Here is a 64,538-nt window from a genome sequence, read left to right on the forward strand (position 1 = left end):
TTAACCTCAAAGAATAATTAATGAGAAATCGGAAACTATATGCAACTACATTGAGCTAACCTCAAATAATAATTAACGTAAAATCGAAAATTTGATGCAAATGTATTGAACTAACCCCGAAACATAGTTATATTATATATAGAGATAATATAATATCTCGACAAGTATAGTTTTGCATTTAAAGTAGTGTTTATTATAATTTTTTATTATAATTGGAAATGTCTTGCTATTCAAATAGTTTCAATATCATCTTCGCCACATTGGACATTCTCACAAAATTTTAATCAAACTTCTATTATTAAATCTAACAACAAAAATAAGTCGATGAGTTTTATCAAGGTTTGGTGCTTTCTTTTTATAGAAAGTGACGCAAGAAATTTGAATGAATGATTAATATAATTTTCATATCTCATAGCTCTGTATAGTTGCTAATATTTTTTAAAATAATTTAATATAACGACACCCGTTCGTAGGACGGATTCGAAAGCTAATATATATATATATATATCGGTTTGTCTAGGGTGCCACTCTAAATCTGCCACCCTTATCTCACTCTCCTCTTGAGCCGTCGGATCCGACCTCTAGATCTGAAGATCTAATTTACTCATAAAACCGATATTTCAAAATTTCGGTGTATTTCAAAATAAAAAAAACGAAAATAACAAAAATTTCGGTGTTTTTTCTTCTTCTTCTCTGAGAAATAAAGTTCTCTCTCTCTCGGCAATCCTTCTCAACTTCTCAAAAAAAGAAAAAAAAAAAACAGATCTACCAAAAAAAAAGAGGGATCGACTATTATTAAAACCCAATTCCTTCGCCATTAATCCACGACCGAGCTCTCGAACTTCACTGTCTCGAAGTTCCAATTAAGGTATGCTTCCATTAACACACTTTATTCTCACTCACTTCACTCACTCACCGCAAACTCGTTATGTTGTGTTGTGCATTCCGTTCCTATTTTCGTTGTCTTTGTTTTAATTTTTTCGCATTGTTAACCGTGATAGTCTCTACTTCTAAGTAGCGAGACATTCCTTCTGCGTTATGAATTGACCCAATACGGCGGGTTTGTTATGTAGGTGGTAATGTATCGTGTGTGTGATGGTAATGTGGTATAATCTGTATGGCTAGCTCATATATATTCATGTATGAAGAATATACAACTTTGAGTGCCTTGGAATATTTTCTAGGCTCGTCGGTTTAAATCTCAAATTTAGTTTTCATACCGTTTGTAAAACGAAAAAAAAAAAAAAAAAAAAAAAAAAATGGTGGCTGCCATTAGCATATTAGTATCTTGTTTTGAACTCGCCGAGTTCGGTGAACTCGCTCGAAGTTTTGAACTCTTTCGAGTTCGTGAACTCAATAAATTATTCTTCATGCCGAGATTCGTCGGAGTTTTGAACTCGATAGAGTTCGGTTAACTCTATCGAGTTTTGAACTCGGTAAATTATTCTTCATGCCAGATCGTCAGGAGTTTTGAACTCGCCGAGTTTTAAATTTCGTCGAGTTCTAAATTTCGCCGAGTTCGTGAATTTCGTCCGAGTTTTGAATTTCTGTCGAGTTTTGAACTCTGTCGAGTTCGGTGAATTGTCGTGTTTTGAACTCGTCGAGTTTTAAATTCTGTCGAGTTCTAAATTCGTCGAGTTCGTGAATTCTGTCGAGTTTTGAATCTGTCGAGTTTTGAACTCGCCGAGTTCTAAATCTGTCGAGTTGGTGAACTCGTCGAGTTTTGAATTTCGTCGAGTTTTGAACTCGTCGAGTTCGGTGAATTTGTCGAGTTTTGAACTCGTCGAGTTTTAAATTCTGTCGAGTTCGGTGAATTCGCCGAGTTTTGAATTCGTCGAGTTTTGAACTTTGTCGAGTTCTAAATTCTCGTCGAGTTTTAAATTCGTCGAGTTTTGAATCTGTCGAGTTTTGAACTCTGTCAGAGTTCGGTGAATTTGTCGAGTTTTGAACTCTTTCGAGTTTTTTGAATTCTGTCGAGTTCGCTGAACTCGTCGAGTTCGTTGAACTAGCATATTCGGTGAACTCACGAGTTTTGAACTCTGTTAAAGTTTTGAACTAGCATATTCTCGTTTAACTTTTGTTTGTTCATTTGTTTTTAATGTTATTGGTTTAGGGTTCCATAGTTATTACATATTCAAGTGATTTTACATTTGCATATTTTGATATTTTTTAATTTTTTAATTTTTTTCCTTCTACAGTGAAATTCGATCTATAAATGAGGTGCCCTTATTGTGGAAGCTCAGTTCTTAATAGAGTCTCGAATACCCAAATGAATCCTGGACGATCTTTCTGTGTTTTTGAAAAAAAATGACAAACGTTTGCCTAAGGATAAGAAATGTAGGTATTTTAAGTGGGTGGATGAAGAAAATAATTGTGGAAGCTCGTCGTCGTTGAATATAAATGAGAGTCGAGCTCCCACATTTTCCCCAACTGAGAGTCGAGCTTCTATTTGCACAAGGAGGATAACGACTGATTCGGAAATTCACTCAATCGGAATGTTAATATTTAAGTTGTTGTTGGTCTGTCTTCTCTTAGCGGTTTTGTGTATTATCAAGTGGTGGTTAAGGTGTTATTGGCTTAAGTTGCTTTGGATGTCGTGGTGGCGTTGTCGATGATGAGTTATCCTAAGTTGCTTTGGATGTAGCTTCACAATAATTGCTTTGGATTACGCTTATGTGCAAAAATTCTGATTATGTTTCAGTAGGGAAGGTCTTCTTGCATTGGTACAATGGCTAAGGAATGAATGAGATGGAATTTATCGAGGCTGAAGTATCAACAATATCAAGATCACGATTGTTGAAGAAGAAGTAGATTATGAAGGCGATCGCTAAAGTTTTTCATGAAAAAATTGTGCTCAAATTCCAATTGTGCTTGATTATAAATAAGGTTGATGAGCTGAAGTTTTTCATGTATTTGTCTTGTGGTCGTACTTATATATACTCGGGAGGAGAAATAGAAATTTCATATATTATGAATTTCATGTATCAACTGTGCCTTTCAAGATAAAACTATAAGCTGCACCGAACTATAAGTGGCTTATTTAGTTATTTTCACTCTTTTGGCTTGTCTACAGACTAAGTCAAATATTTTGCAAAATGGAAGAAACCGAAAAACTAATCGACCTTTGGGGATAACTTATTTTCCCCTTGGAATGGATTCCAATAATTTGATTGCTCAATGTATGTTACAAACCTATCAAACACCTTCAACAATCAAATGTAATCTGTTTTGGACTTTGTCCCAAACGGTGTATGCCATGCCGTTTGGCCTTAGTACCAAACGGTGTGGCCATGCAGTTTGGGACTAAGTCCAAACGGTGTGGCCATGCAGATTTGGGACTAAGTCCAAACGGTGTGTTATGCCGTTTGGCCTTAGTACCAAACGGTGTGGCCATGCAGTTTGGGACTAAGTCAAGCGGTGTGGCCATGCCGTTGGGACAAAGTTCAAACGAAACCGCCATTTTTGCAAGTTCAAATCCAAACGATATGGCCACACCGTTTGGACTTAGTCCCAAACGGTGTGGCCATATCGTTTGGATTTGAACTTGGATAAAAAAAATGGCGTGTCTGTATGGACTTTGTCCCAAACGGCATGGCCACACCGTTTCTTCGTACAAAAATCTCAAATCCAAAATGATTAGGCATTGAGAATGATTAGTTTCAAAGTTCGAAAGTGATGATAACACATTATCAACCAAGAACGGTCCTGTCTAGGATTTTGCACACATTTGCGTTCTCTAATTTATAGTGTAGGAGGCATTTTATACATATGTGAGAAATGGTCATGTTTTTGTCTCACTGCGCCTCAAATCTTTGTATTTTCTTATGCTTCTCTTTCTTATTTTCGTAATCATTAATTGTGTATAAGCTACTACGAAAGTAAAAAGATAGAGGAACACACACATACGCTCAGATGTATAAAGTAAAATATAACGCAACACTGACGAAAGGGTATTTTCAGACGAGCTACAAGAAGTTTAAAGTTCGGCACTAAAGTCTTGATAATAATATATAGGGGAATCATTTGGAGATTGGATGAACAGAGTGTGTTGAAGACTTTAAACCAAGATTGTTGCTCATCAATGACCAACTCTGACAGGCAAAATAAAACTCTGTGTTGCTGTTTCACAGTTTCAAAACTCTGACAGGCAAAATAAAATACAGTACCCTAGCAACTTCCTCACGGCAAACCAAAATAACTCAGAAGAGTGATCCGATAGAAATTTATGTACATGAATTCTCTGGAAGAAAATTACACATCGATCATATAACTAAGGGCCTCGGTGATGTTCCATGCTCATAGAGGAACTGCCCATTCTAACCGGATGTTCAACAAAAGTAGGATTGTGGACTGCTCTTGCCAAATATTTCATCATGCCCAACTGCCTCTACTCCCTTTCTTGTACCTTATGCTCCAACTCCTCTAAACTGAACCTTTGTTTTGGACTTCGTTGTTTCACTCTCCAAAGATTGGTCGAGATAGAGGTCTTTTCCCTAGAAAGTTTATCTATTTCATCATCTAGTGTCGCTTCTTTTCTGAATCCCTCGACCCTCGAGGATGAGAAATAATGAATAGGCTTCCTTCTATGAATGTTCTTAAGCAAATGCTTCGATCCTTTATGAAATCATCATTAGCAAACTCCCATTTCTCCGGATCAACTTTTGAAACCCCGATACATACAAATGCAAATCTGATTTACAAACCACCGATTTCATTATTAGTTTCAACTTACAAACATTAAGTCAACAAGTTGACACTCTTAATTAGAAAAATGGTTGTACTGGACTTAATTTTAGAAAACAGCCATTGACAAAGGTCCATAGTGATCATGCGAGAAAGAAATGTGAAACCAAAAGAGAGTACCAAACTAAAAAGACTTGAGCAAGAAGCTCCAACACAATTCTGAGACTACAAACAACTTGATATCAACTTGGTATCCTTCTATTCCTTTTGCTTAGATAAACAGATTCGGAAGAATTTTTGCAAAAACATTGACATTGGTGGTGTTGCGGGTACAATAGCACCGTGGATTGGCGAGAGGATGAGACATCAAACTGGAACACGGTCGCATACGAGAACTAAATATTGGCCTGAAAAAAAGGAACAACCACTTATTAGATTGTAAACACTAATATAGTGTAGTGAGGTTCCTTTATGATTCTCCAGCCCAACTTGGCATCCAAAACACATATCACAGAAGCAAGAAAAAGATCAAATATTTATTTGATTGTGAGCATCAGACACAACACACACACATAATCAAACCATTAACGTCAATTTCTTTAAATTCAATGAGAATAGAAACGGGCAAGAGTACACTCGCATCCACGAACTGCGGTTAGTACAAAATATACCCCCAAAATCTAATTTTCACATAGTATAATCATCATTTCCTTCACAAATTAAATTTCACATAGTACCAAAAAATTAATGTAAGTGATTGATGCGGTTAGTACAAAATATGTTAACAAAGTCCCAACTCCCAAGTAGGACAATTCAAGTTGGCTATGTTCCAATGATCGATATTACAACATAACAACAAATCATATTAACAAGCGGCTTTATTACCTCTTGTCCACAAAAAGATGATCAGTTTCATAGCTGAGCGAAGGGTCCTTCTCCAATTTCTTTGCGATCAACCCATTTTTGTACTTCACGAAAGACTCGTCATCAAGCACATCCTGCATTTGCCGTATGTCGTTAAGACATACAGAAGTTAGAGTTCACAAGTAATATGGAATGCTAACATGGATTAAGTAGTTATGTTTAACTCCTAAACACTTTTGGTTTAAGGTACATTTATCCTGCATCAAGTGACCTGCTTAAATGGTTACCCTGTCTAACATGCAGGTCCTATGATAGACACACGATTCCTCTAAGTCTCCAACAGAAGAAAAAAAAACACCTTGTCCAAAATAGAGTGTATGCTCTCCATATAAAAGCACAAATCTCTTGGGTGAAAACTTGACAATTTTTCCATAGATCAGAAGCCTTATCTGACACAAGAATCAAATTGGACTACTCTAATTTTGTCTTTTAGTTAGTAGAAGTAAAGCTTAAATAATATACTGCAAGAAAGAGTACAAGCATGGACAGCACATTCTCTACTCTGCGGTCCCAAAGTGAAGGAGATCCTCACAAGAGATCTCAAAAAAATATGTTGATTTCGTTATTGCATATAAAAGATGATGAATTCAACAAAACTTAGAATTTTTACTGTTTCCAATCCAAAGATTGCAAAAACTGCAATGAAACTGATTTTGTTGATTTCAATGTGCTATAAATTTTTGACATTTCTACGAATAAACATACAACAAATTTGAATTTCATACAGAAACCACAAATTTTAATACATACCCAAGTTGTCGATTCTACCAAGCAAGTAAACTGGGTCATATTTAGAAGATTGAACACAGATACCAAAACCCAGTACCCTGTACAACATCTGGGACTGAATTGGAATTAGAAAATGGGAACAATATTACCTTTTTCCCTAAATCGAACAATTTGGGTGCTGGAAAATCGAACTAAATAGTTGGAATTGAGATGGAGAAAACCCAAACCCTTTGTTTTTTCGAGATGGAATTGAGATGGAATGGAAATCGAGTTTTTCGTTTTTTTTGTTTTTGAAATAGTGCAAAATTTTGAAATTTCACAGTTTTTGAGTGAATTAGATTTGATGATCTTGAGGTGGGATCGGACGGCTGAGGAGAAGAGTGAGATAAGAGTGGCAGATTTAGAGTGGCACCCTAGACAAACCGATATATATATATATATATATATATATATATATATATGTTTTGTAAGATCCTAACACTTAATATCACATCCAAGAATCCAACCGAATGTAGCATAAACCCATTTGTATTTGTATCTATATTTGTATGTGGAACTTCTATTTCTCGGTTATGTTAATTTGTTACCTAACAGTCAAAAATCAAAAGCGTGCCTCGACTCTCAATTGGTTGGTTGGTGGTTTTGTCTCGTTTAAGTGGTTGAAAGACCCTTATTTTATTTTATTTTTTTCTTTTTACGCTACTCCAAAGTCGAAACAATCTCTATTGTCTATGTAGTTGACGCTGTCCTTTCGAGGGTACTCCCAAGTCCCAAGTCCTACAACGGCAGGCATCACTGGGTCCACGCTTTTGTTGCATATTCAAGGCTAAGCTATGACGGGTATACGACATGCCAAGAAAAATGTTGTTTTTCAAAGAAGAAATCAGCATAACCAGGCACATAGAGCGTGACATAAAAGGTGCATATATAATTTGATTTCACTACTCAATAACAGATAATACATTATTTTCAATAGTCCGCCTTCATCATCGAATGTCTCTCATCAATTATTCAATGGAATTCTTGTCTTGTCCTTCTGAAGATCAATCACTTTTTATTTATTTTTTATTTATTTTTTTTTTTCGATAAACCACTTCTTTCCATATATTTAAAATCTCATAAGAGAAGTTACAGACTCAAATACCCAATTTGGAGGAGGTCCAATTCCTGCATATCTTGCTGCCCACTTGGCCAGTTCATGGGCATCTCCATTGGTGTTACGGCTTATCCAAAAGAACTCGAAATTGGACTCATTTTTTATATTACAAACTTGAAATAAATCTAAAATTTTCTTTACATGTTCATCTACTTGCCAACCTAAGCTTTCCTCATTCCCTGCAAGTACGTCCATCAACTGACGATTATCTCCCAAGACTATAGAGGGCCCTGGCTTTAGCTTCTGAATTAGAGCAGTTGTGACTTCTGCTCCATAACATTCTTTGTATAATTTGTTTTGACAATTGAATTTCATGTATGATGCCCCCAGTAATTTACCATCTGGACTTCTGCATATTGTGGCCGACGCCCCCTTATTCTCACATCTGTTAAAAGCACCATCAAAAGAAATGAGATTCCTATTGCTGTATAACTCCCTATGGCGCACACTAAAATCTAAAGTATTGTTTATGACATGACGAAGATCCTGGCCATTAGGTGATGGATTGTTCTCTGCAGTATAGGCTTCTGTGATTCTCTTGACTGTTTGATTCACAATTGTGTAGAGTTCCTGGAAACTGCTCCTATTTCTTTCAAACTTGAGTTTGTTTCTTGCTTTCCAGATTTCATGCATCATACATAAACCATAGATACTGGAAGCCTGTAGATCCTTGTCTCTCTCCCAGCTAATGAAATCATCAAGCCAACATCTGATATCCTTTTCTTCTTTTGCATCTGCCCTCAAACTTATGTTTGATCCATACCATAGTGTTCTACTCCACTCACAACCAAAGAAAAGGTGATAATCGGTTTCAACGTGCCTTTTCACGAAAACACAAGTTACATCACCCTTAAACTTCTTCCATGAAAAACTCTCCGATTGGGTAGACCTCCCATGTAAGCTTTCCATGTAAAGAGTTGAGTGGTGCATCGGTTTTATTTTCGGATCCTCCTTATACTCTTTTTATTCATTCTAGAGCTCTCACCCTCCTTATATTCTTTGGCAAGCAACTTGTAAGCAGACCTGACTGTAAGAACTCCCTTCTTATCTTTCTATCAAATGATTTTATCAATGACATTTGGTTTGATAGTTAAGGTTTTAATACAATCAGAGATAAGGTTAGGAAACAATTCTCCTAACCTAGTAATGTCCCATTCCTCCTCGTTTTCCCTAGATAGGTCAGATACTCTACGTGTGAGGTTCAGGTTGACTCTTTTTGGGTTTAGGTGGTTTTCTAAAATAAGAGGTTTATCAAGAAAAGATAACCAAGGTTCAGAAAAAGTTTTTATCCTAGAGCCATTACCAAGTAACCACATAAATCCTTCCTTTCTTTGCTTTCATACTTAATCGCACACCTCTCCGGAAAAAGATTGTGGTTTTTTCTTCTTACCATCTTGGTTATTAAAACAATCCCACTTATATATATTATTGAAAGTTCTAGACCATATCGAATTCTCATCTGTAATAAGTCTCCAACTGTGTTTAGCCAACATGGCCAAATTCATTTCTTTGGCTTTCCTGAAACCCAAACCCCCATTTGCCTTTGATTTGCAAAGTTTCTCCCAACTCATAGTATGCCAAGCAGTAGTATTTGTTGTTCCATTCCACCAAAAATCCCGATTGAGTCTATCTATCCTTTCATTGATTCTGTTAGGTAAAGCATAAACTCACATGGCATAGATAGGCACTGCTTGCCCTACTGATTTGACTAAAGTGGTTCTGCTAGCTTGTGAAAGGATTTTAGCTTTCCAACCACTGACTTTCCTTTGTAAACTTTCTAAAAGATACTCGAAGTCCTCTCCCTTCTTCTTTCCCAATATGATTGGTACTCCCAAGTATTTCTCCTTTTCTGTGAACCTCCTTATCTTCTATCTCCTAAGAATCATTTTCTGATGTGTGTTATGCACATTCCTACTGAAAAAAACACTAGATTTCTCCCAGCTGACCTCTTGACCGGATGCATTGCGATTATACGTAAGATATCCTTGACACTGTTTATTTCATCCAAATTTGTCTTGCAAAACATGATCAGATCATCTGCATATAGTAGATGACTGATAGGGGGTGATCCTCTTCTCACTTTGATGCCACTAATCCTATTCTCATCCTCAGCTTGCTTGATGATTCTAGAGAGAGCTTCTGTTTATTATTCACTTTTATTTGTGTAGGTGGGTTTGTAGGTCAAGATGTTTGGTTCTTTTATTTATTTATTTATTTTGCTAAATGTTTGGTTTTTTTTTTATGGCTGGTGAGTTGTGATATGTCAGGTGTGTAATTCATATCATGCACATCTTTACAATACTATATAAGAACAACGCAGGAAAAAACATCACTATCTTGGTTCTTTATTAAGTAACCTCTCCAGCCTCTCCCCAGCATTATTTGTTTCATCTTCTGTTGGGCAAGCTAAGTACATATGTTCCCATAATCAACACAATCAAACCTGACGTACTATTCATGTCCAAATCTTAATCGATATGGGTTGAACTGTTGAAGCATAAATCTGAAATGGGAAAGCTTTGGTTTGGAATGATCTTTCTGTCTTCGGTAGTCATTTCATGGCCAATGAGACTCCTCTCATCAATGCATTAGAGTCCTGTAAATTAACCAATATAAATCCTCAATTAATCTTCCACAATTAATGCTGAATAATTGGTTTAGAATATAACGGAGTTGTATAATGGTACTGAATAAGTAACCTCCATTTGAAGTAGGGGTGCAAGTGGATATCCAAATATTCGAATCCAATTCGAATTCGTATTCGAAAATTTCGGATTCGGATTCGGATTTTTTTTTTATGTCCGAACTGGTTTCGGATACGGATTCGGATACTGACATATCCACATCCGATAATATCCGATCCGATTTAAAAAATTAATAGTTTTTATATATAATTTATTTATTTATTTTTTATTGTATAAAATATTATATAAAATCATAAACTAATAATATAAAACTATAATAACAAAATAATAATAATAAATGGCAAATATATATATTTATACTAGTTTTTATAGTGGTAAAATGAATTATTCAAAGCAAATAAAATTTTAATTAATTTTTATTTTCGGATCAGATATTATCCGATATCCGTTTCGGATATCCGAAATCGGATTCGGATAAATTTTTTAATATCCATCGGATTCGGATATCGATATAAATTTTCAGAATTGGATTCGGATACAGACATATCCGCATCCGAACATATCCATTTGCACCCCTAATTTGAAGTATTTCATGCACTATATATGACTCCGTATATCGGCATAGTTGCATGCTGTCAAAACATTGGACTGTCGAACATATATATGCACATAAATGGATTGAATGTATAATCTTCTGATATACGGACTGCTGGCATATAGTAGCTTCAAGATTAAAATTTCTTCTAATATGTTTCTTCATTCCTCTAAAAAAATATTACAAATTTGATTTTTTACACCATCGTCTAGGCTTGCTGCCTGCGAAAATTTATCAAAATCCCACAATTAGGATTTTATTTCAATTAAAAATCAGGACCTTTCTGTTCTATGTTGCACAATTAGGATTTGATTTTAATTAAAAATCAGGACCTTTCTGTTCTATATTTCAGCTTGGCGAATTTCGCATGTGATGCTTATTGGCATTTAATATTCTCCAAAAAAGTTAGTTGTAATTTCTACTAAACGAGTGCCAAATTTTTGTCTTTGTTGAAGTTCTTCGTCAGCAAAGGACCGCCCCCACCGGCCAGAAGCCCCACTTTAAAGGTGCGCGGACTCGCCAATGGACTTCCACAGACCACAGCCCTTAATTTTTCCTGTTGCCAAAACTACCCACATACTTCACTCCTAACTACAAACAGATACATACCCATTCCCTTTTAATAATATTTGAAACTTGAACGTTCGTTGCTGTTAGTTTGTTACTATAATAAGCTAATATAGAAATGGGAAAGAACTTAATTAATGTAGCTGAACTGTTGCAGGATTAAAAGCTTGTTTACGTTCTATACATTGGCAATTTTGTAAGACAAACTCAACGAGAGTGTCACTTTTGGTCCTTATTGCGTTCCAAAATCGTCCATTGCAACAAGGAGGGATATCATTTCACCAAATCAACTATTGACTTGTCTCCATTTTCTGATTTTGGGATAGAGTACGGGTTCAATCGTGGTCAGTTTAGTTATTTCCAAGACACTGATGACTACTTGAGTCATTTAACAGCATTGTTACTCCAGGGACGAACTCCTCTAGAAGAAGTGACATTTTTAAGCATCTAAGGGTAGTTTAGGGCATCTCCAATGGGGGGTGTAAAATTACACCTCCACCTAGGCTCCACGTAGGTGCCATTAGGATTTTACACCTCTAATTGTATAGTATTGTATAGCTCATAAATATCCACATTCTATACTCTCCAATGGAAGAGTGTAAAAAAAATAGATTTTAAACTCGGACGTCACTCCAGTGGCGTCCCTCTTTAATTTGGGGCGTCGCTGGGGTGGCGTCCGGGGTTAAAAATAAAGCTTCAAACGTGTGTTGAAGTGGCGTCCGAAGTTTTTAAGTTAAGCAGGCGTTATTTTAAGTGGCGTCCGGGTTTTTATTAACTAATAGCGAGAGGGGGAATTCCCCACCCTCTCTATTAGCTAATACACTATTACCTACGGTTTAGCACCCCCATTGGAGAGAGTTTTTTTATATTTGGGGTGTAAAATTTCCACTCTATACGGTTTACACCCCCCATTGGAGATGCCCTTAGGGAGCAGAAACCTACACCAAAAACTTTAGGCAGTATCATTTGTCAAGTAAATGACAGACAGACATCAAAAATCTAGAGACCATTGTGTTCTTGGAATGTAATAATAATACACCTCACGGCATAGTACAAAATATCTCGATATATCACGATATTTGGAGATATCTATCTATATTTCAGAAAAAGATATATAAATATTACGATATGTTAAGAGATATATACGACTGCAAATATCGGTGATATTTTGATGATATTTATGATATTTGGAGATATTTTGCGATATTTAGAAATATTTAACAATATTTTGTGTATATAACAATTTTATTTAATATTTACCATTATATTTTAAATAAATATAAATAATGTATCATGATATATAAAGAAATATCCATAATATCCATGATATTTTGGATATATCTACGATATTTACATGTGAAACAATATCAAATATCTCCAAAGAAAGAGATATATCTACGATATATATCCAGAAATTGAGCATCGATAAATACCCATATCCTGATATTTTGTACTATGTCTCACGACCACCTGCATCGTCTGTTTTTGTTTAATATGTTTAATAGAGTGATGATCCCTTACTATATGGAACTAGTTAGTTAATATACATCCAAACTCATTTTTCTTGCTATATTTTCTACAATTGGATGTGAAACCATCTTACTCGGTCAGTTGGTGAAATCTTTTTCCCTTGTGTAGCACGTTGATGATGTCATATGCTATGTCATAGAATTCGTTACGTATCTAAATGCAAATTGTGTCAGGAAAGTGTTTCCCAAGTCACTGAAGCAGGATGACCTTCAAAATAGAACGATTATGACTTTCAAATCGTAGTTTTCTACCTCAAGAATATAATAATCCAACAGTATGCTTTGCCATGAAATATTGATATATGTCATCTAAATTCTAAAGAAGATTGCAGTAAGTTAACAATCTAAAATCTCCCCATACAATATCTTTACTCAACAATAAATATAAATTCCTTAAATACCAAAACTCATTTCCTATTTTGTCCTTTTTCTTTTCTCATTCTCACTGTACTCACTGTTCCCACTTTGCTTTTCTTTCCAGTCAGTTTAAAACAACAGTACAACAAAACACAGAATAAAAAAAAAAACACCCAGAGAAGAATCTAACAAGATAGAAATGGGGTGAATGGGAACACAAGCAGCTGGAGATCTACACACTACTCACAGCTGCTCATTGATCAAAGTTTTTATTTTTATAGTAAGTTTTTTTTTTTTTCATTCCATTACCTATGATGAACATTGCTTTATATGCAGATTTACATACATGGGGAGTTTTATTTGAGGTTTTAGAGTAAGTGGTATTCATGTTTTTATCAAAGTTTAACTTGGTTTTTAGTCTCTGATCATGAGATAGTTGTTCAACTTCTGATGACTTAGAAGTTAAGATCTTGTGTAAAGATAAGTTTTTTAATCATTTCATGTTGATATTTGTTTATGGTTGGTACAGTTTTATGAAATGTAAGTTTTTTTTTAATGGAAGTTTTATTTTTGAACTTTGGCTGATCAGGGGTGTGTGAATTTGCATTTTTTTTTTTTTTTTTTTTGCATGATTTAATGGTTACAGTCCATTGCTAGTTGAGATTTGCGTGTTTTTTTTTTGTGTTATATAGTCTGTAGATTATTGATTTTCAGACTTAAAGGATCTCTAACATTTTTTTTCTGAATCTGCTTTGGTTTAGGTAGTTAGATGATGTGAATCACGGAGTTGCATTGGTTAGGCGATTTTTGAACCTTAGCTTTATTGATCAAAGGTACTTTTCAAGCTATGTAAGAAGTTGAAGTTGATTTATATTTATTTGATAGGTATAATGACCTCTTGTGTTTTTTGATCTTAGGTACAAGGAGTGATCTCAAAGTACTGAATTGATATTTGATCTGGGTCAACCGGTTAACCGGAGTTAATTTTGTATAGGGATTAAGTTTTTGTGAGACTGGCACATCTTGTGTTAGTATTGGTGGCTGGTAACATGGCAACGTTGACGCATACTGACTCAAGACGCAAGTATTCATGGTGGTGGGACAGCCATATACCAAAGAATTCAAAATGGCTTCAGGAAAATCTTACAGGTATTGCTTTCCCATTACCAGTTTTGGCTACATTTCTGTTTGAGAATGTTGCGTGTTGTTCTGGTCCTTGTTCTGTTCATATAAAAAAAAAAAAAAAAAAAAGTGCATTTGTCTGTTTTTCTAATGTGCGAGTGCGAGGTTTTTCCTTGCTAAAGGATTATATGATACAAAGGTTTAGCTGCAGAGGTTTCAGATGCATTAGTTTGTCTATCTTTATCCATTGTCAGTCCTTTCTACTTGGGCTTTGTTAGAATAATGTTGTGCATCTTGTTTCATTTATATGCTCTCTCTGATTCCTCTTTTTGGCAGTATGGAGATTTGGCAATTCTAGGGGTCATGAAAATAAGAATATCTAATCTGAAATGAGCAATTTACTAGGATTATTTTGTTCATCTCCTAACAAGTTTGACCAAATAAGAAACTCTTTCCACTGCTCTCTCATCACTGAAACCAGTTGTTGTGTTCTCAAGTCGTTTTTATCATGAAATTGGTACCTCTTGGAAATTTGTATTCTTTTGTATCAAGGTTCAAAAACACACTTTGGTTTTTATATACTTGCTCAGTTGCACCATAAAGGCATATGCGTAGAGTAATCCTATCTGAAACTATAATGGGTTAGTAATATTCTCTGAGCAATTATCGATTATCAATATTCTCCTAATGAATTCAGAACACATTTTAATGTGGAAATTTAAAAGAGAAAAAAGAAAGAAAGGGACTTTTCTAAATATAAAGGGTGTTTGATTAAAATATTCTACCTATATTTTGTTGATTCTGTATATTTTGTGAGATTTTTTTCTTAGGATTTCAACTAGGCTGATCACACCAAAACTTGTGGTTATGCCAAGTGAAATCTTAACATTCTTTCTGTTTTCTTTTTCCTGAATATCTTTACTAATTAACAACCTAAAATAAGAAAAGAAGATATGTTAATTTTTCTTTTTCTTTTTCAATGTAAAGGATGTCTGATTAGACTTGTTATTTTTGTATCTATTTATGTAAATATTTGAGTTCTGTTGGGCTTTCTCCTAAACATTTTTTAAAATCAACCTTGTACTGCACATGATGTGAAATCACTCTCAATAATAATCTGTTTAACCATCTCATTTTACATCTTTACTATGTTGTTACTGTTATGACATCTTAAATTGATAGATTATACTTGCGTATTCATGTTGAATGCACCAGCTTTTATTTAGTATTGGCTCAAGAGCACACATGATTTCTGATCAATGATGTTCGCTGTAACAGATATGGATTCCAAGGTCAAAGCAATGATCAAGCTCATTGAAGAAGATGCAGATTCTTTTGCAAGAAGGGCAGAGATGTACTACAAGAAACGTCCAGAGCTAATGAAACTGGTCGAAGAGTTCTACCGAGCTTATCGTGCTTTAGCAGAAAGATACGATCACGCTACAGGAGCACTCCGTCAGGCCCATCAGACCATGGCAGAAGCGTTTCCCAACCAAGTTCCCTTTGTACTGCCTGATGATTCACCATCCTCCGCAACTGAGACTGAACCGCACACTCCTGAGATGACACGTCCTGTACGTGCATCCCTTGACCCTAATGATTTACAGAAGGATGCTTTGGGTCTGTCATCGTCCCAGTTTACCTCTGTTAGTAGAAATGGGGCATACTCTGATGAATCTGATCACTTTATAAGCAAAAAGGGATTGAAGCAGCTCAATGAGTTGTTTGGATCAGGAGAAGGAAGGGTTAGAAAAGGCCTCCATTTTCATGATGATGACGGAATGGACTCCGAGCCAGAATCTCAAGGCAAAGGTAGCTGCAGAGTCGGTAAGAGCAGTAAATGCTGAGACTGAAGTTCAGACCCTAAAGGATGTCCTTGCAAAATTAGAAGCAGAAAAGGAAGCTGGCCTCCTTCAATACAGGCAGAGCCTGGAGAGGTTAGTGAATGTGGAGAGTGAAGTGTCTCAAGCGCAAGAGGATACTAGAAGACTTCAGGAGCAAGCAAGGAGAGCTGAAGCTGAAGTTCAGAACCTAAAGCAAGCTCTTGCTAAGTTAGAAGCAGAGAAGGAAGCTGGAGATCTCCAGTGCAGGTTAAATTTGGAGAGGTTATCTACTCTAGAGGCTGAATTTTCTCGTTCCCAAGAAGACGCTAGAGAACTCAATGAGCGAGCTAGTAAATCTGAAACTGAAGTCCAGGCCTTAAAGCAATCTCTTGCAGTATTAGAATCTGAAAAGGAAGCTGGAGTTCTTCAGTACCAACAGTGTTTGGAGAAAATTTCAAATCTGGAGTCTAGGATTTCTCGCCTTGAGGTAGAGGCTGGTGGACTTAATGAGCGAGCAAGTAAAGCTGAAAGTGAAGCTCAAACTGTGAAGCAAGCCCTCGCTCGACTAGAAGCCGAAAAAGAAGCTTGTCTTGTTCAGTACAAGCAATGTATGGAAACTATATCTAATCTGGAGGTCAAGCTGTTGCATGCTGAGAACGAATCCATAACTCTTAAAGAGAGAGCTGATAAAGCAGAATCCAGTGTCCAATCTCTACAGCATATGATTGCTAAACTAAATGAAGATAAGGAAGCTGCTATTGTCCAGTTCCAAAATTGCTTGGAAACCGTATCCAATCTGGAAAATGAGATCTCTAGTGCCCAAGAGGAGACCAAAAGGCTTAATAATGAGCTTGCAATGGGGGTCGCAAAGTTAAACGATGCTGAGGAGCAATATCTTCTGTTGAAGAAGGAAAATCGCTCTCTACGCAGTGAGTTGGAAACCTTGGTACAGAAGACTGACATGCAAAGAAGAGAACTTTCAGGGAAGCAAGATGAGCTGGAGAGACTCCAGAATCGCGTGCATGAAGAGAGCATGCGTGTCATGCAGGCAGAAGCTGCTCTCCATTCTCTGCAGAATTTGCACTCTCAATCTCTGGAAGCACAGAGAACTCTAACAGGGGATCTCCAAAAAGGGTTTCTGATGTTGAAGGACATGGAGCATTGGAGTAAAAGTTTGGAGGGCGAACTCCAACACGCTAAAGAGGAAAACAGGAGCTTGAATGAGCAGAATCTGTCTTCGTCCTTGTCAATAAGTAATCTGCAGGAAGAGATCTATAGGCTGAAGGAGATGACACGGAAGCTTGAAGAGGAAGTTGGATTGCGTCTGGATGAGCGAAATGCACTTCAGCAAGAAATTTACTGTCTCAAAGAGGAAATAAATGACCTGAACAGGCAACATAATGGAGTGATCAAACAAGTGGAATCCGTAGGCTTGAACCCAGATAGCCTTGGGACATCTGTGAAGGAGTTACAAGATGAGAATTTAAAGCTGAATGATATCTACCAGAAGGAGAGTACTGAAAAAGTAGCTCTTCTGCAAAAGTTGGAGAACATGGAGAAGATGTTGGAAAAGAATGCACTTTTAGAGATTTCCCTCTCTGATTTGAATGCTGAACTGGAATCAATGAGAGAGATGGTGAAGACATTAGAAAAGTCTTGCCAGTCTTTCCAGGAAGAGAATTTCACCCTTGTTGCTGAGAAGGCCACCCTGCTTTCTCAGTTGGGAATTGCCACGAAGAACATGGAGAAGCTGTCAGAGAAGAATGCCTCACTGGAGAATTCTCTCTCCGATACGAATGTTGAACTTGAAAGTCTGAGGCTTAAATCAAAGAGCTTACAGGTGTCCTGTCAATCTCTCGACAATGAAAGGTCTGACCTTCTCACTGAAAGAAACACTCTGGTCTCACATCTAAAAATATTTCAGCAAAAATTAGAGGAGCTGGAGAGAAAATATACAGAGCTAGAAGAGAAATGTTCAGTTCTGGAGAAGGAGAAAGAATCCACAATTCATCAGGTCAAAGAATTAAGGGCTTCCTTAAATTTAGAGAAACAAGAACATGCAAGTTTCTCCCAATCAAGTGAGATCCGTTTGGTGCGTCTGGAAGACCAGATCTATATCCTGCAAGAAGAAGGTCGCTGGAGGACAAAAGAATTTGAAGAAGAACAAGAAAGAACCATAAAGTCCCAGGTTGAGATCTTCATCTTGCAGAAATCAATCCGTGATATGGAAGAAAAGAATTTTATGCTGTTGATTGAGTGTGAGAAGCACTTTGAGGAGTCGAAGTTGTCAGAGAAATTGATTACCGAAATGGAGCAAGAATATCATGAACAGCAGCTAGAAGTTAAATCCTTGGTAAACCAACTCCAAAATCTGAGATTAGGAGTTTGGGATTTATTGAAGGCAGTAAAAGTTCATCCAGATTATAAGTGTGGAGACAAGATCACAGAAGACCAGATGCTCCTACGGTATATTTTAGAAAAAGTTGATGATACTGAGAAATCTTTGGTTAAAACACAGGATGAAAAGCAACATATGTGCCTTGAAAATGTAGTTCTTGGTACTCTTCTAAGGCAGATGAGGCTAGAGATGTCAGATCTTGCGTCAGAGAGAAACACCCTTGATCAAGAGTTTAAAATGCGACTGGAGGAGTTACTGATACTGCAAAGTGAAAAACAGGATCTCCTGGATATGAATGGACAGTTGAGACTCGAAGTGGGAGCTGCAGGAGGACGAGAGGAAGTGCTAAATGCTGAATTTGAAAAGCTACATGTGAAGTTCACGGATTTGCAGGAAGCGTATGTTTTAGCACAGAATGATCACTCCGACCTCTATCAAGGGAATATATCACTCATGAAGGAGTTTTCAGCATTGAACGAGGAGAAGTGCATGCTAGAGGAGGAAAACAACCTCCTCTTTGGTGAAGCTATAGCCCTAGGCAATCTTTCATTTATTTTCAAGTGCTTTGGTACTGAGAAAACTGTGGAATTAAAAGAGCTTGGGAAAGATCTGGACTATCTTCGTCAGACTAATAATGGGTTTGAGAAGGAAATTGCGGAAATGCAGGGGAAATTGGAAGGGGTAGAACTGGAAAATTTGCATCTCAAGGACTCGGTTGAAATTTTAGGAGGTGAGCTGAATACAACCAGGAATGTAAATGAACAGCTAACACACAAGATTGGAATTGATAAGGAGGTTCTAATCCAGAGGGAGATGGAGCTTTCAGATGCAATAGAGAAGCTCGGTATGATGCAAAGTGAAAATATGGAACTACACAGACATGTTGGGGATCTGCAGAGGGAATGGCAAGCGGCTAAGTTAACAAGAGAAGAATTAGAGAAAGAGGTTTTTGATCTGTCAGAAGATAACACCAATCAGAAGGAGCAGATTGGATCCCTTAAAGAAGCAAATGCAAAGTTTGAATCAGAACTGGCTAAACTACATGAAGAAATTAGAGCCTGTAAAGTCAGAGAAGAGAATTTGGCTTCTGAGCTTTTTGAGAAAAGAAATGAGGTCGAACTGCACGAGGATGAAGCTGCAACATTGTATGGTGACTTCCAGTACTCTACCATCTGCGCAGCTGTGTTTAAAGAGAGAGTACATGAGCTAATTGGAGCATGTGAGAGACTTGAAGATAAAAGTGCTTCAGCAGCTGCGGCGATTGTACAGCTGAAAGAAAGACTTGATGTATTAGAAAGTGAAAATGGAGGGCTGAAATTCAAGTTTGCTGCATACTTACCCCTCATAGATTCTTTGAGGGACAACTTAACATCTCTTGAGTACCATGTACTCACGCAGACAAAGATTCTAGTAGCTGGCGATCAAGTAAAACAGGTATTTTCTTTCGTTGCTATAGGTTATGCATGATTCAGTGTACTATAAAAATAAAAAGATCACTGGATTGATCCAAACCTAGTTATTTAGCAGCTCATATCCCAATGTGGTAATACCTTGCAGAACTAAATCTTAAATTTGGTTCTGTAGAAAGCTTCTGAAGAAGTTTTGAATGTTAAATAGGTCTCTGCGATAACTGGTTTAACAATTAGTTTTTCTTTCCAATGTGTTTGTAGATTCATGCCATGGTGGAGTTAAAACCTACTTGTTTTCACTGTTGTAACATAGAAACACTTATTTAAAAATTTCAATATACAAGGTCATCCGGTGTTGTATTTTCGATAAAATTCCCATGTCTCTATTGATTGTAAAGTTGAAATCCGAAGTTGCTAGTCCAAATTTCAACCCATGATTTACTTGTATTTACATGTTTCTTGGATGATATGTTGGCAAAGTGATAGACATGACCGGTTTGTTTGTTTTTACATGTTCATAGGGTGATGGGTTGGCAAGTGATCAACATGACCGGACTGGTCAAGAATTGAGTGAAGAAGATCAAAATCTGGTGACGGCAGGTGAAGTGTCAGACTTGCATGGGTTGCAGATTATGGTTAAAGCAGTTGAGAAGGCAGTGATAGAGATGGAGAGGCTCTCTTTTGAGGAGTCTTTAGTTGCCAGCATCAAGTTAGAGGCTGCAATGAAAGAGATTGAGAAATTCAGATCTACAAGTGGGTCGACTCTAATGGAGGATGTTCAAGCGAGCAGGTACTTTGTTATGGAACTGGAAGACAAGTCCAGTAATCTCCAACAGCAGAAAGCGGAACCTGAAATTTCTCAAGCGAGGGAGGGGATAGTGATGAAAGATATTCCACTGGATCAGGTATCAGAATGCTCATCATATGATCTTGCCTTTGGCTCAAGTGCAATGAGTAGAAGAGGAAATGGTGTATCGGATGATAAGATGCTCAAATTATGGGAAACAACTGAAAAAAGCAATAGCCGTGATCAGCAAATCAACAAGGAAGAAATGATGGCAATTGCACCTACCGAGGAAGATATTACATCCCACCAAACTGAAGCGCCTGAGGAGCTGAAGAGTGAATATCCATCATCTGAACTACAGGCTGAGAAAGAGTTGGGGGTAGACAAGCTAGAGATATCCAAGAGATTTACAGACACACGTGAAGGAAACAAGAAAAAGATCTTAGAACGACTTGCTTCTGATGCTCAGAAGTTGACTAACCTTCAAATAACAGTTGAAGACTTGAAAAAGAAGATGGAGATCACCAACAAGAACCAGAAAACAAAGGGCATCGATTTTGATACCTTACAGGGGCAGCTTCAAGAAGTTGAGGAAACTATCATGCAGTTGGTTGGTACCAATTGCAAACTGACCACTAAAGCTGAGGAGAGTCCCTTACCCATTGAAGGAAAGGCTGCAGAGGAATTGCAAGATACTGGGAGGGTCCGGAAACGGAGAGTCTCAGAACAAGCCCGTAGGGGGTCTGAGAAGATTGGGAGGCTGCAGTTGGAAGTGCAGAGAATACAGTTTGCTTTGCTGAAACTTGATGATGAAAATGTGGTAAAAGGTATAGGCACTGACAAGAGAAGTGCCAGAGTACGACTTAGGGACTATCTCCATGTTAGTGGGAAAAGTAGCCGCGGGAAAAAGAAGGCTCCATGTTGTGCTTGTATGAGACCTACTACTAAGGGAGACTGAAGTATGCAAATATTTATGCAAAGCTTACTGGTTTCATGTTGTTGATTATAAAACTTTATTCTATCCTTTTCTTTTTAGGGATGTAATTCACATTTATCTCATTTAGGAAGCAAATTTTCATTTTTAGTTTAATAAGAACACATGCCTGTTTTCCATGGGTTTGTTTCCTTTAGATTCTATAATTATATGTAACCTTCGTGAGGATGTGTACAAGTATGCTAACCTTGTTTACACTGTTATTCTATATTTCCTGTAAGTCTGTAACAAGGATCAAATCCAGACGCAATCCATTCATGGAGCGTAGGAGGTTACTGCAGGTCAGAAATTGATAAACCATATTATCCGTTGGTTGACCCTTGCATTCCCCCATAACATACTATATTTTCCATAATTCCATCTTATAATTTATTTATGTCATTTCATCTTTCACTATTAGCAAGCAGAAGTTGATATTTAGACACTTCTACATTTTTTCGGGCTTTAGTTTTATTTTTTATTTTTTTATTTTTTATGGTTGGCAAGCCTGTTTTTAAATGAGATCAGTAACTCTTTGATGTTGGCGGGGTTCAAGCCCCAGACCTCTAGTATCATCACCCAAAGGTTTTACCGACTTTGCTACTGGCTTTAGTTGTCTTGTCAGTTGGTTCCACTGTCAAATTCACTCAAGGGTGGTGCATATTGGAAGGAACTTTGTTCTTGACTGCAATGTGTGATTAGGTTTCCATCATGACATGACCATTAAAATGAGACTTCTCATTTTATTAAGGGTTTTTTAGGTTTTGGTCCTCCTAATAATAGCCATAATTAGGCTTTGGTCCAAAAATGATCGTTTATTAGGTTTTGGTCCTCCTGACCATGAGTTGACCGGGTTGACTAACCATGATGGCCCTAGTCAATCTCTTATGATTTTCCTATTACCCACAATACCCCTCTATATAAATTAGTTTTTGGTTCTTTTTAATTTTTTTTTTTAAGGTTTTGGTCCTTCTAAACTTCAACAAAGCATAAGGGCTCTTGGCATCAACTCTGCGGACAAATGATAGTTGAACCTACTGGAAGATACGACTAGCTCGACATCCATCAACGGATCAAAATACGATTTTAGAAAAGAATCTCTTGAACACTTCTCCAAGGAGGGACTGCTGCTGTAGGAATCACTCCTTGCAACTCCCACACTAGGATCTTTATTAGTCAGACTTGTTTTAGATCCAAAGTGCGAGAGGATGATGTTGGCCTTGGCAGTAGCTTCAGATCTCGTGCCATATTTCCACTTGGCAGTAGCTTCAAATCATACCTGAGTGCAGCAATCATCTTCAATGAGCTTCTCTTCCGATTCCCATTGAGCATTTTCCTCGGCATCATATCGACCTATGAGTTGTGCTGGGTTTCTAGTGCTATTTCTATGACATTATCCTTTTGGCATCCATTGAAATGAAGATAAACATCATTCTCCTTTTGTTTGTCTTCTGGGAGCCTTGACTTATCAAGAAGTATATTCTCCCCATTCTTTTCTTTCGAAATGTTGGAACTATTTTTCTTATGCTTAGAACTACATCTTGACCCAGTAGTCTTGGCATTAACTTTTACGGTAGAAGGACCAAAACCTAAACAAAGATATTTTTAAAATGACCAAAAGCTAATTTGTGTTTACTCATGACTACTCACGTGTAAGGCACGTGAAGGGGTATTGTGGGTAATAGAAAAATCATAAGAGATTGAGTAGAGCCATAGTTAGTCAACACGGTCAACTCACGGTCAGAAGGACCAAAACCTAATAAACGATTATTTTTGGACCAAAGCCTAATCATGCTATTATTAGGATTACTAGGAGGACCAAAACCTTAAAACCCTTTTATCAAAAAGATCCTTATCAAAATACAAACAATATTTGGTACTATTCACTTTTCACCAAATGTGATTATGATGACAAGCTGAACTGGTACTCATTAGAAGAACAATCAAAGTATAAGTTTTTAAGGAAAAAGGGAGGACTCTAGTTTTCTTAATACTTCATTTCCCTCCTCCCCCTTCATATATAAGGGAAGATTGACGTGTTAGGCATTGACCACATTGCCAGCAATGAGCAAGCCGACCTGATACTTGCATCATAGTAACACCCACAAACTCTCACGTGGGTACCAAATAGGCTTTTTAGAAGGCATGATTGGATTTAGGCTTTAATCATGTGGGTACCGATATATTCATTTGAAGTTGCAATAGAAGAAAAGATAGAGGAATGGATGCATGTCACAAAACTATTGGATGAAACTATATGGAATAAATATAAAAAGACTAGATGCAAAAAGAGGAGGGATTTGCACACTTCATTTTTTCTATTTTCTCATATGTAAACCAGAGAGAAATGAGAAAACATTGTAAACAACCGTTAATGAATAAAAAAAGCTTAGTAGATTTTTATCATTCTAGTCTTGTATCTTACATATGTCATTTCATCTTTCATTATTAGCAAGCAGAAGTTCTTACCAACTTTCTCATACTGCAACATTTCATCCGTGTAATGCCTGGAAGTCGTGAAAATTGAATGATGCAAAGGTTGATATTTAGACACTTCCACATTTTTCCGGGCTTTAGTTGTCTTGTCAGTTGGTTCCACTGTCTAATTCGCTCAAGGGTGGTGCATATTCGAAGGAACTATGTTCTTTACTACAAAGTGCGATTAGGTTTCCATCATGACATGACCTTTAAAATGAGATTTATCATTTTATCAAAAAGATCCTTATCAAAATACAAACAATATTTGGTACTATTCACTTTTCACCAAATGTGATTATGATCACAAACTGAGCTAGTACTCAGAACAATCAAAATAGAAGTTTTCAAGGAAAATGGGAGGACTCTAGTTTTCTTAATACTTCATTTACCTCCTCCCACTTCATAAGGGAAAATTGACGTGAGGGAAGATTGACATGTTAGGCATTTGACCACATTGCCAGCAATGAGCAAACCCACCTGATACTCGCATCACAGCAACACCCACAAACTCTCACGTGGGTGCCAAATAGGCCTTTTAGAAGGCACGATTGGATTTAGGCTTTAAGTAGTAAGTTTGGATGCAACGCATTAGCTAATTTTCGCAGCCAAATAAGTCATGCACAGAGATATCTTTGCCATCGTTTAGTACAATCTATCGACGTCAATAACTCAAAACTCATCCATAATTTTAGTACTGTTAAAATTACCACTGAGATTACACTGCAATGCACTGAATTTTTTCGCCTAGTTAGGGAAATGCAAAAAGCACCAGTTTACAGAATCCAATCCTTCGGGCCTCCGGTAACAAATATCTATATTCATCTCCATACTAGTCTTTCTTACCGGGTAAAAGAACATCACATTTCTAATTCACAATGAGAAGGTATAAATAGACCTTAGAAGAAATTGGTTCATAAATAATTCAGCTGAAAAGAAGTCCCCAACTACCCATTATGCCTTCTCATATCATAATCTAAAGTAAAATCACTGAACAATCTACTTGGCATATTCATACGAGCCTATCTGACAACACACGCAATTTAGAATCAGGACTAAGAAAAACAAATGAACCATTGGTGAAAAAAACCACAAAACTATCACTCACAAAACTAGAAAACCAGAATCATAGGAGGCAGAAACAGAAAGCTACAGCTGTGCATTCATTAATTTTGAAATCACAGGAAGGAAAATGTGAGGAACAGACAGCCAGCGATTTGTTTACCCCTAACCAACCCCAAGACTAGTTAGCAAAACTTCAACAGAAGGCGAACTCATCATTATTAGAGCACAACTGATAAAACTGCATTATTTCCATCAAACTATTCATCGATAATTACTTATATCCCATATAGCATACAAACGGTAAATTGGTTCCAAACCAAATACGTATGAGCTAGTTTTAAGAGATCTCACCCTTCCACATGCTCTAGCAGAATCCAACTACTTAATCTCAGAAAACAATAAGAAAATTCAAGCACTTGTACTCTATATAATTAAAGCACAACAATTGTTATCAAAATCTAATAATTAAAACAAAAAAATACTCAGGATCCCCATTGGTTTGATTATCAACTGTAGTCTAGTAAAACACAGAAAAACTTGCAGATAACAAGAGAACACTGTCATTCAATTAGGCACCAACAACTTCAACAGGTTCTGCCTCTGCCATAGTTTCCTCAGCTGGCCTCTCAACCTTCACACCAACATCTTCAGAATAGTCACCATGAACCTAAAAAAAATCATAAAAAGAATTGATATGGAGTTGCTAAAATGTTGTAGGAGCATATTTTATGCGAGTCATCATACTATCTTTCTCAATATTAGTTATGTATGATACTATGATGTGCTACATGATCAACACAACATGCCACAACCATGATCAGGGTAGACTCCTCCATAAGAGTGAGTTCTGAACAGTATTTCACACATAACTAACTTTCTACTTTTATATTTAAAAACTGAAAAATCTTAAAACTTGTTCCCTCCACCCGTTCAAACATCTTCCTCAAACTCAATACCAAACAAAACAACATACAAGATGTCACGTTTCATGTAAATATGGGTATCAAACAGAAGCATTGGTTCCAAACATGGTGCAACGACATTTGCGTTACCCTTTTTTTAACTTTCGAAGGTCAAGAAATATGAACTGATTTATATGGATGACACAAGAAGGGTTGTAGCCAACTGCATATTTTTTTTATAACACTCTCCTAGGAATAACAATCAAAAACATTATCTTGAAAGAAATGGATATAGGGTTAGCAAGTACCTCCATCAATTTGCCAAGATCAAACTTTGGAGCCTTCAAGATCTTCACTTTCCTAACAAAGACATTCTGAAGAGGGTATATGCTAGATGTTGCCTTCTCAATCTCTTTCCCAATCATCTCGGGGATGAACTTCTGTACCAATTCCTTCAAGTCACATGATTGTGCCTGGTTAACCATGATCTCCATCATCTTACGACGAATCTGACAACACAAAGAGCAGGATACATCTCATTACAGACAAACACCAGAAGCAAAACATGCAATTCAGATATCGGTAAAAAGTATCCCAAATACTGAGACCTTACAGGTAATAACAAGACAGTGAAAAAGTACAAGTGATGTTAGGCTTGCAAGTGAAAAATTCACCTGTCGGATTTGACTGGTCTGAGCATAGGTGGTTCTCTTGACTTGGTTAGGACGCCTCTTAGTGAATCCAATGCAGAACATCCTCAAAGTGTAGTTATCAGTGGTCTTGACATCAACATGAGCCTCAATCAAAGTTTGCCACTTACGCACAAGAGATCTCAACTTATCAGTGGTGAAATCCATTCCCTATATTATTTAACCCAGAATTAGTACATGATGCCTAGGCCTTAAAAACACAAAAGATGATAGAAAGGCGGTAATGGTTACCCAAAAGTTAGTGAGGACATTTCTTCCTTGAACATCCTCTACCCTCAATCTGATCTTTCTGTAGGATTGATCCTCGTCATTTTGAAGATCAGCCAAAGAAATCTCAAACACACGATGCTTGAGTCCCTCAGAAGCAATCTGCAAAAGAAATAACCCGCATTAATCTAAATACACGCCCACACATAACCCGCATAAATATACAACACAGAAAAGCACACCTCCAAAACACATCACTCAACTGCCTTAAATATCAAAGACAACTCTAAAATTGTTTGGTTCTGACTTCTGACCACTCCCAAGAAGAATTTGAAGGAAATATTATATTCAAATGACACTAAGGAATCTTATGATAAAAAAATTCCATAAAAGTTCTTTAAGGTGGATAAAATTCCTGTATACTTCTATCTCATGAAGACATTCCCATAAAATGTAAGTTCAACTGGCAAAGTTTTCCTAATAATCTAAAACACACTAAAAATGGGTTTTCTCACAGATCCAAAAAATCTAAGTTTCATAAACACCCAAAAACCACATTGAATATAACTAACCAGGATTGAATACTTCAATAAGCTAAACTGCTAAACCAAACAAACTAAAAAACTAGTACCTTGGTACCCTGAGTACGAGAAACGAGTGTTTTGCCAACATTCCTAGTACTGAAAAGTGATGGTGCCTTGATATCATACCAATCCTTCTTTGCAAATGGATCAACACTAGAAAAAAACACAATAACGTTGAATAAATAAAGTTAACATCTTTAAAATAAAAAAAACAAAGGAGAGAATAAGGGGGGTTTACGTCTTCTTCTTTCCTCCTTTCTTTCCCTTGGAAATCCTCTTGTTCTTCCTGTTAGTAATAACAAATGAGATTTAGCTAGTTAGTTGTTTAGAAACAAGTGAACATAGAGAATGAATGAAAAGAGGGGTTTACCCGACAGCCATGGTTTTGGAGCAGAGGAGGCTTGGCTTTTTGGAGTGGGGAAGAAGTGAGTGTTAAAAAGAAGAGAAAACCCTAGTGTTCACAAACCCTAAATATATTTTATAGTAGAGACTGGAGACTATTCACCTTAGATTTGCAAGGAATTTACTGAATCACCCACTGGACTTACGTATTGGGCTTTTTATGGGCCAAGTACCTTTTGTACATGTTATAATTCGGCTTTGTTTATGAAATTACAATTTAGGGTGTGTTTGTTAAATTTTAATTCATGGAAAGGAAAAGAAATAAAATGGGTGGTCCACTATGAAATGGAATGGAAAGGAAATAATTTTAAATGGTATGTGTTTGGTAAATTGGGGAAAGAAAAGTAAAAACTGTGGAAATGAATAATCATGTTTGTTTGCAAAAGCTATGGAAATGAATAATTGTATTGTTGGGTGGGGTGTATTAGTAGTAAGTCCCTATCTATCTATTTCCTTTCCTTTCATTTCCATAAAATTTTGAGTTAGCTAAAAACACAAAACCTTTTCCATTTGTTCCCATATGGAAAAGCCCATTTCCTTTCCATGGGTAAACAAAAGTGGACCACTCTTATTTTCCTTTCCTTTCGATAGTGTTTCCATCTGGCATTTATCACACCTAATATGTGTTCAACCTAATTTCAAGTAAAGTAACTTGTAAGATTTAACTGTCCAATGTTCAATCTATTCTGATATGAGTTATAATGTTCTATCCTCTCATTTATGTACTTGATTTTTCGCTAAACTTTCGTACTGTAATCGAGATTTAGTATTAGATACATTTCCCAACCAACAACACTTTTAATCACATAGACAATTAAACATTGAATTCAAATCCCATATATGATTACTCTAATTGAAGTTTAATTGTTCTCATATGTTTAATTTTTCTTTGTATTTATTTTAACATGAAAAAATAATGGTAACTTCCTACTCCATCTCTTACATTGTCAACAAAATACGAGCACATTGTCAAAAACTTTACTAGTTTCCTCAGTATGCAAAACACACACCAAAATGAAAAAACAAAAACAAAAAGTAACTACATGAAAACTAAAAGAAATCAAGCTTCCGCAAATGCAACCATTTCAGGGCATCATATTGTTGATAAGTTTAAGGGGCTCCACTAGAAGTTTTAATGGGTAAAGGATTAGGATTGGAGCTTCAAGTTTCTTAGAGTGGCGGTAAGCAGAGAAAGCTTGTCTGAAGCCCTGTATTTGTAGTCTTTTTCCAAGGCTGTTGCAGCAAGTGAATGTAGCTCTGAACTTTCCTTCTCTTCTTTGTTCCGCCCTTTCGTCTGTTGCCCAAGAGCCAAAGTACACTGCATATAGAACAATGCTTCAACTTAGTACAGTCACCCAGTAGGTAAAAAGAAAAATAAATTTGATGTCCAATACAAAACAACATTTAATTGATTTGCACAAAATTTTAATAAATAATCAGATCAACTAAGCGCATATTCTTATGAAGCTGTAGGATTTGTCAGTAGGCAGAAATGCAATGAATTCACTGCTTAAGTCACTGCGACATTGTTTTGTTATTCAGCTAGCAGATCTATGTATATAAATGGTGAAGCATTGAAGCAATGATCCCTACATGTGCACTTCCTTGAAAGATTGACAGCTGTCAATTAAGTGGTTAAAAGTATTACTACCATTTCTCAAAAAAGCAGTTCCGAATTATGGGATTACCAAAATGAAATTTAACATAGAATTGAAAAAAATAAAGGAATAAAAAAAGGGCCAAAGAAATCTGTTTTCCCATTCAACTCGACCGTGGATATATTTTTAGTCAAGTAACATTTTCCTATCTCCTCATTACTTATAATAAGCAGTTCTGAATTGTGGGGTTACCAAAATGAAATTTAACATAGAATTGAAAAAAATAAAGGAATAAGAAAAGGGTCAAAGAAATCTGTTTTCCCATTCAACTCGACCGTAGATATATTTTTAGTCAACTAACATTTTCCTATCTCCTCATTACTTATACTACTTCATTCAGTCCGCTATGAAGTAATATGGAGCCTTACTATTTGTGCCAAAGGCTCAATTTCACTAGTATATATCCAAACCAGGACCATATGCAAACCCATTTAATACAATAGCTCCTAGTTTACTTTTCCTAGTCTTATAAATCATATCCAAATCGTCATCTACCTAACATTCATGCTTTACTCCCAGCCATTACGGATTGTTTTCTCTCCATTTTCATAAACATTCCCTGTTCAGTCCATCTTAATATAAGATATACTGCAGATGACGTTTATATTTACAACAACGCATTTTTTCTGTGGAAGAGAGTGTTTATCAGATCATTCGCACATATTCAGGAATGAGTTATTTAAACATCTTACCAAGCAAATACCATAAAGTGCCCTTGTATTCTTCCCCCCTGTCAAGTCTATTGTAGCCGCATAATATTTTTTGGCTATCTGAAGATTCTCTGAGCCACCGAGAGTGTAGAGTACCTGTTCAGTAAATAGATGAAGTATATAACTAGTTTATCCAATGTGCTCATAAAAGGTGCACGTGGAGTAAAATTCAACATTTCAGTAGCATTGGGTGCATCCAATTGAAGCTTCATGTTTTTCAGCAATCAGATACGTGCACAGTAACAACTTAAAAAAGGCAGGGATGACTTAAAAACATGAGTGAACCTCCTATCCTGCCTCGAAAGTACAGGTTGTAAAACCTCTGACTAGAAGTCCTGTGAATAGTTTAGCTTTGCTTTGTCCCCCTTCCCAATACTTGACCCAGGAGATGTATTGGGTAAAATCATGGAACCCATCAAAACATGGGTTAGTATAAGTAAGACACATGACTGAGAAGCTGATAGCTTTCATCGGGTCATTCCATACCAACAAAAATATTCCTCTACTAATGTGAGATTAAAGAACACAGTCTACACTAAGCAACCTGTTCTGCCATTGGTAGCACAGCAAACCTTTTGTGGGAAACTGCATTTAGTCGTGCAGCATATTCTTGAGTAGGATGTTCCTTTTTGCCTTTTCACTTGCTACAACAACCTAGAGTGTACCTCCCATGAGAGTTATCCTTAAATATTATCCTATCCCGTCCCCAAGTAAACTCTTCCAAGAAAATTTCCAGATAGAAGTTTTTGAGATTGGGCGAGGAAAGAAAATTCAGTATGTATGTTTACAATCTTATTAATATTTTCCAGTACAAAGTGAGATTCACCCAAATAAGATGTTCTGTGCTATCAATCACAGCTTTGGTTGGAATGCCTAGAAAAGACAAAAATAAGTATACAGCACCGGAATTACACTAACAAGTACAAAAATAGTACTTGGTTGGACACAAAATAATTAACTATTGTGAGGGAAGAACGTACATCAGCATAGGCCAAGTGATACAAGGGAACAGTAGGTTGACAAAGTATAAGCTCCTCATAGCAGAAAGCTGCTTGCTTATACCTGATTGGGAAAATAAGCACAAACTTTGAACACGTCGAAGCCCTTAAGGTATAATAAAAACAAAAGGAGCCTAAATTAAAAATGGTACGGCATAGCTAAGACACTGTTGACACCGAACCAAACCTTCTCTTAGGAAGATCTAAGCAAGCAATACATGGGTAGCACAACTGGTCCAGTATCAACAGTGTCTGCACCTGAACTACTAAATATGCCCACTCAAGAGCTATTAATCATTTTTCCAAATAAGATGGACAGATATCTTACAGTTGTAAAGATACATAGATCTCGGCGAGTTCTCTCCATGCGTCGTGATCAGCCATAAATCTGAAACAAACCATCTTCAACATGTTAGTAAGGTAAAATCTGTACAAAATGCAAATTGAACACATGTAAAATGTGGAACCAGCAAAACAGCAGAATTCCCTAGTGGGACAGGTGTCAGATTCTTACACTCCACACCACTATTTCAACACTTTTCCTCAAGGCAAAAAGTTGATAAGCATTTCTACAAAGTCTATAAAATTGTCAAAATAATATCAAATATGGTCTCCTCCCCTTCAAACAATTTTTTTTCTTCATACAAACTATAAATTTTATGTATTCTACGATGCTCCTCGTGTCTATATAAAATACTCCATCAACATATCCATTATCTTTATGACTATGCTGTAAATGATATTTGTCCTCAAATTTTAAAACTATGATGTCAAATCCAACAACAAACTGATTCGACACCAACCCAATGATACACAGTTTAACTTACATTTCTAGATATTTATTAAGCCCTTCAATTGCAACTGAGATATTGCCTTGTGCCTTTGCCATAGAAATCTTCCTTTTATGAATAACCTACAACAAAAGGATGTAATAGGGACTTCAATTGAGATATTATTTGTATTAACAAAGTTAACACTGAATATATTTCACTGTTACTGCTTATACTTGATCGAGAGGACTATCCTCTAGAAGGCTTGAGTAAACTTTTTCTGCATCTTCCCACAAACCCTTTGCTTCAAGCAACATGCCCTCCAACTTACCTGAAAATAATTACTAAAATTAGGCAATAGCTTCAGAAGCAAATGCACAAGCACAACAATTTTTACTTCTACTGTGTGAGTGGTAATATACACATGCAGTATAATATAATGGACTCACCGACCCTTCTGCTCTCTGGGAATTTCTTCTGGAGTGCCTTTATACAATCCTACAGAAAGATATCCAAAGTTTATATCAACTTCCTTTGTAAAATAACATGCAACGATACATTGGAGAAAATAAGACCAATATGAATAGACAAAGGAAAATTGAATATATGGAGTCAACATCAGAACATTGATGATCAGAAATGAGTATCCTTCAAGAGTGAAAAAAAATATAAGAAAAGAAAAGAGAAGTGTATGCTTGGTTTCAATGACTCAACTTGCTGAACTCAACCAGTGGAGTATGAGATAATGCTATAAAGGAGTCTATTTCTTTTATCTTTGTTACTACCATATGTGAAATTGAAATAGTAGAAAATGGAAATAACATTGATGTCAATCTGAGATCCAAGCCTGTTATATATAACACCGTCAACATTCTCACTATTCCAGCATTTCTATCCTTTTTCTCATCTTTTTTTTCTCCCCTTCTCCCAAATGGATATGTCAATCATACTAAAGAAAGAACAAAAGAAAAATAAGCAGTAGTTCTCGAAATAAGTTGATACTTTAAACCCATTTATATCATGTATCACTGTATCAGCTTGCCTCTAATTGTTCAGAAACCAAAGCTAGAAACTTAACCTATTATTTGCAAATGATTCTAATTACTAGCCGTCTTGTTCTAGTTTTATATAGGGTGAATGCAAAAGCATATTCAACGTCTATTTTGACTGGGCAATGGCTAGCTGGTCTGACCCAGGGAAGTGAAATTCATATATCATAATAGAAATAAAACTTACCGGTCAATCAAAAAAGTCAATCGTCATTTCTGAGAGAAAAATGGAAAGTCTTTCAGAAAGAAAACACTTATTCATAAAGTAACTCTACCTTTGCAACATCAAGACATTGGCAATCCATAGCAGCAACAGCCACCTGCTCATAAAGAGTCCACTCTACACAAAGAATCACAATCCCTTAGCAAAGACAATTTAGCTACATAATAAGAAATCATCCCACTACAATCCATGTGACTATCATAAAACAAAGAAAAATAAACATCCAACTAAATAGACCTGACAAAAAAGTTTCCTGCTCGGTTCCCTCTTCTGATTACGCCTCCAATTTTGTTGTTGTATTTTGTAAAGTTGTCGTTTTAAGGTGTAGGTAATTGATGCACTTAAAGTGCCACATTTACACTTAGTCACTTATCACATAACTATGTTATTCCCTGCCTCCTCCTCAGTTTGGGCTTGGTGTAGCTAATTGATTTACTTATGGTGTCAACAAGTTGAGACAACAAACCACTAGATGCATCACGTGTTCTAAGGGGATAGAATTAATTCAACCCAATAACAATACCCATTTTGAACAGTATAGCAATACAAAGATCTAATATTTAATAATAATCAATTGCATGAATAAATAATAAAACAAGGAGTGTTACCTTCGGGGCCTAATTTGGAACGTTTTTTAGGATCATTCAAAATGGACAGCCCATGTTTCAAAACTTTATCAGAACGGCGAATTTTAAGTTTACTAACGAGACAAAGATATTCCCAAACACCACTACCACCATTATCCACCTGGTTTTCTAACCTATTCAATTCAACTTCCTCTTTTGCCCCTACCATCTTCCCCACTAACTACAACTCAATTATTTCCAATCCAAAATTTTGAGGAGACGGCTTTTTTTGGATCTAATAATAATAATAGTGAAACAAACTGAGTTTGAGTCCAGTGCTGTAAGTTCCTTCTGATTGGCTATTTTGGTTGATTGAATTGACTAAAGTATCCTTGTTTTTTTGGTTCGTGGTCTTCTGTGGGCTTTGGCCTATAATGGAAGTTTTGACGAGTCCGTTTAATTTTTCTTATATGGAAAGGGAATCTTATGACGTGGAGCCATGCAATGATTAAAATCTGGGTCAGTCGTTAAGTCGACACTGGGACATATGGGATTATGGGCTATGAGTTGGGCAGTGGTCTATGAGGACTCAGGAGAATGGGTGAAGGTTTGTTTTCGAGGTAGAATCAAGCGAGTAAGCGACCACTTCAAGTGACAACAGATACACAAAAAAACAGTTGTTGATGCCTTGATGGGGGCTCCCTCTGCGAAGTGTGAACTAGTTTAGATTTAGATATAAATGAACATTTTTTTTTGGATGAATTCTGCAGTTCATTACTCTATTAAAAGAACATTCTAAAATAACTAACTTGTGGCGATTCCAGATATGTTCTTTACCAAAAAAACGATTCCAGATATGTCATATTCAAAAATCATATCTGACCATTTTATAGTCTCGGTTTACTTTCCTCCCAACAAAAGTATTTGGCGGTATAAAATGAACTCCAGTATTCTAGTCACTGGTGATGCACAATTGCACAAATATTAGAACAAGACTCTTATTGAAGCCAACACCATTTGAGTCAACTACGAGTCTGATTGCAAGATCCAGACTTTGTTTTATTTGCAAAGGCTAAACTCAGCCTTTCAATGTTGAATACCTGAGGATTGATTTATATTTTTTTATTTTTATTTTTATTTTTTTTGCCTGGTAAGTGGAAATTATATTAAAAAAAAGAACAATTACAAAAACAAAGTCTGAAACATTAGCTCATGAAACTTACAACACAAAAACAAAATTGGAATTATATCGTACATTCTCGATATAGGCCAAACATATATCTATATTTACTATAAAGATAGTCTATTGGAAATATACATAGGTCATTATTTATATTTACTACTGTATATTCTCGATTGGCCAAATATATATGTAAATATCCAAGACCTTTCATAGGAATGACAAAGAGAGTCTTTTGTGTGCTCTGACATCAGGGCCGGCCCTGTGTTTCGAAGGGCTCAATGCAAAGTCTGAAAAATTGGGCTTTTGTCTGCGTTTTTAACACTATAGTGGGCTTTTAAGAGTTTCACGGGGCCTTTTTTTTGTTTATATTGGGGGCCTATGCAAAGCCTTAGACAGCATAGGCCTAGGGCTGGCCCTGTCTGACATCAAGCAATCAACAATAGCTTTTTGACGAGTAGACAAACCAAATTCCCTTTCAAAACCTTTGATAACCTTGCCGTGCCATGCACAGTATGTTTCCACCCAACACATGTTCTGGTTAACAAGAGGCGGCAACATTAGAGGCTAGAGTATTTAGGTCAAAATCAGTAAGGCGCGCAGAGTTATAGTTCAATAGTGACACTATCGTCAAACCTCACCCATAAGAGTACCACTATGACTTCTAAGAATATCATTATGAAGCTCTTCATGCAGTTTGGACTCGAGAGGCTACAAAAGCAAAATGGATGAGATCTGTTGCACATTAAATGCCAAGACCGCCATATCATAATGGGAGTGTAGACAAATGCAATCGGAGGATTTTTTTAATATATATTTTTTTTCTTATTTTTAATATTTATTTATTTTTTTGCTAAAAAAAATCCTTGTTATTTAACATTGGTATGAGCATCATTTTTTTTTTTTTTTTTATGAAAAACTTGATGATACTTTTTAAATATCACCCCATTTGGTTCTTTTTGTTTTTGTGGTAAGAGCATCTCTAGGTGGTAACCAGAATTTGGAAATCTATCCAAATTCCATCTCTAGGTGGTGCCAAACCCGGTAGTCCCAACTGTCTGTTCACATTCACGTTTGCGGATGTGGCAAAACACTTTAAGTGGCAGGTGATTTTTTTTTTTTTTTTTTTTTTTTTTTTTTTTTTTTTATGCGTGACCTTAGTCACCAGAACGCTGAGCGAGAGCAGAAGCGGGAGCGTAAGAGCGCCTAACTTGAGAAGCTCTGTGTTTTAGAACACCTTGAGAGCGGCGTATATAATATATAAATAATACACATATTTGTAAAACAAAGTAGTAAAAAAAAATTATTCAAACAAAGTAAAGCTTAGATATTCAAAATGAAAATAAATATAGTTACAAAAATAGAAAAAGAAAATAAACATATGAAATTTCTTAGTCCAAATTACTACCAACTCATTATCTTTAGTTCTTTATTATTTTTTTTAATATAGAATATCCAACTCCACACTTTTCTCTCCTTCCTCTCTTTGTTTGCCAAGAACACAGTGCCAGAAGTCATGTAAACCAGTGAACACACACACACGTCAAGCTTGATTTTTTTATCATCTCAACCCAAATACTACTCCTTTCAACTGAAACTTCTTGTAGATAGACCTAAAATAAGTTCTAAGGTAGTTCTCAATTTTTTTTGTTGAAGGAAAGAGGCGATTTTCGTTGAGATTTCAGAGAGCGCGGTTACAAAAATTGAGAGCGCGGTTTTAAAAATCTCAGAGCTCGGTTTTATGAGGGATTGGCACTTAAACCGCGAGAGCGAGGTTTTAGAGCGGGAGCGGTAGGCACTTCACACGGTTTGTGTGACTAAGTGCGTGACTACATTCCAATTGGTGCGATTGTGACCTCTAAAGCACGGACGCACCTACCAATGGGCTGTGTCCGAGTCAAACGCGGTCAACACGGTCAAGACGCGGGTCAAGATGCAGTCAGGGCACGGTTAACATGGTCAGGACGCATATTTTGACCCAAAAAAAATAAAATATAAATCAAAATAATATTAAAAAACTCAATTTTTTCATTTTTTGTTTTGTTAAGACTTATGACATATTTTTAAAGTTTGATTAGGAAATATAAAACTTAATTTTGTGGCTATTTATCTTTAATAGTTTTGAATTTATGAATGTTGATACATTTAATTTAGTTTTTAATGTTCAATTTATATAAAATAAAATTATAAATATTAATTAATTCCCGCGTCCTTTTATGCGTCCGAGTCCTACATACCTTTTTAAGATATAACCGAAGTCACCGCGTCTGTATTCGCGATCGCGTCAATGTCTGAGTCCGATCCATGCAACATAGGGTGCGACACTTCGAGTGCCGCGTGCTACACCGGGAAAAAAAAATGGGCAAAAACAATCGGAATTGAATTCTACCTCCATATATTTTATACTTCATTCTACACATTCAACACAAAAAAAAACTCAACGCCATTGATTCTCCACTCAAACAACTCAACAATTTTCTCTTTAATCTTTTACAAACCATTCAACTTTCAAACATAATGGAGCATGAAGTGTCTAATTAATATCCTCTTCAATATTCTTCATCTTCGTTTTCTCCGATCCTACTCCTTGGCCGATATTCAATTTTGCTTCTTTGAAAGACTCTATAGATAGTCTTGATGAGAAATTTGCTAATGTCCTGCATTTTATTAAGCACATTTTGGCTATACTTACACAAGCACAAGCACAAGCACAAGCACAAGCACAAGCACAAGCACAAGCACAAGCACAAGCACATACTACTATGAAGGAACCACATGGTGGTTCAAAACTCGGTCGAAGAGTGAGTGAAGCGTAGAAACTATGATCTGATTCTATCTCTTCTGAAATCTAACTACGATATATACTTCGTGGAGAATGTTGTTTTCAAAGATAATTTCAAACGATGCTTTCGTATAAAGAAACATTTATTTCTTCGCATCTTCATCAACTATCTAAAGAGTAATTTTGATTACTTTCATAATCGAGTTAACAATGCTGGTAAACCTAGGATAGACCCTTTGATAAAGGTAATTGTTGTTGTGCGCTGCACATTCTTGATCAAGTTGACTATCCATTAAATATTGTCGAGTAGGCGGGTAATTCGTTAAGGCATTTCTGTGATGCAATCATCAAAATGTGTGGTCTAGTTGACTTACGAAGGCAAAAGATAAGACAGACACAGAATGCTTGCTTGCGCATTCTACTGAACGTGGATGATTGCATGCATTGGCATTGGCACAATTGTCCAACTGGATGGCAAAGTGCATATATACCTATCGATAAGTTATTCTTGAAGCTGTTGCAAGTGAAGACGCATGGATTTGGCATTCTTTCCTTGGAATGCCTGGGTCAGACAACGACATCAATGTGTTGGATAACTTGCCAGTGTTTGAGAATGTAATCAATGGAACATCCCCACCAGTTCATTTTGAGGGAAATGGACATAGCTACGATATTGGCTATTATTTAGCTGGATGGTGGTATCTATCTAGACTATGCCACACTTATGCAAACTATATAAAAACCTTCAACTCCAATGGCGAAACATTACGCAATGAAACAAGAATCGACAATGAAAGATATTGAAAGAGCTTTTGGGGTTTTGCAATCCGTTGAGCAATTCTAAAAAAATCCTTGCAAATTATGGCATGTGGAGACAATAACTACTATTATATTAGAGCATGTATCGTATTGCACAATAATATGATTGTGATAAATAAGAAGCGTAATTACAAAATCTGAACCAGAAGAGCAACCAAATGCGTCACCTACTCGGGAAGGCTATAATGAGGCGATTGCCCAAGTTCATTCGAATTCTATGCATGGTAGACTTAAAAACGACCTCGTCAAGCATCTATGGAGTATTAAAGGTCTGCTTGGAAGTTTTCCGTTGGAATTGGAATTGAAAATATAATTCCAATACTTACAATTTCAATTAGTTAAAATTCCTGAATATATGGAAATCTCCAGTTTATGCCCCTATAGAAACTTACACTTCCTTGATTTTGGGGATTTGAGGTTTCCATTCTAGTGTAGAAAAAAGTTACCAAACAGGGTGATTATTAATTTTCAGAAATATATTGTGAATACTAGGGATGGGAATTTGGCCCTAACGACCTTAACCCGGCTCTAAGCCCTATAAAGCCCTCACATAGTTTAGAGCAGGGCCGGTCCGACTCTAATGCTTTCTAGGGCAGGGCTAGGGCTAAGGTTCTAAAACATAGGCCCGACCCTAATTCAGCCCTCATTAGCCTGACCCTAACCAAGCCCTAGTTATAGTTTCACACTTTCACTATAAATACATATACCATAATTGTCCAACTCTTTGTTAAATATTTTCAATTAAAATAACATTATCCTTTGTAATTTATCACTTACACCCAGGGGTACTTCTAATAAATTGTTGTATATAACAAAAACTTGTTAACCTAGCAACCATGAAGAACAATGAGCACTAGCCTAAACTGATGTAGTAAAAAGAAGAAAATATATAGGCACGACCTTAAAGCCTTTAAAGAGGGCTTAGGGTAGGGTCAGGGCTTGAGATTTAGACCTGTGACCCGGCCCGACCCTATGCTAACTTTAGGACCGGGCCGACCCGGCCTTAATATATGAAGGGTTTTAAATGTTTAGGGCCGGGCTAGCCCGACCTGGCCCATTGCCCGCCACTAGTGAATACCACCCTAAAATATTGGTTGCCAAACACACCCTAAGGGTAATCGAGACTGAGTCAGTTGTTGTAATTTAATTTCGTGCAACAAATGTTAAATGTGTGTTTTTATTTCTAGTTATATCTTCAATAAAATGTGTTCACTAAATTTTCTTTTCTTATATATTTTAATTAAACTAACGAATATTCTATTATTCATAGAAAACAAATATAAAAAACACAAGTTCATTCAAATTAAAAGGTCAAACATATTGAACACATTCAAATTAAAATAAAAGCAGAAGTTTATATATTAACCTGCATTTTGACAGTTTTAACCTTTTTCCATTACAGCACCCAAACACTCATATTTTCCACACACTAGGCACTTCAATAGATCAAGACCTTTTCCTTCAAGGTTCGCAAAACTTCTTCAATTCCTTGACAGGCTGATACCATCGCAACCATTTGAGCATGATGTCCTTGCATAGGGGCAATAACTATCCCACTGATCTTTTTCGCCACAACAATGCACAATTCAAAGTCTTTGTATATCTTACTAAAATCAGGACATGTATGGATAATATGTGTATTTCAAAAACCTATGTTCTTCACCATCTTCATATTGAACCATACGTATGAGCATATAACACCACTGTACTCTGGTGCTCTAAGATCACTGACACTCACTCCTTTTGTGTGTGTAGATGGTGTATGGATGATGTAGATAGATGATGGTCGTTGAACAAATAGAAGCGTATCAAAACCTAATTATCCCTCAATAAGTAAAGGATGAGTAGGGTATCGTTCCACTTTTAAGTGTATGTTATGTGAAGGACAGGACTGAAAAAGGGGTTTGAGGGATTAAAAAAACTAATATTGTAGAGATTTAGATTCTAATGCTAAACTAAACTAAATTAACTAAACTATTGAGAATTTATAAGAGAGGGAATTCAAGAGATTAGAATCCACCAATACTTTTGACCTATGACCTTTTGCTTCATGGTTGTTCTTACAAGTAGACTACAATTAGGCAATCGAGCGAGTGCCGATGCCCTCTTGGACGAAACATCGCTAACAATTAACTATACTTAAGGTTGTTCCTATGTTTATGCTATTAATATATTCTTTCCTTTTATGTAAGCTCGGGCAGCCATTCAATGTATTACCAAGAGCAACATCAAGGAGTACTTCCTAATAGGGCTTTGGCATTGGGCTTCCAAATAGGCTTTAAAATAGGCCCAAGTCGCATCTTTAATAGCTTCAATTCCTTGGCCTTCTCCATGATTGTCCACGGGCTTCCCATGTGATCTTTAATGCTCCGAATTGCTCCATTTTATCCCTTTTTCTCTAATATTCTACAAAACTCTCTTTCTCACCTGTAGAATCTTAAAACATAACTTACAAATACTATTAGTCCACTAAGATGGCTAAACAAGAGGCATAATCGAGGGTTAAATTACACTTTTTGAGCACTTATCACAACTCCCAACTAGCCTTTTGCTAGTCTCTTAGCAAATAAGATAAAAATAGATAAGTGATCAAAATCACATCCTAATAACAAAAATAAAATCCTAACTCACTTTCGCAGGCATCGCGATTGCATTTACCATATGCAACAAGGCTTTAAACCTTTAAGTTCCATAAAAAGGACGAGTTATAGTCTCGTGAGGGTTTTCAGGTGATATACCCACAAAATCAATCAATAGCATGTTCAAGAATGATAGTAATTTTCAGAGAGAGAAATTCCTTACCCACTTAGTGCTTACTCCAACAGACGGTATCCATTGCGAACTACATTGCTGCAAAGACTCATAGATTATGATAGGAGATAGTAAAAATTGACAAAATTCTCAATCAAGGCTTATGTGTGTACTTAGTAAATCTCTTATACTCTCCTATCCAAGAAACGGAATCCCTAGTTTACCATAGGTAGATAATCTCGACTTTCAATCATCACCGGTCATACTCTCAGAAAAGAATATCTCAGAAGATGGTCTACTATTTTACCTCATGTATGTGGGGAAAAGAATAATGCATACGAACATTCCACATACTACCTTGAAAAACAGACTTCTGAATAAAAGTAGTCTCATGGAAAGAATGTCAATCACATATGAAGTGTCAGGTCCTTCACTTTAGCATCCTCTCACCTATTCTAGACTTCGTACCATACTATAGTGATAAGTCATGGGTTGTAACTTGGCTTGGGTATTGGTTTATGAAGGAAAGGTAAAAAGGATTCTAAGGTTGTTTTTGAAAACACTAAGGGTTTTGCTTTTTCTTTGGAAGATTTCTTCAAATTCGTATTGCGCAGAAAATTCTTCCTTTGTCTTAGCTTTTCCATCCATTCTCGTTCAACTTTTTTTTTTTTTTTTAGTTAAAGCTCGATTGGTATATCCTTGATTAGTACTAGATATGCTTGTTTTCCACTAGCTTCTTTCACTTTGAACGAATAATGGACTTCATTGTATCTCTCGATATTTCCTTGTAATCTTCCTTTTGTGGTCTTTCTTCCTCTTTGTGCCCCTCGTATTCTCAGAAACATATGGGTATGACTGATAAAGATTTTGGCTATACTCCTTGTCTGGAGTTGGGTGACGGGTAAAGGGTTTTATGAAAGAAAATGGCTTATTGTAAGAAGGCAAAAAGGGTTTAACATGATGGTCCTACTAGGTGGGATAAAGGCTGAATGGGTTCACTACTTGACTTATCAGTATGATACTCTATTTCGAATAGACTACAAGACCTAATGGCTATCTCCCCAGTTGATGTCACTTCGTGATTAACCAAATCAACGAATAATGAGACTATATTACAACGACATAAAGAACTGAAAGATGTTGAGTCATTAAAACTCGGATTTTTCATAAGAACTCTCCAAAGAATGGGTATAAAGCTCAAGTCTTACGGGCTAAGTCTAAAAATTCTACTTCCAGTTTACTAGGGGTTTAAATCTCTCTTCTAGAAAAAGTACACAAAACTGACCAAATACAATGGTGGTGCCTTGATAAAGAATTCTATCAATAAGAACTATGTCCGAGCATAATAAATAGTCTAAGCCGTAATGAAATCAATAATATCAACTATCTATCACACTCAACACTAAGCAGTATAGAATCTATATCCCAGACTCATCATTAAAATTCATTTTTCTCATGCTGTTGATATAGAAACAAAAATATTTTTTTTTTTTTTTTTTTTTTTTTTTGAAAACTAATTTTCGAAATTCATTTCTCAAGTACACCCTCCCCCTACTTATGCATGCATTGACCTCAATGTATAAATAAGTAAATGAAATGGATGAGAAAAAGGTAGGATATTACCATTGATGCCGAATATCAAAATTAGTTCAAGAAACAAATTTTTAGGTCTTTTTACATCAAATCCCCAAGACATAATGTGAGTCTTTTAAAGTTAGATCCTCAAGACTTTTGAGTCCTATATAGTCAGATCCTTAAGACTAGTACTCCCACCCACTAGGTTCCACTTTGTAGGAATTCTTCTGATCTCTCTCAGGTTGTGATTGACAAAAGTATACCTTGTACCAATAATTTTCTCTTAATGGTTGTAACCCAGGACAAGTTTTAGAATGGCAATTCTTACAGCAACCTAACTTATGCACTCTCTTGTTATGTGCAAATGGACTTTTACCGAACCCTACACGAGCCATAGAAATAATCTTCCTTTGAAGGTCAACAGGGAGTAAATCCCATAAACTAACAAGTGGGGAATACTTAGGTTTCCATCTCAAAACCGATCTTTCGACAACATGCTTACTTCCTCAGACATTTTTCGCCGATCTACTAGAATTCTTCCAAAGAGTATCCCTTCCTTTACCATGAAGTGACACTTTTCCCGATTCAGAACTAAGTTGGTATCGCGAACAACGTTTAAGGACTAAGGAGAGATGATGCGAGACAATCCTCAAAAAGGACATGTGAATGTCTTTCTCTTGGTCCTCGGGGTGAATATGGATCGAAAGTATCCCGAGTAACCATCAAGAAAGCAAGAGTAAGCTTGTCCAAATAATCTTTCTAATATCGATCGATGAAAGGCAATGGAAAATGATCTTTCCTCGACGCGCTTATTCAACTTCTCATGAATCGATGCAAACTCTCCATCCGGTTTGAATCATGGTTGGAATCAACTCATTATTCTCATTCTCGACATCGTGGTTCCGGACTTCTTCAAGACAACTTGAACTGGACTAACCCATCGACTATCGATATAGGGTAGATAATGTAAGGCCAAGGAGTTTGACAACCTCTTGCTTAGAAGCCTTGGAATCCTCCTCCAAATGAATCCTATGTTGAACTATCATAGGGCTGATCCCCTTGATATCATCAATTGTCCAACCTATAGCTGACTTGTGTTCCTTTAAAAGTGCTACTAACCTGGATTCCTGCTCCTCAATCAAATCTGATGCAATGACTACTGGGTAGGTTCCCAAATCTCCCAAGAAAACATACTTGAGTGTAGACGACAAATGCTTCAATTCTAGCTTAGGCGGCTCCTTCTTAAGCTCTTTAGGTGGTCCATCAGGCATAGGCGATTCAAACTTTTCTTTGAACTTGCTATCATCCATGACAGGTGATGAATCTAAAATTGCATTGATTGGCTCAACACTAAGTTCCTCACAATCTGAGTCTGTCAGAGCTTTCAATAACTCATCAGTAGGATATGAATGAGTCAGATAATCCTGTGCTAACGCTTCAATCATACAAACCTCGTTCACAGCACACACCTCCTATGGTTGCTGTAACGTATGGAAAATATTGGTCTCGACTTTCATATTACCAAAGGATAACGCCATATTACCGTTTCGACAGTTGATGAGTGCATTTGCAGTGGCCAAGAATGGTCTGCCCAGAATGATTGGTATCTGCCTACCAGATGTAGGTTATGTGTCGAGTACTATGAAATCAACCAGATAATAGAAATCTTCGATCTTGACTATGACGCGTCTTCAATTAGTCCTCTAGGTATCTTCATCGATCTATCCGCCAACCGTAAAGTAACATCGGTCGGTTTTAGATCTTTCAAGCCCAACTTCTCGTAGACGAAATATGGTAGAAGATTCACGCTGACACTCAAATCTAATAAAGCTTGTACCTCCAAAGAATCTCGATTCGCATGTAACAGTTGGACTTCCGAATCTTTCGGCCACAACCGATAGATTTTGTAGGTAACGATGAACATCGTTGAGCGATAAAAGCTTCTTTTTTCGAATGTTGGTCTTCTTCTTCACTAGATCTTTTCAGAACTTGGCATCTGAAGGAAACGGTCTTTGGCGGATTCTTCAATATCGGTTCTCTTTTTCGCTTCGTTTGGCTTGGTAGCGGATAGTGGAGTGATTGTGGTGGAGTCACTCGTGATGGCTTCTTCTTACTTACTTCCACAGAGTTCCTTCCAACTTCTTTTGCAGCGGTTTTCAAAGAGGGTGGCACAACACTAGATATATCCGGAATGTTAGAACTGGGTGGGATGGTGGGGACATAAGTTACCTTAGGCTCTGCAGAATCTTTTCCTGGTTCATAGACAATCTTGTTATCAACTTTCTTGCCTGACCTCAGAGTGGTGACATAATTAACTTGGGCATTCGACTGAGTAATCTCCAAGTTATCCACCTGCAGGACACCTCTTCCTTTCGGATTTGGCTCTGGTTGGCTTGGTAATGCTCCTTTTGATCTCTCTGTCAAGGCGGCAGCGATTTGCCCTATCTGGCATTGAATGACACTAAAGTTATTCTCCAACTTCTGGGTTCTTTGATTTGTCTGTTTCAGCTCATTGACAATGGTGGTGATAACATCTTCCAGATGTGGGGTGCGCCTTGCTTTCGACCGAAGCGTAGGGGGCAATATATCCACTCATAAGATCCGTACTAACTCTCGTTTGTGTTGGCTTGGTATTGCCGGGTTCCGTATGACCGTTGATTTACGTATGGTTCTTTGGCGGTTTTGAAACCGATCATCGGTTATACAGAACCGATTTGATCGATTCGGAATCACGGAGGAAAATTCCTCTGATTTGTATTTTGTGGCTTCCAATAATTCTGTCCTTGATTTAACTGGTTATTTCTTCCTAAAGAGTTGATACTACATGCCTCTGCATTAGTATCTAGATAGTACGAACACTCTTCAGTGGTGTGGCCTTCATCAGAACATAGCTCACAAATTGCATAACAAGGCTTGGATGGCTGAGGTTTAGCTTGGAAATTGTTTGCTTTTGGAGGATTCATGGAGAACTTATCAAACTTCTTGTTTAGATTTTCAAGTCCTGTTGATAGGCTTGCCATAATTGATAGCATCGTTTGATTTGGGTCTTCTTGAATTTGGTTGCCAAATTGCTTCGGCACCCCCTCCACTCTAGCTACGTCCTCGTTGCTAGTACTCCATTGTCAAGTGTCTTCAGCTAAATTCTCGAGAAAGTTGTAGGCTTCCTCTCCATCTAATGATGTAAACTTACCTTGATGCATTGACTGTATCATTTGCTTGTTCATAGTAGAAAGTCCTCGAAAGAAAAAATGAGCCAGTGTGCTCTTATCATAACCATGATGTGGACATGAAACTAGCAGATTATTGAATTTCTCCCAGCTTTGATGATATTCTTCACCACCTTCCCTTTGAAATTGGCGATGGCTTGTCGCATGGCATCATCGCTTTGGTGGGTAGAACTTGTTCATAAACTTTGTTCTCAACTTCTCCCGGTTGTTGATTGAATTGATCTATTTGCGGCGCTTAACCATTCGGATGCTTTACCTTCGAGTGAGAGTGAGAAAAGAATTAACTTGATACTCTCATCCCTGATATTCTAGTTCTTGAAAGTTCTGAGGACTGATAGAAATTTGGTCATGTGAACATAAGGCTGAACATTGTCTGAACCATTAAATTTTGGAAGTATAGAGATTACTGATGCTCTAAGTTCAAACTGATTAGCTTCTGTCTCTGGAAAAACAATACTGCTGGGTGGGTCTCCAATGATTGGTGAATAGAAATCACTCAGCTTCTTCCTCTGTTGTGCTTGCATGGGTGGGATAGCTTCAAGATTATTTGGGTTCATAACACCTCCATCATTGCTTGTGGCCATTGTTTCAATCTTGTCTAGTATTCTTGTGAGTCGGTTATTAAACCTTGTCCACTATTGTGTTCTTACCGGACGATGATATGGATGACGGGGCATACACTAGAAAATGCTATGCGAAAATGACGAAAATTTATCCTACAATGCTTGAATAATATGCAACTATTCTAAATTATACTAAAATGTAAAACTACTTTCCTTCAACTGGGTTGGGCTTTGCAGCTAGTATCTTGCCCGTTGTCTAAAGCTGTCTTTTCTAGGGTTATGGTGAATCGCTTGGATTGCTTAAGTACCACAGCCCACAGACGATAGTCCGTTTGTCAAGATTCAGACAAGAAACACTAGAGTTTGATATTTTGCTGTGTTGGCTTACAACTTCAATTGTTGAAAAGATCCTAAATGCAATTATACTAGAAAGCAATAAAACTAAACTATGATGCAACTATACTAAGAATAAAATAAAAAGAATGAAGATTCGACTAACCTGGATGGTAGATCTTGTCATCGAGATGTCCTTCAAGCTTCTCTCTTTCTTAAAAGGATGGATGATGTGGCTAAAAATTACCTCAAGATCCAAACTTCTAATCTTGAAAGAAAATGTTAAACATAAACAACTTAAAATGGCAGCGGCGCCATTTGACACTCCTCTTTTTGTGTGTTTAGATGGTGTATGGATGATGTAGATAGATGATGTAGATGTATGATGGTCGTTGAACAAGTAGAAGCGTATCAAAACCTAATTATCCCTCAATAAGTAAAGGATGAGTAGGGTATCGTTCCACTTTTAAGTGTATGTTTATATGAAGGACAGGACTGGAAAGGGGGTTTGAGGGATTAAAAACTAATATTGTAGAGATTTAGATTCTAATGCTAAACTAAACTAAATTAACTAAACTATTGGGAATTTATAAGAGAGGAAATTCAAGAGATTAGAATCCACCAATACTTTTAATCTATGACCTTCTGCTTCATATGGTTGTTCTTACAAGTAGACTACAATTAGGCAATCGAGCAAGTGCCGATGCCCTCTTGGACGAAACATCGTTAACAATTAACTCTACTTAATGTTGTTCCTATGTTTATGCTATTAATATCTTCTTTCCTTTTATGTAAGCTTGGGCAGCCATTCAATGTATTACCAAGAGCAACATCAAGGAGTACTTCCTAATAGGGCGGCCATTCCATGAATCACCACTTAAGGCAAACACAAAGAATACTTCCCCTAGGCAGCCACTCCCTGAGCTACCCCTTCTAAGGCAACACAAAGAATACTTCCCTAACTCTAAAGAACTATACTACTAGAAGAAAAGTAAAGAACACTAGCATGATATTAATATTGCAAAACATAAACCCTATTCTATACTTCCATCCCCTGGTGTGGGCAATGGAACTAATAACTAAAAACATAAAGAACTAACCTGATTGAAGAACACCATGAACCAGAAGAATCATTAAACCTTAAGATCGGCTTCATCTCCTCCCTTGAAGGAGAAAATTAGCCTTCCATAAAGAAGGAAGAACACCTAAGAACGAGAAGAAGAAGAGTCGAAGAACATAAGACTAGAAAGACTAATTTATTAAGACTCAGCTAGTTAAAACCGATCTTTTATTATTAATCTCTCTCTCTGCCTCAAGTTCTGGAGACAAGATTATAAGTGAATTGGCCATTTACATGAGGCACTTAGGTCCTCTATTTATAGAGGTTACAATGAGCTCTAGAAGCATTCCAAACCGTCATTTGTTTCCTAATACAAATAGACTTCTTTCAGAGTCCAACTTCGTCTCCAAAACTGAGAAGGAATTGGCTACAGTGTCGATTCATGCATCTGGATGCACTATTCATGCGTCCCAGACTTGATCAATGCATCTAGACGCTCGATCCATGCGTCCCAGACGCGTAAGTCTATTTTGTCTCTTCTGCTCTCTCCTTCTATCCTCTTTTGCGGGCTTTGGTCCAAGCAACGAGTCCTTTGGCCTTGGGCTTCCAAATAGGCTTTAAAATAGGTCCAAATCGCATCTTTAATAGCTTCAATTCCTTGGCCTTCTCCATGATTGTCCACGGGCTTCCCATGTGATCCTTAATGCTCCGAATTGCTCCATTTTATCCCTTTTTCTCTAATATTCTACAAAACTCTCTTTCTCACCTGTAGAATCTTAAAACATAACTTACAACACTATTAGTCCACTAAGATGGCTAAACAAGAGGCATAATCGAGGGTTAAATTGCACTTTTTGAGCACTTATCAATCACCTTGCATTCAAATACTTACATGATGATGCAAGATGTTTTCTTGAGTTTCAAATTTGATACTTCTCTTCATCGAGAGTATCAAAATAATTGGATTGTTGAGTTGATTCGACTGCCATGGTTTATTGGGTACTTTTTTTGAATGACGAGGAAGAAGCCATGGTAAATGAAAATGTTGTAGAGAGGGTTTGGAGATAATAGTTTTGGAGATAGACCAGTGGGGAAAGAAGAATGTAAATTGAGATTATGACCAAGATAACACAACAAACTTCATTTTGGTTTAAAAAACAAGCAACGTACATTTTTTTATTTGAAAAAAACAACAAACTTTCAAAAAGTTTCAATTTCATCTTGATTTTTTACCGTTTGACACTTTGACCAAAGTATTTCTCACGACCTATACTTCTCTAATCAAAACACCCAGCAAACTGAAGTTTCTCTGTTCGCCAAAACCCTAAAATGGAGAGTGAGAAATGTGGACATTCATGATTTTCATATTGAAACATAAGTTAAGAAGAAGAAGGAAGGAATTGAAGTTCTAGGTTGAATTGTGTTTTGGCATGTAAGCATGTTCAGGAAGAATGACAAAGAGCTAATTGAAGAAAAGTCAAAGTTCGAAATGAAAGACTACGACAACAACAATAACAATAACAACAACACATAGATTATTATCCTCTCATATGAATGTCCATTACTATCGAATTTAGATTAAATGGTTTATCAGAAATTGAAAGTCTTATTTGTATACAGAGAATACACTTTGTCATTATCAAAATTTGAATCAAAACTTTTTCCTAAATCTTCTAGTTATATATGATTATTTTTCTGATTATAGTCCTTTTATGGTAATTGATAATGAATCATCACAATTAGGGCTTGTCATCGAGCTACCCGAGTTGAGTTTTGCTATACTCGAGCTTGACTCGTACATGCAGAAGCTCGACTCGAACTCGCCTTCGAGCTTAATATTGAAGCTCAAGCTTGACTCGTCTAGTTCTACTAATAGCTTGAGCTCGACTCGTTTTACACTTCGAGGTCGAGTTCAGTTATGCTCGTTTGAACTTGAACTCGAGCTCAAACTCGAAAAAAATGTATATAAAACATTAAACTAGTATAAATTGTAAATTATAGTTGGGTATAAAGTATAAAATGGCGTATAAATTATAAATTATATACTATGTATGGGCTTATAAGACAAAACGAGTAGCTCGCGAGTTGCTCGAGCTCGACTTGAGTAGCTCACGAGCTACTCAAACTCGAACTACTCGCTATCTTGAATGAGCTTTAAATTAAGCTCAAGCTCGACTCATACTTTTGTGTGGACGAGTTTGAGTCAAGCCTTCGATGAGCCGAGCTCGAGTTACTCACGAACAACTTGACTTGATGACAACCCTAATCACAATCAGACATGAAACAAACTCAACTCCTTTAATTTACTTCCCTTTATGAATGCATCTTATTCAATTCCAGTAATTTGAGTTGAACAAATTCCAGATGAATTTTACGGTAATAAATTTTACTAGTATAGGTGGGGAAACTCGTTAGGTCAGATAGAAGCGAAGCTTTTACTAGTCGTTAATGGAGATGGAAGAATTCATTGTTAGCGGATCGACAAAAGTAATTAAATACTTTCTTGGAAAGTTAATGGGGGTTATGGGGAATTGGAGATGGAGGAATTATTTGAGTTGGTTAAAGCTTGGAATGAGGAGAATTTCGACATAGATTTCGTTTTGTAGGGATTGTAATTTGGATGGAGCGAGAGGAAGAAGAGGAAAAATTGGAGTGAAGAAAGTGTGACAGACACTATTTTTTGGCAGTGGACACCCAATTTTTTTTCACCCCCCTTAATCCCAAGAAGACCTCTTAAAGTCGGTCAAATTAATTATTTCATGGTTTTAATTGATTTTTGAAGTATTTCCAGTATAAAATGAACTTACTAGGGGTGGAATCAAGTGCAGAATGTGATGCAGACTTTTTGAATAATTTACATGTGAATGAACTAGACTTGGTCACAAGTCACTCTCTGGTAGCTCTGATCACTAGAGTGGAAATCAAAGAAGCATTGTTTGCTATGGAGGATAACAAGGCACCAGGAACCTGATGGCTTTAACGCATTTTTCTTCAAGTCAAGCTGGGAGATTATTGGGGAGGACTTCACAAAAGCCATCCAACATATTTTTAGGCAAAAGCAACTCATGGGAGGTATAAACTCCACCTTTCTTTGTCTAATTCTGAAAATTAAAAATGTCTCACATGTTGCTTCTTTTAGACCTATTGCATGTTGTAATATTGTTTATAAATGTGTATCCAAAGTACTAACAAACAGAATGAAGAATGATATTACATTTTTGATATCAAGTTCTCAATTTGCTTTTGTACCTGGGAGGTCTATTCAAGACAATTTGTTACTGGCACATGAACTCCTTAGGGGGTATTCAAGGAAGAAAGGGCAAAAATGATGTTCAATAAAGCTGGATATTCAGAAAGCTTATGATTCTGTCTCATGGCAAGCTCTGGAAGCCATTTTGCATAAGTTCAAGTTCCCATCTATGTTCATAGAATGGTTACTGATATGTTATACATCCCCATATTTCTCAGTTATGGTCAACAGGGCACCTGAGGCTACTTCTAAGGTAAATGAGGGCTCAGACAGGGGGACCATGTATCACTATATCTTTTTGTCCTTGTTATGGAAGTTTTGAGTGCTCTTCTTTTACAAGGCTTACAGTCCAAAAGGATCTCAGCGCATTCAAAGTGCAAGAAACTGGAAATCTCACACCTTTGTTTTGTGGATGATGTGCTTTTTTGCAAAAGAAACATGGAGTCTATCATGGCTATCAAAGATATCTTGCAGTCATTCTCTAAGGCTACAAGTCTGTATTTGAGTAATGCAAAGACAACACTTCTAACTGAAAGTATGACTGAGGAGGAAGGACTAGAATTAGCTAGGGTTGCCTCTTACTGCAACAAGACTTGGAATAAGAGAATGTCTACTTCTCATTGAAAAGATCACAAGAAGAATTTTAAATTGGAAGAACATAGATTTAAACAGGACAGGAAGAGTGCAACTGGTGAATTATGTTCTTTCATCCTTTCAAACTTATTAGTCTAAGACATTTGTACTTCCAAGAACAATACTCAACAGGGTAGCGAAGATATGTAACAGATTTATCTAGGTAGGACAAAAGATGGGGAGGAAAATGCACCATACAAGCCATTATACACTCAGATTAGACAAAGAACATGGAGGTCTGGGATTGGTGGATCCTAGCGTCTGGAACCAAGCTGCCTACTGTGGGTTAGTGGTATAACTGGCCCAAAAAACTGATTGTAAATTTATGGGTTAATTGGTCATGGGAACAACACATCAAGAGAAAACACTTCTGGACCATAAAGATACCAACAGATTGTTCATGGGTATGGAGAGGAATTCTAAAGCACAGAGAAGCTACATGGAAGTATGTGAGGTATAGTGTAGCAGATAGCAAGAGTACTAGCTTCTGGCATGCTCCTTGGTGTTCAGATCCTCTGAGCTTAAATGCGCAAGCCAAATCTTTGCTCTCAAATATTATACCAGATGATGCCTTAGTGGCAGAGGCGATTGTCAATGGAGGATGGGGAAGATGTATAACAGACTTGCCGAGTTGTGATGTAAAGAATATGATCCTAGAAACAGAGATAATTCGTACATGTCAAAGGATACAGTTATTTAGACCCCATCAAGTTCTGGGAAATTCTCTATCTCATCAGCTTATGTAGCTCTAAAAAATGTCAGATATAAGGTAAAATGGTATAAGATTGTTTAGGGAAGCCTCTCAGTACCCAAGCATTCATTTACTGTTTGGTAGCTATTTTTTGGATTTCTACCCACTCAGAATAGATTGATTGTAAAGAAGGTAATCGGGTCCTCGAGGTGCTGTCTTTGTGATGATCAGGAAGAAAGCTCTGCACACTTATTCTTCGATTGCTCTTTCTTGAAATTAGTGTGGCAAAGGTTCAAGAAATCCATGGGATTACTAGAAGGAGTTCGAAATAAGAGCATTAATTTGTGTAGCTGTACAAGCAATATGGAATGAGAGAAATTGGCGCCAAAAGAAAAAGAGATTTCGAACTCCAGACATGGTAAGTTTGAAAGCTCTGACCTGTATGAAAGAGTACCTGGGGAAGACATTGGAAACAGTAACAAATGATGTGGCAGTTAGAACTGTGCTGATGAAGCTGGGTATCGGGGGTAAAATTTAAATAGAAGGAGGAGAAATGGGTAAAATGGGAGAGGACTGAATTAGACATGCCGACGTTAAATACAGATGGCTCAGTCCAACATGGGAGAGTAGGGCATGGAGGAGCACTAAGAGATCGAAATGGAGATGTCCAAATGGCTTTTTGTGGAAGCTCAAAAAAGTTATCAGTCATACACCAAGAACTGCTAGGAGTTTTGAAAGGCATCCAAGGTGCATCTGAGATGAATATATTGGAAGTGGGAGTCCAAGTAGACTCACTCAGAGTAGCACACATTTTGAACAAGCAAGAGGATCCACCATGGTACTGTAGGACCTTGGTAGCACATATAAACTTGGAGAGGCTCAAGTTTGCAAAGCTCAATGTTAGACATATGTTTAGGGAAGGAAACCAGGTGGCAAACTATTTCTCCAAAGTCGTTAGCACCACTAGTTGTAGTCTTAGTGATGATTATAGCAACAAAACTATGTATTTTATCCCCCCCATGGATCACAAACTGTCAGAATTGATCAAAGGGGATAAAGAAGGAAGGATGTACTTGAGATTTTGCAATAAATAAAGGTTGGGGAACCATAAACCCTAGTTATTTAAAAAAAACTATGAGTCTGACCGCAAGATCCAGACTTTGCTTTATTTGCAAAGGCTAAACATATCCTTTCAACGTTGAATACTTAAGGATCTTATGATCATATATAGTAATATAGGTAGACTGAAACATTTGCTTGCAAACAAAATCACCAAGGCTCATGAAACCTACAACACAAACAAAAGGCCACAAGGGCAACACAAAAACATAGGTAGTGCCATTTCGTTAGAAATTTGATTACAAAATTGATGTAACTAGCATCATTAAATAACAATGAAACATTTATACATCGAGAGTATCTACAATGAAACCGATTAGCTAATGTTATCTCTCACATACATATTCATATCCAAGTCCCAAAATAGCTGCTAAATGCAGATGGTGGTGGTTGCTTTCTTATTACTATGATAACAACAACAAAACAACGTCGCTGGAAATTACCACAAGGATCACTATCATTTAACCAACCCCTATTCCATATTGTTCGAATTAAACAAAAGATGCACTACAATAAGATGAGCAGAGTTGGTTCCAAATATGAGCACGTTTTCAGTGCCTTATTTTGGTAGGTGATCTAAATACGAAACCAAGAGTTGAAGGTGTCTTGTGGCCCGCAGGTTTCAACAAAGATTTTCAAGCATTTTTTGAAATATAAAGCTCAAGCCTATCTACGAAACTGCAAAATTTGCTTTGATCAATTTGCAATTTTGCATCATTAAATTGTTAAGAAGGAGATTTAGTTAGAAGTGTTGGGATATTTGGCATTTGCAAAGTCAATTAACATTTATTGATTATACATGATGATGTTTTTATTTATACATAAATCTTATTATTATGCATATGGGTGAATTAATATCATATGATGAAACCATAAGTTCCATAGGTAATAGAATTAGAACAATCAAGCATATGAAGAGTCATATGCCGAAGATTTGATTGTATCTATTTACCTAGAATGCTCACAGTAGGGGTAAAGTCGGACGCTTCACTTATACGACTGTAATATATGTAACTATTATATGATAGGCCAGATGATATCTCAATCATTTGAGTATGACTTTAAGTTTGTATATTGGTATAATCACATGGCTGACACTGAGGGGATTGAAGTGAGAACATACTGAAAACTCACTGTTAAGGTTACATATCTCACTCTTCCAATTATTCACTAGACTTGAGGAATTGTGAAAATTCATTGTGTCTCAAATTTATTAGTTTGAGACGTTAAAAAGTAATGTCTATTTATAGACTAGACTCGACGTTTTGGGTAATGAATGTACAATGTCTTGAATCATGAATTCCAATAAAGGATCCACCACTTTACGGAGTTATGTATTACGAAATTGTGACATAGTTATTTGAGCGAAAGCCCGACCGGTATAAGAAATAGTTTCTTAGTGCTCAATTAATGTTGAAAATCACATTGGGTCAATTAGACATGGGTGTGACAGTGAAAAACAAATTTCCAATGGTTTAATTGTGAATACAAGTGAGATGGGGGGACTTAGATTTAAATAATACTAGGAAAGGACTTTATTGATAATTCCATGGGCCTTATTGTGAATATGGATTTGTTAATGGGCATTTTCCATATTAAAGGGATATATATTAAAAGTATTTTAGTATATCAATTCAAGTACAAGTATTTGTATGACAAAGACTTGACCTCTTTGAGATAAGACTTGGAATCCTAAGTGGATCCCACTACACATACATACACACATAGTACAAAATATCAGGATATGGGTGTTTATCGATACTCAATTTCTTGATATGTATCGTGAATATATCCCCCTCTTTGGGGATATTTTACTTTGTTTGATATGTAAATATCGTGGATATATATAAAATATCGACAAATATCGTGGATATTTCTTGATATATCACGATATATAATTTATATTTATTTGAAATATAATGGTAAATATCAAATAAAATTGTTATCTAAACCAAATATCCCCAAATATCGCAATATATCCTAAAATATCATAAATATCATTGAAATATCGATGATATTTGCAGTTGTATATATCTATAAATTTATTGCGATATTTATGTATATTTTGCTGAAATCTCAATATTTATTGCAATATTTTGTATTATGCATACACATACGGTATTATTAAAGTTTCTCTATATAAGAGAATGACATTTTGGTGAAAATGATCATTAGTCTTTCCAAGAAAAATACAACTAAAAGTAGGAGAAAAACAAAAGTATTTTATGGTGTGTTGTGTAGTGAATACTACTACTTACTTTTTGGATTCAATTTTGGAAAGCTTTTCTTTATTGGCAATATCTAATTTCAGCTTTGAAGGTATTTTTCTTTTAATTCCTTTTTGATAAAAAAATAGATTAGCATGTTTAAAATCTAGGATTAATTATTTCCTAACAAGAAGTACCAGGACAATCAAAATGGTTTACTTCTAATTATGGTATTTGTAAATGTATACCTGAACAGACCGAATACTAAGCTGAAAAATTGGTCATTCCTCAAGCTATATGATAGCCGCTCAGCTACATGTGCAGTGAGAAGTACAGTTGCTTTGAAGTTGTCATAGCAGTTCCATTTGACAGTATTAGGTTTCCATATGACTGCAACATAAGTGGCATGTTTAAGATTGAGTAATCAACCACTTGATTGTTTCACGAAGGAATCTGTCCCTCACCCACAAAAATCCACTTACCATTTGGTATATACTAATATTTGCCTTTTTAATATTCAGCTCTTGTTATACCATGAAAAAGATACTTGGGAAGGTATAAAAACTTGCATACAATTCAATTCTTCTTGTCCTGACTTCTGACTAAGTTACATAAACATAAGTTCAGCTCAAAAAGTGGATTAACTCTTATCAATACGCCAACACATTATTCCTCTGTTCATTATATGTTGCTAGAAGAATAGTTTCAAGAGAAAATCCATTGGAAGGTTTGGTACAGCTTGGAACTTGATGATTACATTAGTGCTCACTGATTCATAGTTTTGTGGGAAGCAACCTGCAAAGTGTGCACATAAAGTATGTTGGTCAGGACATCATGCAAGAACAAGCATTCATGTGAGTGTCTGTTCTTCTCCAGATAGAATATTGCTAATTTTAATTCCTAATTACTACTACTACTGCTACTACTACCACTACCCAGGGGCGGCCCTGAAGACAGTCCACACATGCGGGGCGATAAGAGCCCAAAGCTGTAGTTTTAACCCTTTAATAATATTACATTTAGACCAATTATGTGTATAATAAATATGAGTTAGTACTGTTTACGTGTGTTTATGTATTTCAAGCATTGGAGTCAAATATGTGAAGAGACATGTCACTTTTACGAGATAAAGGAGCAAAGGTTGGTTGCTAAGAAGTTATATGATTAAAGGCCAAGATTCAAGGAGAAAAAGCCTTTTTAAAGCCCGGTCAAAGCAGAAAAGTCAAAGTCAACGCGGGTAGAAATATAGCAGAAAAGTCAATAGAACTTCTGTAGGCTGTATCTTTGGACTCAGACCTCGGAATTGGGCCTATTATATGTCAAAACGACCGGCTCGGAAAGATATTTCTAATGGTCTAGACCTTGACCCAATCAGAGGAGCAAAAGTGGACGAAAATACTATTGCAGTAATTTTCAGCAGAAAAACCTTTTTTGGACATATGTAATTAGGTTTTGGGCTTGATTTAATGGCCCAAAACATGGCTCCAAAGCCCATGCACGAAATTGTAACCTAACCCTCTCCTATATAAAGAGGGTTAAAGCTAAAACAAAACTTGGCTACTCCCACTTTAGTTTATTATAGTTTAGGGTTCTCTCTCTCTCTCTCTCCCTTTGTAGTTTAGTTTAGTTTAGTTAATTAGTTTAGTTTGTAGCCTACATTAGAACCTTTTAATAAAAGTTTAGTTTATTCAATTCAAGTATCTTTAATAAAGTAGTTATTCATGATGTCTTATTCTATTTATTATTATGTTTATGATAGTCTAATGACTTCTAGCTAAACCTCTATTAGAGTGGTTTGATGAAGCTTGATGAAGACTTGATGTGTTAGTTAGAATTATTGCATTTAAGAGTTTCACTCTAGTAGGTTAGTTGATTCGCCATGAGAATGGGTTGAACTTCCTCACATGCTAATTATTAGTTGACAAAGATTGCCATGAATAATTAGGAATCAATTACTTAATCTTTATTGGTTATGATTGCAATAATCTACACTAGCATATTAGAAATTTATATAAGTGAAATCAAATCCCCCTAATCTCTTCTCCATATTCTTCTCCATATTTTATTCAATTCATATTCAATTGCTTAGTTAAATTATTATAAGTAAATTCATATAATTAGTTTCATAGTGTAAATTCACCTCTATAAATATTGTTTTTATCATTGTCTCCTTGTGTTTGATTAATTGGATTCTATTATGTCTTGGTAGTTTAGGAGTGGAACGATTCCGTACTCTATATATTGCATGAATATATATGTGAGAGTAGAAAATAAATAATTGATACCGTAAGAATAAAGTTAGAGTAATCTAGTTGAGTTTTTACGGGTTATCACGGGGTCTGGTGCCCTCAAATTTTGACCCAAAAAAGGGATCCAAACTATAAGTCCATTTGACACACATTTATAAATTTCACACACCATTACCATGTTCGATTCAACAGCTCAAGCTTCTTTAATAGTAGCATTACCAGCCATAGTAATCCACCTACAAATCTAATTTTTTTTAAGTTTTAATTTATCCGATGTAAAATTAGGCCTCTGCTTTAGGAATTTGACTAGGGCCCCCATCAACTCAGGGCCGCCCTTGCCACTACTGCTACTGCTGCTGCTACTCTTACTCCTACTCCTACTACTACTACTGCTACTACTGCTGCTGTTGCTACTACTACTACTACTACTACTAGCTACTACTACTTTGGCCTATAAATGACTTTTGAACCAATTTGTCTGTTTGCTTTTCTGGGGCCATGCAATCACCACCTCTTCTCTATATTAAAGGCAGAGCACAGCTGATGTGGAAGGTGTTTGCCCTAGGTGGCATTTTACCAAAACAGAGATCACCCACGTGGATAGAGTTCTCCCATGTGTATCCAATTACGTATCATAACCCGGAAAAAAAAACCCCCCCCCCTTCTTACGGGATAGTTCTTAATGTGGCTAAAACTGAGATATTTTGGTCATCACTGGATCCATGTCGCTCTACTCCCGACCTTTTTCCTTCAAATTTCTCCCATCCTTAGAAGGGGGTCAAGTTGCTTAGAGGTGCAGTTAGCATTGATTCATCTTTTGTTGTCATAGGCTTTGCCCGCAACCGTATTGAAAAGGCTATGACTTTGATGGATCGTTTCGCTGTATTGGAAGATCCACAATGGGAGTTAGCACTCTTACGAGCTTGTGTTGGGCTCTCTAAGTTAGTTTTCGTGATTTGTACTTATCCACCATCCCTTTTCAGAGAGGTAGCTAAGACTTTTGATCGGCATCTCTGTAGTATTCTCCGGTATTATGGTTTCTGATGGTCCTGACTTCGGTGATTTGCAGTGGCATTTATCAATACTCCCATTACATTTGGGTAGGTTAGGTATTTATTATGCCACTAATGTCTCTACATTTGCTTTTGTGGCCTCCCATTTTTAGATTTTTGAGCTTCATAACCACATTCTTAGGAGTTGTAGTCTAGTGCCTTTGGATGAGATTCTTGATGTTGCTACCAGTGCATTGAGTCTATGTCTGCCCGATTTTGACCTAAATTCTCTAGATGTGAATGTTACTATCCCCTCAAAACCATAAAAAAGTTATGGCGAAACGTTCTACGGTAAGATTGTTATTGGTCTTCAGAGGGAGTTTGATTATCTGCTCATCAAAAGGCAGTAATGGGATGCTTGTAGTCAGAACATGCAAAAGATTTTCTACTTAGTATTCCGATGAAGGGACTTGGACATCGTATGTCGTCGGTGGAGTATCGTTCTACTTTCTGGTACCGTCTCATGATTCTTTTGTACTCTGACGGTGGTATATGCCATGTTTGTAAAAAGAGTAGATTTGATGCTTTCGGAGACCATCCAACACATTGTAGACATTGTCCAGGTTTAAAATACCGACATGATCGGTTATCAAAGACATTTTATGTGATGCATTTTGGAAGGCTGGGTACAACTGAAGAAGGAGGTTTCTGTCAATTTTCTCATTTATCCAAATGAGGGAAGATCGACACTTTGGCCTGCAGATGTATATATTGATCTATAGTTGGCCTGAAGGGAAGCATACATGTGTTGATGTAACTGGAGTCTCTCCGTTGGTAGGGCTTGGGAATGGAGTCTTTGAGGTGGGAGAAGCAGCTAATAGAGCAGTGACAGGGAAGATTGAGAAATATGAGGATGCTTTTAGGGCTAACTGTTCGGTCTTTCGTGTGTATACAAAGTTTAGCTCATATACACGCTCAAATGCGACTCATTAAAATACCTTACTCTTGTACACGTTGGAATAGACTTCGAGCAAGGGTTTCGTTCCATTCCTAAAGTCTAGAACTGTTAAGTTTCTTCACTATAATCACTACGCTACATAACTCATGAGAAAGATTTTTTCGAGGGTTATTTGGACTACTAAACTATGTTGCTTGAAATTCAAATCACTAAAACTAACAAAAACTTATTTTCTTAACACAAAAGAGATAGAGAGAAAGAAGGGTGGAGAGTTAAATCTACTCATGTTAAACTATTTACATAATTAAGAAGTCAAAATCATGTTGTCTGTAACCTGTATTGGGTTCATAGACAAACCCAAAACACGTTGGGACGTCGATCCCTAACAACACGAACCTATCTCTAAGACCATCTTATTAGCATGAGAGATTGAACTAATATTTATCTCTGAAATACCTTTTCAATCCCTGGTTCTATTTTCACTACAATAGATAAGAGCTTTAGCGATGAAACAAACTGTTGGAAAAAGTAAGAAAAACGTCGGTAATTGTTAGTGGCGGCGTTTCTATGATCGTCGCTCGGTTGTCGTAAGACGTATAGTCGCAAAAGATCTGAAACTACAAAAAAAAAGTGTCGGCAAAGGTTAAATATCAACGATATTTTATAATGTCGGTAGTGCCATGAAAAACGTCGGTATATATATTTTGTATTTGATTGTTTAAAACGTGGCAAAAACTATATTCTAGGGACGATTCAAGAAAACGTCGGTACTGCTGAACACTACCGACGTTCTATATCGTGGCAAGAACACCAGTTTTTTCATTACTTAAATTAGTATTGCGATGTTATGTATCGTTGCTAAAGATGGTTTAGTAACGACGTTTTGAAAAAACGTTGGTAATAGTAAGAATTACCGAAGTTTTATTTCGTGGCAAGAACACTAATTTTTCGCTACTTAAATTAATATTGCGATGTTATTTATCGTTGCTAAAGATTAACTTTCTCGTCGTTGTAACCGTCTACTACCGACGTTTTGTTTCGTGCCAACAATACCATATTTTTGGTTACTAAATCGATATAGCGACATTATTTACCATCGTTGGAAATGAACTTGTGGCGACGTTTTTTAAATTTGTCGCAAATTATATGCTTGTAGGAACATTTTTGTGCGACATTATACATTTATTTTAGTGACGCTTTGACAAAGCGCCGATTTTTTTTTTTTTTTTACCCTGTTTTTATTCAATTACATACTTACATGAATTCGTTTCTTTCAATCACAAAACCTAAAATAATCATATAAATAATTTCAATCCAACCACGTTAAATTTAACTAACAACATTCTCAAAAGTAATTTATAAAGATCGCTTTCTCCATGTTTAAGAGTAATATGATTCATTACATATATATAATAGTCTTACAAACAACAAAACATCAAAAGAAATTGTTTGAATATCCAACATTTTTATCACATGGTACTTTATATCCCAAAAGAAATATGCCCAAACAAACCCATATAAATTGCTTCTTCCAAACCGCAAGAGAACCTACAAACGAAATATGACAACATTTAGTTCATATTCACTAAAATGTCAAACCAAGCAAGATATGACAAAATATATTTAAAGTACAACTCATTAAGGATAATCATCATAAACATTTTTATAATTACATAATAATGATGGGAAAAAGTAAGCATAAATAGTGGATGATGGGAAAGAGTCTGTTATCTTTCTTGGCGTGCTAATGAGGATTTGGAAGAGCGCACACTTTATGACTGGCTAATCTTATGATTGATGGTTCCGATGGACTGGAATTACCCGCAGAAGCTAAGAACGGTAAGCCATCAAGTGTAAATAAGTCTTTTAGGATTGCCCTCCATGACATATGACTTCCTCCTCATTTTCCAATAACAAATTCTAATAGGCTTGACCCTTTTGCTTGTGTCATTCGTTACTGCTGGACCATCCGCATAATCATTGATTATTAACTTTTCCTAATCGAACCTGCCATACTGCCTCTTCCCCTGTTAAGAACCTGGCCTTGGAACAGGCCTATGTATGGTCTCTCCACTAAGCTTTGGTATACGCACACTAGCTTCCTCGGTGACTAATGCTCTTCAGCTAGTCTTTCGTCCATTGCCTATGGTCTCCGGTAAGTATTCTATAGTTCACTTTCGTATATGGCCTGCCCCGCTCTCTCTTTAACTTAGTTATTAGTACTTCGGAGTGGTGCAAGACTTTCCGGCTTGGCTATAGAATGAATCTGATGCTTGTCAGATCCACTCCTGGGTCTTCTCTTGCCTATCGTCCACTTCGGTGACTCTAACCCTCGAAACATGATCTCTTCTACTAACCTCTTCACATGGACTTTCAGAGTCCCTATCTAATAGTCAGCCCCTTCCTTACTGACTAAGGTTAAGGTAGTGTCAACCAAAAGCGCAAGAAATTCTCACATGAATAGACATTTGAATATTCGCTCAGTACTTGAACCTTCGATCACTTGGATTCGTCGTTCACCTTCTCAAATGAAGCTTACTTGAACCCCAGCCACCATACCTGCATGAAGGAAACTAATAGCTAGAAAAACCAGGCTATTCCATCTAAGGCATAACATGCACCGAGGGATTGCATTAATTCCATTTATTTTGAAGCGGCGGTTATAAGGAATAAAACAAGAGATTATTGGAGATAAGATCGAGAAAAAGCACCTCCCCCTTGCAAGAGCAGGTGTGCGAGAGAACAGAATTGAACGTCAAGGCTCCAACATAGAAGGAGGATTCACGCGTACAATAAAGCTTTTTCATCGTCCATTGGGTATTTGTCTCTATCTCGCTTCCCCAACTCATACTTATGATAGGCGGGGCTCAATGCTTGATATTTACCTCTGGAGATCAAATGGAATTCCCGGTATTTAGTTGTCTTCCTTGGTTCCACCCTTTAATTCATGAAGCAGATTGCCAGGAAGGCTGTTTCTCAACCATAAAGTGAGAGTTTTCGACCCTTTCACATCGATCGACAAAGAAAACTCCTGATAGAAGCCCAGTTTCTTTAGTAGGATAAATCAACGCGTTGTTTTTATTCTTGTGAACAAGTCCAACAAAGAGCATTTTTCCCTACCAAATTCTTTCTATCCCTACCAGCTTCTTCCATTCGCTGAGAATATCTCCTTTGGCAAATCATGATGTGCGCATGCTGGCTAATCTGCTTTAGTAGTGCGTTAACTACTTATTAAGGATTTGGTACCGACACCTGTTTTACTAACTATAAGCCTTTGGAAAATCTAAATTGGATAGGGTGTACTCCTTTTGTTTTACAACTTTATCAATGACTCCATGACTTGGGAAGTCCCGAGACCGGGGCTACAATCTGTGGATCGTCAAAAATGTCGTTTTCCTGCTTGCAGAAGCCCTTTTCGACAATATGCTTCATGAATGTGAGGGATTAATAAAAAAAAAACCAGATGCACTATTTCAGCAGATGATAAGCAAGCCTGCTTCTTGCTAGCCTTGCAATCATTCATCAACTTCAAGGCGAGTTCGAAAGCTTGACAGTTAACTTTGGAGAGCCCTTCTTGGACTTAGCTCTTCCATAAAAGCAGAGTAGACAATATGTCTAGTAGTCTACTAGGAGCAACAAAGAGGAGCTTTTTGCAACCTACTACTTAACTAGTCTAGAGCAATGTCCCTATGCTATGTTCCTGTCTCAAGGCAAGTCTGCTATCTTCGCCTCGTTGGTGCCTTCACTCCTTAAGTGGGTTGCCAGTCCCCCGGAGATTGATTGCTTGTTTCAACATAACTATACTCGCCTGCCTGCACTACATGAAAGCTCTCGCTCGTCGTGGACTTACCTTTGCTCTATCCTTCCTTCCGAGAGCCTTTGCCTTCCCTTCTTTGAGGGCAACTTTCACTTCCTCCACCTCACACTACTATTATTCCTATTCCCCCTTCTCTAAGATAAGTGCAACCATTGACCTAAGATCGATTCCATAAACAAACTAATGCTCCATTATTGCACCCTCTCCCTTAATTCTTCAAGCCATTACTTCTCTTATACCCACTGCCACATAATACCCAATTTAAGTTCTACACAACATCTCACAATTCCAACAAATTTTCAATGCGAAATCTATT

At 36.7% G+C, this 64,538-nt stretch overlaps 3 protein-coding genes across 3 annotated transcripts; 1 reads left to right on the plus strand and 2 right to left on the minus strand.

Moving 5' to 3' along the window:
- Positions 1-13,277: 13,277 nt before the first annotated feature.
- Positions 13,278-21,837, plus strand: LOC147518296 (protein NETWORKED 1D-like). The gene is given in 7 exon segments (XM_086590179.1): positions 13,278-13,465; positions 13,522-13,558; positions 13,947-14,018; positions 14,180-14,334; positions 15,586-16,096; positions 16,098-19,962; positions 20,459-21,837. Coding segments are annotated over 4 exon segments (5,700 nt in total). The 5' UTR covers positions 13,278-13,465; positions 13,522-13,558; positions 13,947-14,018; positions 14,180-14,234; the 3' UTR covers positions 21,683-21,837.
- A 3,799-nt stretch (positions 21,838-25,636) lies between these two features.
- Positions 25,637-28,133, minus strand: LOC147518297 (small ribosomal subunit protein eS1y). Its single transcript, XM_086590180.1, has 7 exons — positions 28,011-28,133; positions 27,879-27,926; positions 27,688-27,793; positions 27,081-27,218; positions 26,814-26,999; positions 26,448-26,648; positions 25,637-25,904 (listed from the first exon to the last, which is right to left on the minus strand). The coding sequence occupies exons 1-7, from the start codon at positions 28,019-28,021 to the stop codon at positions 25,806-25,808; spliced, it is 789 nt and encodes a 262-aa protein (XP_086446306.1). The 5' UTR covers positions 28,022-28,133; the 3' UTR covers positions 25,637-25,805.
- A 730-nt stretch (positions 28,134-28,863) lies between these two features.
- Positions 28,864-34,423, minus strand: LOC147518298 (Protein prenylyltransferase superfamily protein). Its single transcript, XM_086590181.1, has 9 exons — positions 34,059-34,423; positions 33,503-33,567; positions 32,628-32,676; positions 32,415-32,509; positions 32,236-32,321; positions 31,737-31,796; positions 31,391-31,472; positions 30,393-30,506; positions 28,864-29,360 (listed from the first exon to the last, which is right to left on the minus strand). Exons 1-9 carry the CDS (start codon positions 34,243-34,245, stop codon positions 29,190-29,192), a joined length of 909 nt encoding a protein of 302 aa, XP_086446307.1. The 5' UTR covers positions 34,246-34,423; the 3' UTR covers positions 28,864-29,189.
- Positions 34,424-64,538: the final 30,115 nt, after the last annotated feature.

This window comes from Coptis chinensis, chromosome 2 (genome assembly GCF_015680905.1).
Source record: "Coptis chinensis isolate HL-2020 chromosome 2, ASM1568090v1, whole genome shotgun sequence".
In the NCBI taxonomy this organism is placed as follows: Eukaryota; Viridiplantae; Streptophyta; class Magnoliopsida; order Ranunculales; family Ranunculaceae; genus Coptis; species Coptis chinensis.

Excerpts from the sequence above, each read along its gene's own strand:
- LOC147518297 (XM_086590180.1), bottom strand. Across the intron at positions 27,219-27,687 it reads CTCGTACTCAGGGTACCAAG|ATTGCTTCTGAGGGACTCAA; the intron begins GTACTAGTTTTT and ends TTTCTTTTGCAG. Across the intron at positions 27,000-27,080 it reads ATGTCCTCACTAACTTTTGG|GGAATGGATTTCACCACTGA; the intron begins GTAACCATTACC and ends TAAATAATATAG.
- LOC147518298 (XM_086590181.1), bottom strand. The coding sequence starts at position 34,245 with ATGGTAGGGGCAAAAGAGGAAGTTGAATTGAATAGGTTAGAAAACCAG. Across the intron at positions 33,568-34,058 it reads TTCCAAATTAGGCCCCGAAG|AGTGGACTCTTTATGAGCAG; the intron begins GTAACACTCCTT and ends TTCTTTGTGTAG. Across the intron at positions 32,322-32,414 it reads AGGATAGTCCTCTCGATCAA|GTTATTCATAAAAGGAAGAT; the intron begins GTATAAGCAGTA and ends CTTTTGTTGTAG.